Source organism: Pseudophryne corroboree, chromosome 1, assembly GCF_028390025.1.
Source record: "Pseudophryne corroboree isolate aPseCor3 chromosome 1, aPseCor3.hap2, whole genome shotgun sequence".
Classification (NCBI taxonomy): Eukaryota; Metazoa; Chordata; class Amphibia; order Anura; family Myobatrachidae; genus Pseudophryne; species Pseudophryne corroboree.
In genome coordinates this window covers 43,650,889-43,722,977 of record NC_086444.1, presented here as the reverse complement: position 1 = coordinate 43,722,977, position 72,089 = coordinate 43,650,889, and the positions used below count along the sequence as shown (strand labels likewise).

Below are 72,089 nucleotides of genomic sequence, written 5' to 3'. Positions count from 1 at the left end.
GTGTTCATTCCGGGAGTCCTAAACTGGGAAGCAGATTTTCTTAGTCGACACACCATTCATGCAAACGAATGGGCTTTACACCCTGAGGTCTTCCAGACTCTGGTAGACAAGTGGGGGTTACCAGAGATAGATCTCATGGCTTCTCATCAGAACAACAAAGTTCCCGCATACGGGTCAAGGACAAAGGATCCCAAAGTGACCTTTGTGGATTCCCTGTCAGTAAGATGGGACTTTCGTCTGGCCTATGTGTTTCCACCAATTGCCCTGTTGCCCAGGGTGATGCAAAAGGTAAAACAGGAAAAGGGCACAGTGATACTAATAGCTCCAGCTTGGCCCAGAAGACATCAGTACATAGATCTGCAGAGGCTGTCGGTGGATGCTCTGTTCCTACTTTCTCAATGTCCAGATCTACTGTCTCAGGGCCCTTGCTATTAAAGCATTCGGATCAGCTGTCTTTGACGGCATGGCTCGAGACTTCCATCCTGAAAGCAAGAGAATTCTCACAACAGGTTATTCGAACAATGCTTAGAGCAAGGAAACTATCCTCAGCTCGCATTTATTACTGAATATTCAATGGTGTAGTGACTAGAAAATTGACCCTAGGTCTTTCAGAGTTTCCAGACTCCTAGCATTCCTTCAGGCAGGAATGGACAAAGGTCTACGGGTGGCTTCCCTGAGAGTTCGGGTGTTAGCACTGACTATGGTTTCAAAAGAAAATTGCTAACCTGCAGGATGTTTGCACTTTTTTTCCAAGAAATGCTTCACATCCAACCTCCTTGTGTCCCTCCTACAGTTCCTTAGGATCTAAGTTTAGCCCTAAAGGCACTTCAAATTGCCCCTATTTGAACCACTGAAGCAAGTGGATCTTAAATGGTTGACAGCTAAAGTTCTCTTTCTACTGGCTATTGCTTCAGCTAGAAGAGTTTCAGATTTAGGGGCATTGTTATGTCGTCCTCCTTTTCTGATATTTCATCCAGATAGAGCGGTTCTCAGACCCAAATCTGGGTATCTTCCTAAGGTGGTGTCTAATTTCCACCTTAAATGAAGAAATTGTAGTCCCGGCTTTCCAAGGGCTGGACCTTTCTGTGGGAGAGGCATCATTGGACGTAGTCTGTGCTTTAAGGGTCTACGTGGATCGTACCAGTGCCATCAGAAAGACAGACACTCTTCGTTCTCTAGAGATTTCACAAGAGAGGATGGTCTGCTGACAAGCAGACACTGGCGAGGTGTCTTCAGATGACGATTTCAGAAGCATATTCTCAAGCTGTTCTCCCTATTCCAGCTAAGGTCTCTGCTCACTCTACTTGTAAGGTAGGACTATCATGGGCAGCACAACATGGTGCTTCAGCTGAACAGATATGTAAGGCAGCCACATGGTCTTCCATTAACACATTCATTAAATATTATAGAAACAAAGATGTAGGGGGTGGTTCAAACTGGCGCTGTGCAGCTCAGATGTAACAGATTTCGAATTAAATGTCACCACATTTAAATAAACAGACAAAACACAAGAAATTTGAAATACTGTCGTACACCACAAGCGCTAAGGTAAGTAGAATATCACCATAACATCCCTTTTGAGTTGCATGGAAGGTTCTTAGGTCGAAATTGTGTCTCCAGTTCTAATCAATTGTATGTAAGGTCTCCAAACTTAGTTGACATGAAAGACAGGATAACAAAAAACAACCAATGTGTGGTAAATGTTATCAACACTTAAGCAATAGAAAAAGAAATCAGACTCCTCTATAAAACTAAGGTGGATCCAAAGCGTACCCCACTCACACTCTAAAGAGGAGGCATTAATCGCATCACGGTTTCTTTATGTGGTTAACCTTTCAATTTTTTATAACACCCAGTGTGATGAATAGGGAATTCAGCCCAACACCTCAATCGTTTGTTGTGGATTCCCAATGGAGGCAGATGATGCGTACCCCAACACTCACACTCAAACGGTTGATGTAAAACACATAAAGGTATCTTTCTCTCCTAGGGGATAATAGTAGTCTGTAATGGCGTACCACAACTCACAGTTTGGACTGCTGTACACCTCCTATCAAGATATCTTTAGGTCCTGGACAGGGATTTCAGTTTGTGGTTTTAGCTTTGTTCATGGAAACTCCCAATGTGCATCATATGAAAAAAGAAAACAAGCAAACCAATGTGTAGTAGGTTTTGCTAATCTTAAATGCAATGTGTAAATAAATCTCTGAGGCAGATAGGTTGAACGCGTACCCCACTCACATATAAAATGGGGGTTCTAAATATATAGCGGTATCTTTGGGGAGGTTCTATTTGATGGTGCAGTATATACTGGACTCAATAAACCACAGATGTATTTCCACTAGAAGGTAATTGTGTGCGTACCCCAACACTCACACTCGGAGAGCAGATAAAAAGCCCATAAAGGTATCTTTAACTTCTCAAAGTGGGGGTGATCAATCAATATGGCGTACCCCAACTCACAATTCGATGTGCTGTGTATCTCCCATCAAGGTATCTTTAGGTTCCAGATGGGAAATATGGCTTGTAGTTCGGACCATGTAGTTATCCGCAAACCCCAAAATTGAAAAAAATATTGGCACTCACAATGGAGTAAGAAGGAAGGTTTACAAATATTTATTTAACAATACACTTGGGAAAAAATTTTTTTGAGGAAAATGTATGAAAAAGATCATACAGCATTACATGGACCAAACCATAAAAGTGGCAAAGAGAAATGAAATCCTCCTTTTTAAATAAAACCAAAATTAAAAAAAAATAGATAAAATCCAGATGGTATGCTACTCACACTCCTTTTTGTCGACGCGTTTCAGCCCTAAACTGGGCCTTTATCAAGACATGTTGGAGTGTGTTAGTAGCTTGATATTTAAAGGACAAAGCGCCAATAGGAAATGAGCAGGAAGTGACGTCATAATTAAAAATGAGTATCCATTCTCTTTGCCATTTTTGTACAAAGAACATGCTATACGGACATTTAGAATACATCCTATGCTTAGAAGCTAAAACAATCTCGATATTTTAAATGGAGAAAGAGAAAAAACATATTTCTATATTATGCATGGTGACTTCCGGCGGAAGTGACAATTTGTGCCGGGAATTATGGGTCATGTAGTTTTTCTTCCAAACTGCATGGTCATTATTGCCCGGAAGTCACATGGACCGGAAGTGCTCTGTAGTGTTCATGGGAAATGTAGTTCTTTAGGCATGCGGCCGGATCATTACCGGAAGTTGTCATTTTACATCATCACCGCAATGTCTATGGGAAATGAAGTCCCCGTTGTGCTGTTGTTGTAGCGCTTTGACAGACATACAATCTCCTTCCCTTGATATTATTTATCCTGGAATGTCCAATATTTAAAGTCCACAATAAAGATCGTACTTTATCAGATGAAATAAGCTAAAAAAACTGAAAGAACACAAAGTCTTAATCAGAAGCAGTGTGTAAATTACTAACTTTATAAACTGATTTTTTTCTAGACAAAATAACATTTTTTTTTTATAGCAAGTGCATGATTTCTATGAGGAGTACTAAATAAAGTGCAAGGAAACATCAAATAGAAATGGATTAGGGAATCTATTGGGGTTAAAGTGCATAGGGTTACCCTTAAAGTGAAACCAATAATCGGTAAGTGCTTAAATTGATTAGTTTGAAGCCATATAGTTGTAACATAAACGAGGCTTCCAATTCAATATAGCCTGGTGAGAATAAATACTAAAAAAATAGAGTGACCATTTAGAAACAAAATGTGGACAGAAAAAAATAGTAGAGGAGAAAAACTGAACATAGTTCACATAAACCATTTTGTTTCAAAATCATTATTTAAACCTGTGGGGTGTAGCGTGTTATAATTAAAAATCAAGTTCATCTCAGTTTTTGCTAGCAGGGTCGCCGTATTATTGATGCGTTTATTCCCTTTTATGTGCCTCAATCCATAAAACCCAGAGACTTCTGAGATGCGGCAACCATGTTTTAATTTAAAATGTGCTGACAAAGAATGTGTTTCAAGACCTTTTTTAATGTTCCGGACATGCTCTCCCAATCTAGTTTTCAAGGGTCGGGAAGTACGTCCTATATATGTCAAGTTGCATTTACAACTAATAGCATAGACGACATTACTTGTATCACAAGTAATGAAGTCATTTATTTCAACAGTTTTATCATTAATAGATATCTTCTCAATTTTGCTGCAACCTCCGCTTTTAATACTGCGGCAACCCATACAGTTGCCGCACCTAAAGAAACCTTTTGACTTTATCCTTGATATGTTTGATTTAGTGTGTAAGGTACTGGAGACTAATTTAGACCTCAAATTTGGGGCCCTGCGGTAGATGTGTACCGGTCTATCTGGCACCAATGATCCAATAATTGGGTCATTTTTTATGAGGTTCCAATGTTTCCTCATAATCTTTTCGATAGATTTATGTTGTGAGGTGTATTCAGTGACAAAAGCCCATTCATACTTATCTCTTTCTTTTTTCGCATTATTGGTAGTAAGAAGTTCTTGTCGACCTACTGCATTGATGTCGGTCAGAGCTTTATTTATGTTCTCACTTTTATAGCCACATGCCTCAAACTTCTGTGTTAGAGTTGCGGCTTGCTGTTGGAAGAAGACATCGTCACTACAGTTTCTCTTTAATCTTTTAAGTTGGCCCACTGGGATAGAGTTGAGCCAACTTTCATGATGGCAGCTGTTAATAGAAATGTAGGTCCCAGAGTCCGTGGGTTTTGAGAAAGTCTTGGTGTTAATAACACCGTCTTTAATATAGACTGTTATGTCAAGAAAATTGACCGTTTCTTGATCAATTTGAAAAGTTAAGTTTATATTTTTGTTGTTAGAATTCAACATTTGACAAAAAACATTAAGACTATCTATATTGCCACGCCAGACAAAGAAGACATCATCGATATAGCGAACGTAGGACACCAGGTTCGACCCGAGTATATTGGAGGACCAGATGGTTTCGGCCTCCCACAGCCCCAAAAAGAGGTTGGCATAACTCGGGGCGAACCTGGTGCCCATAGCTGTTCCTGTCTTTTGGAGATAAAATTGATCTTTAAAGAGGAAAAAAATTATTCTCCAGGATAAACTGAACTCCCTCTACAATGAATTCTTTAGTGTCATCAGAAAGATCAGATAAATTAAGAAAGTAGTTGACTGCTTCTATACCATATTCGTGTTTTATAATGGTATAGAGTGAGGTAACATCAGCTGTAACTAGGAAGTCTCCTTCCTCCCAGTTAATGGCTGCTAGTGTTGTTAAAAAGTCTTTAGTGTCCTTTAGGTGGGATTTATTGGATAAGACTAACGGTTGAAGAACATAATCTATCACCTGTGATAAATTCGCAGTTAAAGATTCAACTCCCGAAATTATAGGTCTTCCTGGAGGGTCCACAAGACTTTTGTGGACCTTTGGGAGGATGTACAATACAGGGGTGATGGGGTTTTCTACCAAGATAAAACCAACCTCTTTATTACTCAGAGTCCCCTTTTTCTCATATTTTTCGACCATAAGTTTTAGTTTTGCATTAACCTGATCTGTGGGGTTATTCCTTAGTTTTTTGTAGACAGATGGTTCATTGAGTTGTCTATACACTTCATTTTCATATTTCTCAATGTCCATAAGGACAATGCCCCCCCCCCCCCTTATCTGCTGGCTTAATAATGAACGATTCTGCCTTTCTTAGATCCCCCAGTGCTTTCCTTTCTTTTGCTGTTAAGTTGAAGGATTTTTTGGGGTGATCTTCTAGTTTGGCAAAATTGTTCAGGATAAGTTTGGAGAAGGATTCCAGAAATGGTCCTTGAATATGTTTGGGGAAAAAAATAGATTTAGGTTTGTAAGGGGTAAGAGATGGAGGATTGATTTGCTCACTACATAACTCCTGACTAGCAAAGAATTTTTTTACTGTTAATTTTCTGATATATTTTTGGACATCTACATATAAGTCAAACGAATTAATGAAATTGCTGGGGGCATATTTAAGGCCCTTTTCAAGTACCGAGGTTTCACTCACAGAAAGGTTATGGGAACTTAAGGTTATCAGATTCTACAGTCTGTATATTAGACTCTTGAGTACATGTCCCATTAGGGATTGAGTTACCTATACAGTCTTTTTTATTACCTGTTTTTCTTCTTTTTTTATTTTTTCGTTTCCTAGGTCTAGGCTTGCCACCCCTTTTCCCCCTTGGTTGATATTGGGGGGTTATCTGAATTTTGTTCGCTGTGATCTCTCGTCTAAAAAACAAGGAGAATCTTCCAAGTATTCGAGAGGAGAGAAATAATTTGAGTTAGGAGCGCCATCCATATCCCATGAGTATCTGCTAGGTTTTTTTTGGCGAACTGGTGTGTTCGTCCGTATCGGAGTCTGATTATGCTGATTACTCATGTTTCGTGTTCTCATTCTGAATTTAGTGGTTCTGGTATCTTTGGATGGCCTATTTCTCCATTCTGGAGTATAGTCTCTGTAGCGGGTGTCCTCAGTATTCCACTTTCCTTCAGGTCGATGTTTAGACCTATGGTTTGGAATTATTTGTGGTCTATACCGAGATAACCCTTCCTTCCTGTCCCTAAAGTTTTCATTTTTATGAGGGAAACTTTTTTTTGGCATATTATAAGAGACATTCTTTCTATTGTTTCTAAATCTTCCAGGAGATCTTTCTTTAGTGAGTGCTTCACTGTCAGATTCCCCTGAATTGTTCTTATCCAATTTATCTCTATTATACTTTTTTAGTTTCCTTTCCATTAATTGTCTTTGGGTTCTCCTTAATTTACTCTCAATTTCTTTATCCAGAGCCTTATATTCTTCCGAATTACTGTACGGAGAGGCTGAAGACTTAAATATAGCTATATCTTCATCAAGTTTATTTAGCTCTCTTTTTCTCTCTTCTATGATAAGCTTCATTAGTGAAAAAGAGCAGGCATCAATCGTATTTTCCCACTCTTTTTTAAAACCCTCTCTAGCAGTTTCAAAAGTAGAAATTTTCTGTATTTTAAGGCCCTGGGGGATGATTTCATGAGCTAAATATTGTTCTAAAGTCGTCACTTCCCACCATAATTTGCATTCTTTTATGAGGGTAGTTTCTAATTTACTCATTATTCCGTATATGTCATCATCTAAAAGTTCAATTTCTATATTATTATCTCCAAAAGTTTTTTCAAAGAGTGAAAGTCTTTGTTCTCTATAGGAGAACATAGAGACACTATCTATATGGAATAGTTAGTATTGTAGCTGCCTATTTAAACCACTCCCAATGGTGAAGAAAGACAGATATAGAAACAAAGATGTAGGGGGTGGTTCAAACTGGCGCTGTGCAGCTCAGATGTAACAGATTTCGAATTAAATGTCACCACATTTAAATAAACAGACTAAACACAAGAAATTTGAAATACTGTCGTACACCACAAGCGCTAAGGTAAGTAGAATATCACCATAACATCCCTTTTGAGTTGCATGGAAGGTTCTTAGGTCGAAATTGTGTCTCCAGTTCTAATCAATTGTATGTAAGGTCTCCAAACATAGTTGACATGAAAGACAGGATAACAAAAAACAACCAATGTGTGGTAAATGTTATCAACACTTAAGCAATAGAAAAACAAATCAGACTCCTCTATAAAACTAAGGTGGATCCAAAGCGTACCCCACTCACACTCTAAAGAGGAGGCATTAATCGCATCACGGTTTCTTTATGTGGTTAACCTTTCAATTTTTTATAACACCCAGTGTGATGAATAGGGAATTCAGCCCAACACCTCAATCGTTTGTTGTGGATTCCCAATGGAGGCAGATGATGCGTACCCCAACATTCACACTCAAACGGTTGATGTAAAACACATAAAGGTATCTTTCTCTCCTAGGGGATAATAATAGTCTGTAATGGCGTACCACAACTCACAGTTTGGACTGCTGTACACCTCCTATCAAGGTATCTTTAGGTCCTGGACAGGGATTTCAGTTTGTGGTTTTAGCTTTGTTCATGGAAACTCCCAATGTGCATCATATGAAAAAAGAAAACAAGCAAACCAATGTGTAGTAGGTTTTGCTAATCTTAAATGCAATGTGTAAATAAATCTCTGAGGCAGTTAGGTTCAACGCGTACCCCACTCACATATAAAATGGGGGTTCTAAATATATAGCGGTATCTTTGGGGAGGTTCTATTTGATGGTGCACTATATACTGGACTCAATAAACCACAGATGTATTTCCACTAGAAGGTAATTGTGTGCGTACCCCAACACTCACACTCGGAGAGCAGATAAAAAGCCCATAAAGGTATCTTTAACTTCTCAAAGTGGGGGTGATCAATCAATATGGCGTACCCCAACTCACAATTCGATGTGCTGTGTATCTCCCATCAAGGTATCTTTAGGTTCCAGGTGGGAAATATGGCTTGTAGTTCGGACCATGTAGTTATCCGCAAACCCCAAAATTGAAAAAAATAGTGGCACTCACAATGGAGTAAGAAGGAAGGTTTACAAATATTTATTTAACAATACACGGGGGGAAAAAAAATTTTGAGGAAAGTGTATGAAAAAGATCATACAGCATTACATGGACCAAACCATAAAAGTGGCAAAGAGAAATGAAATCCTCCTCTTTAAATAAAACCAAAATTAAAAAAATTGATAAAATCCAGATGGTATGCTACTCACACTCCTTTTTGTCGACGCGTTTCAGCCCTAAGCTGGGCCTTTATCAAGACATGTTGGAGTGTGTTAGTAGCTTGATATTTAAAGGACAAAGCGCCAATAGGAAATGAGCAGGAAGTGACGTCATAATTAAAAATGAGTATCCATTCTCTTTGCTATTTTTGTACAAAGAACATGCTATACGGACATTTAGAATACATCCTATGCTTAGAAGCTAAAACAATCTCGATATTTTAAACTGAGAAAGAGAAAAAACATATTTCTATATTATGCATGGTGACTTCCGGCGGAAGTGACAATTTGTGCCGGGAATTATGGGTCATGTAGTTTTTCTTCCAAACCGCATGGTCATTATTGCCCGGAAGTCACATGGACTGGAAGTGCTCTGTAGTGTTCATGGGAAATGTAGTTCTTTAGGCATGCGGCCGGATCATTACCGGAAGTTGTCATTTTACATAATCGCCGCAATGTCTATGGGAAATGAAGTCCCCGTTGTGCTGTTGTTGTAGCGCTTTGACAGACATACAATCTCCTTCCCTTGATATTATTTATCCTGGAATGTCCGATATTTAAAGTCCACAATAAAGATCGTACTTTGTCAGATGAAATAAGCTAAAAAAACTGAAAGAACACAAAGTCTTAATCAGAAGCAGTGTGTAAATTACTAACTTTATAAATGGATTTTTTTCTAGACAAAATAACATTTTTTTTTATAGCAAGTGCATGATTTCTATGAGGAGTACTAAATAAAGGGCAAGGAAACATCAAATATTAATGGATTAGGGAATCTATTGGGGTTAAAGTGCATAGGGTTACCCTTAAAGTGAAACCAATAATCGGTAAGTGCTTAAATTGATTAGTTTGAAGCCATATAGTTGTAACATAAACGAGGCTTCCAATTCAATATAGCCTGGTGAGAATAAATACTAAAAAAATAGAGTGACCATTTAGAAACAAAATGTGGACAGAAAAAAATAGTAGAGGAGAAAAACTGAACATAGTTCACATAAACCATTTTGTTTCAAAATCATTATTTAAACCTGTGGGGTGTAGCGTGTTATAATTAAAAATCAAGTTCATCTCAGTTTTTGCTAGCAGGGTCGCCGTATTATTGATGCGTTTATTCCCTTTTATGTGCCTCAATCCATAAAACCCAGAGACTTCTGAGATGCGGCGACCATGTTTTAATTTAAAATGTGCTGACAAAGAATGTGTTTCAAGACCTTTTTTAATGTTCCGGACATGCTCTCCCAATCTAGTTTTCAAGGGTCGGGAAGTACGTCCTATATATGTCAAGTTGCATTTACAACTAATAGCATAGACGACATTACTTGTATCACAAGTAATGAAGTCATTTATTTCAACAGTTTTACCATTAATAGATGATAAAAAGACTGTATAGGAAACTCAATCCCTAATGGGACATGTACTCAAGAATCTAATATACAGACTGTAGAATCTGATAACCTCTTAAAAAAGGTTAAAATATTCAATTTAAGTTCCCATAACCTTTCTGTGAGTGGAACCTCGGTACTTGAAAAGGGCCTTAAATATGCCCCCAGCAATTTCATTAATTCGTTTGACTTATATGTAGATGTCCAAAAATATATCAGAAAATTAACAGTAAAAAAATTCTTTGCTAGTCAGGAGTTATGTAGTGAGCAAATCAATCCTCCATCTCTTACCCCTTACAAACCTAAATCTATTTTTTTCCCCAAACATATTCAAGGACCATTTCTGGAATCCTTCTCCAAACTTATCCTGAACGATTTTGCCAAACTAAAAGATCACCCCAAAAAATCCTTCAACTTAACAGCAAAAGAAAGGAAAGCACTGGGGGATCAAAGAAAGGCAGAATCGTTCATTGTTAAGCCAGCAGATAAGGTGTGGGGGGGGGGGGGGCATTGTCCTTATGGACATTGAGAAATATGAAAATGAAGTGTATAGACAACTCAATGATCCATCTGTCTACAAAAAACTAAGGAATAACCCCACAGATCAGGTTAATGCAAAACTAAAACTTATGGTCGAAAAATATGAGAAAAAGGGGACTCTGAGTAATAAAGAGGTTGGTTTTATCTTGGTAGAAAACCCCATCACCCCTGTATTGTACATCCTCCCAAAGGTCCACAAAAGTCTTGTGGACCCTCCAGGAAGACCTATAATTTCGGGAGTTGAATCTTTAACTGCGAATTTATCACAGGTGATAGATTATGTTCTTCAACCGTTAGTCTTATCCAATAAATCCCACCTAAAGGACACTAAAGACTTTTTAACAACACTAGCAGCCATTAACTGGGAGGAAGGAGACTTCCTAGTTACAGCTGATGTTACCTCACTCTATACCATTATAAAACACGAATATGGTATAGAAGCAGTCAACTACTTTCTTAATTTATCTGATCTTTCTGATGACACTAAAGAATTCATTGTAGAGGGAGTTCAGTTTATCCTGGAGAATAATTTTTTCCTCTTTAAAGATCAATTTTATCTCCAAAAGACAGGAACAGCTATGGGCACCAGGTTCGCCCCGAGTTATGCCAACCTCTTTTTGGGGCTGTGGGAGGCCGAAACCATCTGGTCCTCCAATATACTCGGGTTGAACCTGGTGTCCTACGTTCGCTATATCGATGATGTCTTCTTTGTCTGGCGTGGCAATATAGATAGTCTTAATGTTTTTTGTCAAATGTTGAATACTAACAACAAAAATATAAACTTTACTTTTCAAATTGATCAAGAAACGGTCAATTTTCTTGACATAACAGTCTATATTAAAGACGGTGTTATTAACACCAAGACTTTCTCAAAACCCACGGACTCTGGGACCTACATTTCTATTAACAGCTGCCATCATGAAAGTTGGCTCAACTCTATCCCAGTGGGCCAACTTAAAAGATTAAAGAGAAACTGTAGTGACGATGTCATCTTCCAACAGCAAGCTGCAACTCTAACACAGAAGTTTGAGGCATGTGGCTATAAAAGTGAGAACATAAATAAAGCTCTGACCGACATCAATGCAGTAGGTCGACAAGAACTTCTTACTACCAATAATGCGAAAAAAGAAAGAGATAAGTATGAATGGGCTTTTGTCACTGAATACACCTCACAACATAAATCTATCGAAAAGATTATGAGGAAACATTGGAACCTCATAAAAAATGACCCAATTATTGGATCATTGGTGCCAGATAGACCGGTACACATCTACCGCAGGGCCCCAAATTTGAGGTCTAAATTAGTCTCCAGTACCTTACACACTAAATCAAACATATCAAGGATAAAGTCAAAAGGTTTCTTTAGGTGCGGCAACTGTATGGGTTGCCGCAGTATTAAAAGCGGAGGTTGCAGCAAAATTGAGAAGATATCTATTAATGATAAAACTGTTGAAATAAATGACTTCATTACTTGTGATACAAGTAATGTCGTCTATGCTATTAGTTGTAAATGCAACTTGACATATATAGGACGTACTTCCCGACCCTTGAAAACTAGATTGGGAGAGCATGTCCGGAACATTAAAAAAGGTCTTGAAACACATTCTTTGTCAGCACATTTTAAATTAAAACATGGTTGCCGCATCTCAGAAGTCTCTGGGTTTTATGGATTGAGGCACATAAAAGGGAATAAACGCATCAATAATACGGCGACCCTGCTAGCAAAAACTGAGATGAACTTGATTTTTAATTATAACACGCTACACCCCACAGGTTTAAATAATGATTTTGAAACAAAATGGTTTATGTGAACTATGTTCAGTTTTTCTCCTCTACTATTTTTTTCTGTCCACATTTTGTTTCTAAATGGTCACTCTATTTTTTTAGTATTTATTCTCACCAGGCTATATTGAATTGGAAGCCTCGTTTATGTTACAACTATATGGCTTCAAACTAATCAATTTAAGCACTTACCGATTATTGGTTTCACTTTAAGGGTAACCCTATGCACTTTAACCCCAATAGATTCCCTAATCCATTTCTATTTGATGTTTCCTTGCACTTTATTTAGTACTCCTCATAGAAATCATGCACTCGCTATAAAAAAATTTTTTTATTTCGTCTAGAAAAAAATCCATTTATAAAGTTAGTAATTTACACACTGCTTCTGATTAAGACTTTGTGTTCTTTCAGTTTTTTTAGCTTATTTCATCTGACAAAGTACGATCTTTATTGTGGACTTTAAATATCGGACATTCCAGGATAAATAATATCAAGGGAAGGAGATTGTATGTCTGTCAAAGCTCTACAACAACAGCACAACGGGGACTTCATTTCCCATAGACAATGCGGCGATGATGTAAAATTAAAGATGAGCGCCGGAAATTTTTCGGGTTTTGTGTTTTGGTTTAGGGTTCGGTTCCGCGGCCGTGTTTTTGGTTCGACCGCGTTTTGGCAAAACCTCACCGAATTTTTTTTGTCGGATTCGGGTGTGTTTTGGATTCGGGTGTTTTTTTCAAAAAACACTAAAAAACAGCTTAAATCATAGAATTTGGGGGTCATTTTGATCCCAAAGTATTATTAACCTCAAAAACCATAATTTACACTCATTTTCAGTCTATTCTGAATACCTCACAATATTATTTTTAGTCCTAAAATTTGCACCTAGGTCGCTGGATGACTAAGCTAAGCGACCCTAGTGGCCGACACAAACACCGGGCCCATCTAGGAGTGTCACTGCAGTGTCACGCAGGATGGCCCTTCCAAAAAACCCTCCCCAAACAGCACATGACGCAAAGAAAAAAAGAGGCGCAATGAGGTAGCTGTGTGAGTAAGATAAGCGACCCTAGTGGCCGACACAAACACCGGGCCCATCTAGGAGTGTCACTGCAGTGTCACGCAGGATGTCCCTTCCAAAAAACCCTCCCCAAACAGCACATGACGCAAAGAAAAAAAGAGGCGCAATGAGGTAGCTGTGTGAGTAAGATAAGCGACCCTAGTGGCCGACACAAACACCGGGCCCATCTAGGAGTGTCACTGCAGTGTCACGCAGGATGTCCCTTCCAAAAAACCCTCCCCAAACAGCACATGACGCAAAGAAAAAAAGAGGCGCAATGAGGTAGCTGTGTGAGTAAGATAAGCGACCCTAGTGGCCGACACAAACACCGGGCCCATCTAGGAGTGGCACTGCAGTGTCACGCAGGATGTCCCTTCCAAAAAACCCTCCCCAAACAGCACATGACGCAAAGAAAAAAAGAGGCGCAATGAGGTAGCTGTGTGAGTAAGATAAGCGACCCTAGTGGCCGACACAAACACCGGGCCCATCTAGGAGTGGCACTGCAGTGTCACGCAGGATGTCCCTTCCAAAAAACCCTCCCCAAACAGCACATGACGCAAAGAAAAATTAAAGAAAAAAGAGGTGCAAGATGGAATTGTCCTTGGGCCCTCCCACCCACCCTTATGTTGTATAAACAGGACATGCACACTTTAACCAACCCATCATTTCAGTGACAGGGTCTGCCACACGACTGTGACTGAAATGACGGGTTGGTTTGGACCCCCACCAAAAAAGAAGCAATTAATCTCTCCTTGCACAAACTGGCTCTACAGAGGCAAGATGTCCACCTCATCATCATCCTCCGATATATCACCGTGTACATCCCCCTCCTCACAGATTATCAATTCGTCCCCACTGGAATCCACCATCTCAGCTCCCTGTGTACTTTGTGGAGGCAATTGCTGCTGGTCAATGTCTCCACGGAGGAATTGATTATAATTCATTTTAATGAACATCATCTTCTCCACATTTTCTGGATGTAACCTCGTACGCCGATTGCTGACAAGGTGAGCGGCGGCACTAAACACTCTTTCGGAGTACACACTTGTGGGAGGGCAACTTAGGTAGAATAAAGCCAGTTTGTGCAATGGCCTCCAAATTGCCTCTTTTTCCTGCCAGTATAAGTACGGACTGTGTGACGTGCCTACTTGGATGCGGTCACTCATATAATCCTCCACCATTCTTTCAATGTTGAGAGAATCATATGCAGTGACAGTAGACGACATGTCCGTAATCGTTGTCAGGTCCTTCAGTCCGGACCAGATGTCAGCATCAGAAGTCGCTCCAGACTGCCCTGCATCACCGCCAGCGGGTGGGCTCGGAATTCTGAGCCTTTTCCTCGCACCCCCAGTTGCGGGAGAATGTGAAGGAGGAGATGTTGACAGGTCGCGTTCCGCTTGACTTGACAATTTTCTCACCAGCAGGTCTTTCAACCCCAGCAGACTTGTGTCTGCCGGAAAGAGAGATCCAAGGTAGGCTTTAAATCTAGGATCGAGCACGGTGGCCAAAATGTAGTGCTCTGATTTCAACAGATTGACCACCCGTGAATCCTTGTTAAGCGAATTAAGGGCTCCATCCACAAGTCCCACATGCCTAGCGAAATCGCTCCGTGTTAGCTCCTCCTTCAATGTCTCCAGCTTCTTCTGCAAAAGCCTGATGAGGGGAATGACCTGACTCAGGCTGGCAGTGTCTGAACTGACTTCACGTGTGGCAAGTTCAAAGGGCATCAGAACCTTGCACAACGTTGAAATCATTCTCCACTGCGCTTGAGACAGGTGCATTCCACCTCCTATATCGTGCTCAATTGTATAGGCTTGAATGGCCTTTTGCTGCTCCTCCAACCTCTGAAGCATATAGAGGGTTGAATTCCACCTCGTTACCACTTCTTGCTTCAGATGATGGCAGGGCAGGTTCAGTAGTTTTTGGTGGTGCTCCAGTCTTCTGTACGTGGTGCCTGTACGCCGAAAGTGTCCCGCAATTCTTCTGGCCACCGACAGCATCTCTTGCACGCCCCTGTCGTTTTTAAAAAAATTCTGCACCACCAAATTCAAGGTATGTGCAAAACATGGGACGTGCTGGAATTTGCCCATATTTAATGCACACACAATATTGCTGGCGTTGTCCGATGCCACAAATCCACAGGAGAGTCCAATTGGGGTAAGCCATTCCGCGATGATCTTCCTCAGTTGCCGTAAGAGGTTTTCAGCTGTGTGCGTATTCTGGAAAGCGGTGATACAAAGCGTAGCCTGCCTAGGAAAGAGTTGGCGTTTGCGAGATGCTGCTACTGGTGCCGCCGCTGCTGTTCTTGCGGCGGGAGTCCATACATCTACCCAGTGGGCTGTCACAGTCATATAGTCCTGACCCTGCCCTGCTCCACTTGTCCACATGTCCGTGGTTAAGTGGACATTGGGTACAACTGCATTTTTTAGGACACTGGTGAGTCTTTTTCTGACGTCCGTGTACATTCTCGGTATCGCCTGCCTAGAGAAGTGGAACCTAGATGGTATTTGGTAACGGGGGCACACTGCCTCAATAAATTGTCTAGTTCCCTGTGAACTAACGGCGGATACCGGACGCACGTCTAACACCAACATAGTTGTCAAGGCCTCAGTTATCCGCTTTGCAGCAGGATGACTGCTGTGATATTTCATCTTCCTCGCAAAGGACTGTTGGACAGTCAATTGCTTACTGGAAGTAGTACAAGTGGGCTTACGACTTCCCCTCTGGGATGACGATCGACTCCCAGCAGCAACAACAGCAGCGCCAGCAGCAGTAGGCGTTACACGCAAGGATGCATCGGAGGAATCCCAGGCAGGAGAGGACTCGTCAGAATTGCCAGTGACATGGCCTGCAGGACTATTGGCATTCCTGGGGAAGGAGGAAATTGACACTGAGGGAGTTGGTGGTGGGGTGGTTTGCGTGAGCTTGGTTACAAGAGGAAGGGATTTACTGGTCAGTGGACTGCTTCCGCTGTCACCCAAAGTTTTTGAACTTGTCACTGACTTATTATGAATGCGCTGCAGGTGACGTATAAGGGAGGATGTTCCGAGGTGGTTAACGTCCTTACCCCTACTTATTACAGCTTGACAAAGGCAACACACGGCTTGACAAATGTTGTCCGCATTTCTGGTGAAATACTTCCACACCGAAGAGCTGATTTTTTTGGTATTTTCACCAGGCATGTCAACGGCCCTATTCCTCCCACGGACAACAGGTGTCTCCCCGGGTGCCTGACTTAAACAAACCACCTCACCATCAGAATCCTCCTTGTCAATTTCCTCCCCAGCGCCAGCAACACCCATATCCTCCTCATCCTGGTGTACTTCAACACTGACATTTTCAATCTGACTATCAGGAACTGGACTGCGGGTGCTCCTTCCAGCACTTGCAGGGGGCGTGCAAATGGTGGAAGGCGCATGCTCTTCACGTCCAGTGTTGGGAAGGTCAGGCATCGCAACCGACACAATTGGACTCTCCTTGTGGATTTGGGATTTCGAAGAACGCACAGTTCTTTGCGGTGCTTTTGCCAGCTTGAGTCTTTTCAGTTTTCTAGCGAGAGGCTGAGTGCTTCCATCCTCCTGTGAAGCTGAACCACTAGCCATGAACATAGGCCAGGGCCTCAGCCGTTCCTTGCCACTCCGTGTGGTAAATGGCATATTGGCAAGTTTACGCTTCTCCTCCGACAATTTTATTTTAGGTTTTGGAGTCCTTTTTTTACTGATATTTGGTGTTTTGGATTTGACATGCTCTGTACTATGCCATTGGGCATCGGCCTTGGCAGACGACGTTGCTGGCATTTCATCGTCTCGGCCATGACTAGTGGCAGCAGCTTCAGCACGAGGTGGAAGTGGATCTTGATCTTTCCCTAATTTTGGAACCTCAACATTTTTGTTCTCCATATTTTAATAGGCACAACTAAAAGGCACCTCAGGTAAACAATGGAGATGGATGGATACTAGTATACAATTATGGATGGACTGCCGAGTGCCAACACAGAGGTAGCTACAGCCGTGGACTACCGTACTGTGTCTGCTGCTAATATAGACTGGATGATTGATAATGAGATGAAATCAATATATATATGTATGTATATATAATATCACTAGTACTGCAGCCGGACAGGTAGATAATATATTTATTAGGTATTGGTAATGATGACTGATGACGGACCTGCTGGACACTGTCAGCTCAGCAGCACCGCAGACTGCTACAGTAAGCTACTATACTATAGTAGTATGTACAAAGAAGAAAAAAAAAAAAAAAACCACGGGTAGGTGGTATACAATATTATATATATATATATATATGGAAGAAGTGGGAGATAGGGGTACCGGCGACTTGTGTTGTTTAAAAAATGTATATTAAAAAATCCTTAAATTTATCAGCCAAAAAATAAATATATAAAAATATTCAAATTTATTAAGATATAAAACTTAATAGATGAAAGTACAAATTTTCAACAGTTAAAAAAGTATAAAAATATATATGAATAAATATAAATATAAGGTAGGAGATAAGACTTAGCTTAAAAAGTAGGCAGGGGGTCAGTACAGGGAACCCAACGCGTTTCGTCACATATGACTTCTTCAAAGGGTAGCCTTTGAAGAAGGGTAGCCTTTGAAGAAGTCATATGTGACGAAACGCGTTGGGTTCCCTGTACTGACCCCCTGCCTACTTTTTAAGCTAAGTCTTATCTCCTACCTTATATTTATATTTATTCATATATATTTTTATACTTTTTTAATTGTTGAAAATTTGTACTTTCATCTATTAAGTTTTATATCTTAATAAATTTGAATATTTTTATATATTTATTTTTTGGCTGATAAATTTAAGGATTTTTTAATATACATTTTTTAAACAACACAAGTCGCCGGTACCCCTATCTCCCACTTCTTCCACAATTTTTAGCACTGCTTCACCAGCGTTGCATATTTAGGGGGTGGCAGACACCTTTAAAAAAGGTTATGTGTGTTTTCTAAATGATTTTAAAGCTTTTCTCTTTTTAAAAAATATTTTAAAAATATTTTAACGTAGTTTTGGAATCTATCCCACAAGTGGCGCTGTATATATATATTTTTTTCAACATATATATATATATATATACAATTATATATATATTAAACTGGTGGTGATTGATTATTAAACTGGTGGTCAGGTCACGTTGCAACTTGCAACTAGTACTCCGAGTCCTAAGCAGACAATCACAAAAAATATTATTATACTGGTGGTCAGTGTGGTCACAACAATGGCAGTGTGGCACTGACTCTGGCAGCAAAAGTGTGCACTGTACGTTATATGTACTCCTGAGTCCTGCTCTCAGACTCTAACTGCTCCCCACTGTCAGTGTCTCCCCCACAAGTCAGATAATACACTTACAGTCACACTATCTAATCTATAAATATCACTTCAGCAAGTAGTATAGTAGTATACAGTATAGTAGTACTCCTCCTAATAATGCTCCCCAAAATACTGTGTCTCTCTCTTCTCTAAACGGAGAGGACGCCAGCCACGTCCTCTCCCTATGACTCTATAAATATCACTTCAGCAAGTAGTAGAGTAGTATACAGTATAGTAGTACTCCTCCTAATAATGCTCCCCAAAATACTGTGTCTCTCTCTTCTCTAAACGGAGAGGACGCCAGCCACGTCCTCTCCCTATGACTCTATAAATATCACTTCAGCAAGTAGTAGAGTAGTATACAGTATAGTAGTACTCCTCCTAATAATGCTCCCCAAAATACTGTGTCTCTCTCTTCTCTAAACGGAGAGGACGCCAGCCACGTCCTCTCCCTATGACTCTATAAATATCACTTCAGCAAGTAGTAGAGTAGTATACAGTATAGTAGTACTCCTCCTAATAATGCTCCCCAAAATACTGTGTCTCTCTCTTCTCTAAACGGAGAGGACGCCAGCCACGTCCTCTCCCTATGACTCTATAAATATCACTTCAGCAAGTAGTAGAGTAGTATACAGTATAGTAGTACTCCTCCTAATAATGCTCCCCAAAATACTGTGTCTCTCTCTTCTCTAAACGGAGAGGACGCCAGCCTCGTCCTCTCCCTATGACTCTATAAATATCACTTCAGCAAGTAGTAGAGTAGTATACAGTATAGTAGTACTCCTCCTAATAATGCTCCCCAAAATACTGTGTCTGAGTAGTATACAGTATAGTAGTACTCCTCCTAATAATGCTCCCCAAAATACTGTGTCTCTCTCTTCTCTAAACGGAGAGGACGCCAGCCACGTCCTCTCCCTATGACTCTATAAATATCACTTCAGCAAGTAGTATAGTAGTATACAGTATAGTAGTACTCCTCCTAATAATGCTCCCCAAAATAGTATACTGTGTCTCTCTCTTCTCTAAACGGAGAGGACGCCAGCCACGTCCTCTCCCTATGACTCTATAAATATCACTTCAGCAAGTAGTAGAGTAGTATACAGTATAGTAGTACTCCTCCTAATAATGCTCCCCAAAATACTGTGTCTCTCTCTTCTCTAAACGGAGAGGACGCCAGCCACGTCCTCTCCCTATGACTCTCAATGCACGTGTGAAAATGGCGGCGACGCGCGGCTCCTTATATAGAATCCGAGTCTCGCGAGAATCCGACAGCGGGATGATGACGTTCGGGCGTGCTCGGGTTAACCGAGCAAGGCGGGAGGATCCGAGCCTGCTCGGACCCGTGGAAAAAAGCTGAAGTTCGGGCGGGTTCGGATTCAGAGGAACCGAACCCGCTCATCACTATGTAAAATGACAACTTCCGGTAATGATCCGGCCGCATGCCTAAAGAACTACATTTCCCATGAACACTACAGAGCACTTCCGGTCCATGTGACTTCCGGGCAATAATGACCATGCGGTTTGGAAGAAAAACTACATGACCCATAATTCCCGGCACAAATTGTCACTTCCGCCGGAAGTCACCATGCATAATATAGAAATATGTTTTTTCTCTTTCTCCGTTTAAAATATCGAGATTGTTTTAGCTTCTAAGCATAGGATGTATTCTAAATGTCCGTATAGCATGTTCTTTGTACAAAAATGGCAAAGAGAATGGATACTCATTTTTAATTATGACGTCACTTCCTGCTCATTTCCTATTGGCGCTTTGTCCTTTAAATATCAAGCTACTAACACACTCCAACATGTCTTGATAAAGGCCCAGTTTAGGGCTAAAACGCGTCGACAAAAAGGAGTGTGAGTAGCATACCATCTGGATTTTATCTATTTTTTTTAATTTTGGTTTTATTTAAAAAGGAGGATTTCATTTCTCTTTGCCACTTTTATGGTTTGGTCCATGTAATGCTGTATGATCTTTTTCATACACTTTCCTCAAAATCCCCCCCCCCCCCGTGTATTGTTAAATAAATATTTGTAAACCTTCCTTCTTACTCCATTGTGAGTGCCAATATTTTTTTCAATTTTGGGGTTTGCGGATAACTACATGGTCCGAACTACAAGCCATATTTCCCACCTGGAACCTAAAGATACCTTGATGGGAGATACACAGCACATCGAATTGTGAGTTGGGGTACGCCATATTGATTGATCACCCCCACTTTGAGAAGTTAAAGATACCTTTATGGGCTTTTTATCTGCTCCCCGAGTGTGAGTGTTGGGGTACGCACACAATTACCTTCTAGTGGAAATACATCTGTGGTTTATTCAGTCCAGTATATACTGCACCATCAAATAGAACCTCCCCAAAGATACCGCTATATATTTAGAACCCCCATTTTATATGTGAGTGGGGTACGCATTGAACCTATCTGCCTCAGAGATTTATTTACACATTGCATTTAAGATTAGCAAAACCTACTACACATTGGTCTGCTTGTTTTCTTTTTTCATATGATGCACATTGGGAGTTTCCATGAACAAAGCTAAAACCACAAACTGAAATCCCTGTCCAGGACCTAAAGATACCTTGATAGGAGGTGTACAGCAGTCCAAACTGTGAGTTGTGGTACGCCATTACAGACTACTATTATTCCCTAGGAGAGAAAGATACCTTTATGTGTTTTACATCAACCGTTTGAGTGTGAGTGTTGGGGTACGCATCATCTGCCTCCATTGGGAATCCACAACAAACGATTGAGGTGTTGGGCTGAATTCCCTATTCATCACACTGGGTGTTATAAAAAATTGAAAGGTTAACCACTTAAAGAAACCGTGATGCGATTAATGCCTCCTCTTTAGAGTGTGAGTGAGGTACGCTTTGGATCCACCTTAGTTTTATAGAGGAGTCTGATTTCTTTTTCTATTGCTTAAGTGTTGATAACATTTACCACACATTGGTTGTTTTTTGTTATCCTGTCTTTCATGTCAACTATGTTTGGAGACCTTACATACAATTGATTAGAACTGGAGACACAATTTCGACCTAAGAACCTTCCATGCAACTCAAAAGGGATGTTATGGTGATATTCTACTTACCTTAGCGCTTGTGGTGTACGACAGTATTTCAAATTTCTTGTGTTTTGTCATTAAATATTATGCCTTTGCCTCTCAGGATGCTGCATTCTGGCAAAGGATTCCCCTGTCTAATCAGGAGCGTCCCCTCCACTAAAATTTCTTTGGGACATCCCAATGTTTATTCTGTGGACCCTGCAGGAGAAATGCGTAGTTATGGTAGACTTACTGTCGATAACTCTTTCGCCTAAGTCCACAGTATCCCATACGATTTGAGGATCCTTACACCTACTAACCTCTTCCTTCTTGTACAGAAGTGTGTGCATGCGTGTTCTTCTCACCTGATTAGGGCTCTCTATGATGCTCCTGCCTTGAGTTTTGGAAAACAGAATTGCCTCAGCCCGGAGGTGGGTATATAGGGGACTGGCCCGTTACATTCTGGGAAGCCGAACGCTTTTGATCGTTGGTGCCAATCCGCTGACGCTACCTTATATCCCAATGTTATCCTGTGGATCAGGGCTAGTTCTAGACCTTGTGGCACCCATGGCGAAAGTTTCCTGTGGCACCCCGCCAAGTAAAATAGTTGGTGCGCACGTCCCAAAACAGGGGAGTGGCTTCTTCATAGGGAAGGGGCATGCCCACAGTTATCCCCCTGTACTTGTGCCCCCAGTTGATTTGCATCCTGTAGTAGTGCCCCCAGTTGATTTCCCCCCCAGTAGCTGTTCCCCTTGTAGTTGTGCCCCCTGTAGATTTGCCACCAATAGTAGCGCTGCTTTGAAACCCTAAAAAAAAAATAAAAAAATACACCAATATTTACCAGCCTTGCTCCTGCTTTCGGATCGCTGCTGCAATCTCCAAGGACCAGCTCCTCTCTGTGGGAGAGACATCATGACGTCTGCCCACTGCAGCCGGCGGCAGGGGATTAGTTGTGGCTCTTGCCATGGCAGTGGTGGCACTCTTTGGGTTGCAGTGCCCAGGGCAAGAAGCCTGCTTGCCCGTGGCAAGAGCCGCTACTGCTGTGGATTTAGGAGAAAGTTATACAGCAACTATGTATTTTTACACGTAAAAAATAAAATCCCCTATGTACAGGTAATCTGCATAGAACCATTTACAATGCACCTTACAGGTAGATTGTGACCAAGCATGCGATATTAGGTGTGGGAGGCAGGCCAATTTGGTTAACCAGTGACTGATTATTGCACAACACTAGTGAAGCCGTATTTTAGGACAATCTTTTAGTTCAGTTGTGGGGGACTGAATTTTAAAATGCCATGTTTCAAGCCAAGCTAATTATCAGAGACCCAATGAGCCGAGTCCCGAGCTGCTAAAGTCTTACCACCCATAAAGTAGTTTACTACTCATTTATTCTTAGGACCAGATTACTGAAGTCCTAATTGATCTGTTACTTTGCAGTGATGCACGTAGAAATATTTTAGTGGTACAGAATGCCAAAAATGGGCGTGGTCATGTGTTGTGAGGGGGCATGGCAACCTACTGCTAGTGGCTCCATGACACTAGCAGCGTGGCCACACAACAGCCCTCTTTTTGTTTGTGGGGGGTGAAGAATCTGGAGGCAAGGCTACAAATATATAATTCCTCCAGTGTAATAGAAATATTGTAATGCCCCCAATTTAATACATAGTAATGCCTCCATTATAAAACAGAATATTACAGCCAGTCACACTCCCAGTAACCCTGATAAAGTGGGAGGAGCCATCATGCACCATGGTCTTGTTGCTTTGTGGCACATTATAATTGTGGTAATTGCAGAGTGTGTGACAGGTGGTACTGCGTACTCACTGCCAAATTCTTAAGGGTACTCTGTACCTGCATACTTGTACTGCTGCTCTGATAACAGTTACATATTAAGGGAGCAACAATGGATGGAATGTATCAGAACCAGTGGCAAACGCAGGATTTTCATGGGGGTTTTTTCAGAACTGGGTGGAGCCAAGCACGGGGGCAGGGACTGAGGTGACCCAGTACATGCTGGGTCCGTAAAACTAGTGTGTGTAATGTACACATATATACACATATATATATATATATATATATATATATATATGTAGCCCCTATAATAAATGATCATATATGGGGGATAAATATATGTGATGGTATGAACTAATTGTAAAATGTATATAATTGTATATGTATGATATAAATTACACATGGGCGTAAAGTCCAGAACTATAATAGCCCAGGTTTATAGGGATATGGACCATGGGGATCAAAGTGGCATGAGCTGGGCTTGAGACTTTTCTAGAAGTACCTCGTGCAGGGAAGTTAAGTGCCCGCATGCCAGAGATGAACTGGGAGAGCTCGAGGAAGAGACGACAGTTAAACGGACGGGGGAGAGTGCTGGGGACTGAGCGGCAGGAGACGGAGCTGCGTACTGCCGGATGACTGTAAAAAGTGTGACAGACCTGGCTCTGGACGGCGACTCTGGGGGAGAGATATACTGACCAAATTCCCCAGCGGCTCCTGTGAAGTGGATAGCGGGACCGAAGTGTGGATGGCTGTGGCGAGCGGCGACGGGCTCCGACATCAGTAAATCCCTATGGGCGGAGCGGAAGAGGAGTCTCCTGATAGTGACCCCGTGTGGCTGTGGGCGGCGATATCAGTGAGTCCACAGCAGAGCTATCCCTCGCTGGGCGGATCAAGAGGCGGCGCTGCCCCACAAACCAGGCCCCAAATCGGTGAGTGACAGTGGGAGGCGGCCGGGAACGGCGAGTGACAGCGGGAGGCGGGTCTGAAAGCTTCCCTCAGCAGGCTGCACTCCTTATACTAAACCAACCCCAGGGAGGAGATAACGGGCAGGGACAGACCCAAGAGGCTGAACCGGAGTGCCTTGTAAAAGTATATCCTGATCAGCTTCCACAGCAGCATCCCTGTTAAAGATACCACCAATTACATTATACTGATAACTAGGGATGAGCGGGTTCGGTTCCTCTGAATCCGAACCCGCCCGAACTTCAGTTTTTTCTTCACGGGTCCGAGCGACTCGGATCTTCCCGCCTTGCTCGGTTAACCCGAGCGCGCCCGAACGTCATCATCCCGCTGTCGGATTCTCGCGAGGCTCGGATTCTATCGCGAGACTCGGATTCTATATAAGGAGCCGCGCGTCGCCGCCATTTTCACACGTGCATTGAGATTCATAGGGAGAGGACGTGGCTGGCGTCCTCTCCGTTTAGAGAAGAGAGTGAGACAGTAGAGAGAGACACAGTAGTAGTAATTTTGGGGAGCATTATTAGGAGGAGTACTACTATACTACTACTACTTGCTGAAGTGATATAGATTAGATAGTGTGACTGTATTAATTATCTGACTTGTGGGGGAGACACTGACAGTGGGGAGCAGTTAGAGTCTGAGAGCAGGACTCAGGAGTACATATAACGTACAGTGCACACTTTTGCTGCCAGAGTCAGTGCCACACTGCCATTGTTGTGACCACACTGACCACCAGACCAGTATAATATATTTTGTTATTGTCTGCTTAGGAGTACTACTTACAAGTTGCTGATAGTGTGACCAGTGACCTGACCACCAGTTTAATATATATATATAATTGTATATATATATATATATATATATATATATATATATATATATATATATATATATATATATATATAATATTGTATACCACCTACCCGTGGTTTTTTTTTTTCATTCTTCTTTATACATACTACTATAGTAGCTTACTGTTGCAGTCTGCGGTGCTGCTGAGCTGACAGTGTCCAGCAGGTCCGTCATCAGTCATTACATAATAAATATATATACCTGTCCGGCTGCAGTACTAGTGATATTATATATACATATATATTGATTTCATCTCATTATCATCCAGTCTATATTAGCAGCAGACACAGTACGTTAGTCCACGGCTGTAGCTACCTCTGTGTCGGCACTCGGCAGTCCATCCATAATTGTATACCACCTCCCCGTGGTTTTTTTCTTTTCTTTCTTCTTTATACATACTACTATAGTATAGTAGCTTACTGTAGCAGTCTGCGGTGCTGCTGAGCTGACAGTGTCCAGCAGGTCCGTCATCAGTCATTACATAATAAATATACATACCTGTCCGGCTGCAGTACTAGTGATATTATATTGATTTCATCTCATTATCATCCAGTCTATATTAGCAGCAGACACAGTACGTTAGTCCACGGCTGTAGCTACCTCTGTGTCGGCACTCGGCAGTCCATCCATAATTGTATACCACCTCCCCGTGGTTTTTTTTTTTCTTTCTTCTTTGTACATACTACTATAGTATAGTAGCTTACTGTAGCAGTCTGCGGTGCTGCTGAGCTGACAGTGTCCAGCAGGTCCGTCATCAGTCATTACATAATAAATATACATACCTGTCCGGCTGCAGTACTAGTGATATTATATTGATTTCATCTCATTATCATCCAGTCTATATTAGCAGCAGACACAGTACGTTAGTCCACGGCTGTAGCTACCTCTGTGTCGGCACTCGGCAGTCCATCCATAATTGTATACCACCTCCCCGTGGTTTTTTTTTTCTTTCTTCTTTGTACATACTACTATAGTATAGTAGCTTACTGTAGCAGTCTGCGGTGCTGCTGAGCTGACAGTGTCCAGCAGGTCCGTCATCAGTCATTACATAATAAATATACATACCTGTCCGGCTGCAGTACTAGTGATATTATATTGATTTCATCTCATTATCATCCAGTCTATATTAGCAGCAGATACAGTACGTTAGTCCACGGCTGTAGCTACCTCTGTGTCGGCACTCGGCAGTCCATCCATAATTGTATACCACCTCCCCGTGGTTTTTTTTTTTCTTTCTTCTTTGTACATACTACTATAGTATAGTAGCTGTCACAACTGAGGGCCTGAGCTGACGGGAGGCAGCCTCAGTTGTAGGGGCTGAGATGTACCGGAACCTGGGAGGTTGTATCAGACCCCTGGACATGTAAGTAACATGAATAATAACTGCCCGAAGGCGTGACCACGACAACTTGGATAAAAGTCAATGATGTTTATTATGACAACTCCGCAACACAGCAGCAGTAAAAGAAAACGTAAAAGTCAGCAAATAATAAATACAGTTCCTGGGTACTACAGGATGGCAGGAGCCACAGGGCACTGGTAGTGTGAGATAGTTCTTATGATCTTCTAGATGGAAAGTCCTTACCAGGCCCAACTGTAGCAATGGAGATAACCCAGGATTGTGCCAGCTGGTGTTCCAGGAAAAGCTGGGTTGCTGAAGGTAAAACAGCTGCTGTGGATACTGGCTGGAACCAGACTGTTGTTAGCACGGAGTGGATACTGGCTGGAACCAGTTAAATAATAGATGAACTTGGGAGCGATGAAATATGAACTGAAATGTAGAACTTGAGAGCGGAGAAATAATAATACCGGTGGAGAGTGGTAAAGTGTAGAAAGGACACCGGCCCTTTAAGGGAAGCTGTACTCTGCTGGAAGCTGAGCTGGAAGCAGGTAATGTTGTAGCTGGAAACAGATGAATCCACAATGGATTGGAGAGTCAGGCTACACCGCAGGTGGAATGCTGGTGCGGGTCTCTATGGTGGAAGTCTTGAGACAGGAGCTGGAACCTGGAAGACAATCACAGGAGAGAGACAAACAGGAACTAGGTTTGACAACCAAAGCACTGACGCCTTCCTTGCTCAGGCACAGTGTATTTATACCTGCAGCAAGGAAGGGATTGGCTAGGCAATTATGCAGATTAACAATACTGACAACAGATTGGAGGAAATGATCAGCTGACAGAATCCAAGATGGCTGCGCCCATGCAGACACTTGGAGGGAAGTTTGGTTTGTAATCCATGTGGTAATGAAAACAGTAATGGCGGCGCCGGCCACTGGAGACAGGAGACGCCAGGCTGACAAGTGCACATCCAACCACGCGGACACAGCGGAGGCCGCGGCTGACGCCATGCCAGATGTAATAAGGCGTTACTGTGACAGCGTCTCAGAGAGACAGGAGAGGATGCAGGAATGTGAACATTAGGATAACAGATGGGATCCGGTCCTGGAGCGCTGAGCCAGCCTTAGAAGGCATCTGATGGGTAAGAAATGGCGTCCAGATACCCGGATCGTGACAGCACCCCCCCCTTTAGGAGTGGCCCCAGGACACTTCTTTGGCTTTTGAGGAAACTTGGAATGGAATCTCCGGACCAAGGCAGGAGCATGGACATCAGAAGCATTGGTCCATGAACGTTCCTCAGGGCCGTAACCCTTCCAGTCAATAAGATACTGTAGTTGACCGTAACGGTGACGTGAGTCCAGGATCTTGGCCACTTCATACTCAACGCCTCGTTGAGTTTGGACTTTCGGAGTTGGAGGAAGTGAGGAATGAAACCGATTCAAGATCAGCGGTTTCAACAGGGAAACATGGAATGTCCTGGGTATTTTTAAGAAGGGAGGCAACTGGAGTCTGTAAGCAACAGGATTGATGACTTGTTCAATCTTGAAAGGACCGATATAGCGAGGTGCAAACTTCATACTGGGAACTCTTAACCTCAAATTCTTCGTGAATAACCATACCCGATCACCCACCTTGAGAGCAGGAACTGCTCGACGCTTCTTATCCGCAAACTTCTTGTACCTGAACGATGCCTTGAGCAGAGCTGATCGTACGCTCTTCCAGATATTGGCAAACTGATGCAAGGTGATATCCACTGCGGGAACAGAAGTTGCTGGAAGCGGTTGGAACTCAGGGACTTTAGGGTGGAATCCAAAGATGAAGAATGATACTGGTTGTTATGACAGAACTCGGCCCAGGGAAGTAACTGAACCCAGTCATCTTGAGAGGAGGACACATAGATGCGGAGGAAGGCCTCCAAGTCCTGATTCACCCTCTCGGTTTGACCATTGGTCTGAGGATGGTAAGCCGTGGAAAACTTTAGCTTGACTTGGAGGACTTGACATAAACTTCGCCAGAATTTGGCTGTGAATTGAACTCCTCGATCTGAGATAATTTCTTCAGGAAGACCGTGGAGTCGGAAGATCTCTTGTATGAATACTTGAGCCAACTTGGAAGCTGACGGAAGACCGGTGAGAGGAATGAAGTGTGCCATCTTGGTGAACCGGTCAACTACCACCCAGATGGTATTGAACTTGTTGCACATGGGTAAGTCTGTAATGAAATCCATCGACAAGTGGGTCCATGGTCGACGGGGAACGGATAGTGGAACCAGTTGCCCCGCAGGCGACTGGCGGGATACTTTATGTTGGGCACACTTTGGGCAAGATGCAATAAACTCCAAGACGTCTTTTTTCAGAGTTGGCCACCAATAGGACCTAGAGATAAACTCCAGGGTTTTTTGGATACCTGTATGTCCGACAAAACGGGAAGCATGGGCCCAATGCATGAGCTTCTTCCTTAGCATCGGCTACACAAAACTTTTCCCTGATGGGGGCGTAGAGTCCATCCCTACCGTGGAGAATGCCAACGGATTTATAATAGGATGCTTGTCTGAAGACTCTGACTCATTTTCTTGCTCCCATGAGCGGGAAAGGGCATCGGCCTTGCGATTCTGAGAGCCCGGACAGAACTGGAGTTTAAAGTCGAACCTGGAAAAGAAAAGTGCCCATCTGGCCTGACGAGGGTTGAGACATTGTGCGCCCTTCAGGTATAAAAGGTTCTTGTGGTCTGTAAGTATGGTGATTAAATGAGAAGCTCCCTCCAACAGATACCTCCACTCTTCTAGAGCGAGCTTGATGGCTAGCAACTCCTGGTCGCCAATGGCATAGTTGCGCTCAGCTGGGGAGAACTTCCGGGAGAAGAAACTGCAAGGATGTAAATGGCCATCTTTAGCCCTCTGAGATAACACCGCTCCTACTCCAACGGAGGAGGCATCCACCTCTAGGATGAAAGGAGAGTCGATGTCAGGCTGTTTCAGGACAGGCGCAGAGATGAACCTCTGTTTTAAAAGATGAAAAGCTTGCATGGCTTCTTCAGACCACTTGGACGGGTTAGCACCCTTCTTGGTGAAAGCAGTAATAGGCGCCACAATGGTGGAAAAGTCTCGTATAAACTTTCGGTAATAATTGGCGAACCCTAAGAACCTCTGGACCCCTTTGAGGGTTAAGGGTACCGGCCAATTCTGAATTGCTTGTAGTTTCTCAGGATCCATCTCTAGTCCGGAACCGGACACAATGTACCCTAGAAACGGAATGGACTTGACTTCAAAGACGCATTTTTATAATTTGCAATAGAGATGATTGACACGGAGACGGGACAGAACCTCTTTAACCCAAAAACGATGTTCCTCTAAATCGTTGGCAAAAATGAGGATATCATCTAGATAGACCACGACATGACGGTATAGAATGTCTCTGAAGATCTCATTGACAAAATGCAGGAAGACAGCTGGAGCATTGCTCAATCCGAAGGGCATGACGAGGTACTCATAATGTCCGTCACGGGTGTTAAAGGCGGTCTTCCACTCGTCACCCTCACGGATCCGGATGAGATTGTATGCACCTCGCAAGTCCAGCTTTGTAAAGATGGTAGCTCCGCTAACTCTGTCAAAGAGCTCAGTAATCAGGGGTAAAGGATAACGGTTCTTGATGGTAATGTCGTTCAAACCTCTGTAGTCGATGCACGGCCGCAGACCACCATCTTTCTTTTTTACAAAAAAGAAGTCTGCGCCGGCTGGGGAAGAAGAAGGTCGAATGAACCCCTTTGCTAGGTTCTCTTTAATGTATTCCTCCATAGAATGCGTCTCAGGCAGAGACAACGGATAAGTTCGGCCTCGAGGTGGAACCTTCCCTGGAATGAGATCAATCGGGCAGTCCCATTCTCTATGAGGAGGAAGGATATCAGCAGAAGCTTTACTGAACACATCCGTGAAATCTTGATATGGAGGAGGTGGAACATCAGACGACCTGGGGGAGGAAGAACAGACAGGCAATACTTTAAACAAACATGTCTCTGCACAGGAGGAACCCCATGCCAGGATTTGCGTAGTCGTCCAATCAATTGTAGGATTGTGAAGACGGAGTCATGGAAGGCCCAGGACCACAGGATGTGTGGCTCTTGGAATCACTAAAAGTGAAATAAGTTCGGAATGAAGAACTCCCACTCTCAGACGAACTGGTAGAGTCCTTAGAGCAATAACAGTATCAAAAATTTTACTGCCATCCACGGCAGTTAAGGAAAAGGAGGAAGGAAGTCTCTCGGTGGGTAGGGACCACCGTTTAACATAGGCTTCAGTAATAAAGTTCCCAGCTGCTCCAGAATCAAGGAGGGCAATGACGTTCCGATAACGTTGAGCAACTTGAAGCGAGACTGGGAGATTACAATCATGAGGAGATGGAGAGGAGATCATTACCCCTAGCCGGCCCTCTCCTGGGCGAGCTAGGGTTTGGAGTTTTCCCGGACGTTCGGGACAGGCATTGATGGTGTGAGACGGAGCTGCACAGTAAAGACAAAGAGACTCAGAGAGGCGTCTTCGGCGCTCAGCAGGAGTTAAACGGGAACGGCCAATTTGCATGGGCTCATCTTTAGATGGTGACAGTTGACGAGGAGGAGGAGCAGAAGATTTTGGAGCAGATGATCTTCCACGCTCAGTTGCTCTCTCTCTGAAACGTAAATCAACTTTCGTGCAGAGTGAGATTAGCTCATCTAACTTAGAAGGTAAGTCTCTGGTAGCTAACTCATCTTTAATAAGCTCAGATAAGCCATGCCAGAATGCAGCATACAGGGCCTCGTCGTTCCATGCCAGTTCGGATGCCAGGATCTGGAACTGTATCAGATATTGTCCTACAGTACGTGACCCCTGGCGTAAACGGAGAATCTCGGATGAAGCTGAGGTTACCCGGCCTGGCTCGTCGAAGATGCGCCTGAATGTTGACACGAATGCAGTGTAAGAAGATAGCAGGGTGTCGGACCTCTCCCATAACGGTGATGCCCAGTCAAGGGCGGAGCCACTGAGAAGAGAGATAATGTAGGCAATTTTTGTACGGTCACTGGGAAAATTGCCAGGTTGTAGCTCAAACTGAATCTCACACTGGTTGAGAAATCCCCTGCAGAATCTTGGAGATCCGTCAAATTTTGCTGGCGTTGGAAGATGAAGACGTGGAGCAGAAATGGGTAAGGTGGGTGGGGTTATAGCTGGAGTCACTGTGGTTGACGCACCAGATGCGCCTGATCCACGGAGAGTTGTCTGAATCCCATCCAGCCGAGTAGAGAGATCCTGGAGACAGCGGATGATGTGGCCCTGTGCAGCCTCCTGATGTTCTAGTCGGGCTGCCAGTTCTTGCATCGGCCTGGCCGCTTGATCCTGGTCTCCGGCTGGATTCATTAGGTCAGTGCTTACTGTCACAACTGAGGGCCTGAGCTGACGGGAGGCAGCCTCAGTTGTAGGGGCTGAGATGTACCGGAACCTGGGAGGTTGTATCAGACCCCTGGACATGTAAGTAACATGAATAATAACTGCCCGAAGGCGTGACCACGACAACTTGGATAAAAGTCAATGATGTTTATTATGACAACTCCGCAACACAGCAGCAGTAAAAGAAAACGTAAAAGTCAGCAAATAATAAATACAGTTCCTGGGTACTACAGGATGGCAGGAGCCACAGGGCACTGGTAGTGTGAGATAGTTCTTATGATCTTCTAGATGGAAAGTCCTTACCAGGCCCGACTGTAGCAATGGAGATAACCCAGGATTGTGCCAGCTGGTGTTCCAGGAAAAGCTGGGTTGCTGAAGGTAAAACAGCTGCTGTGGATACTGGCTGGAACCAGACTGTTGTTAGCACGGAGTGGATACTGGCTGGAACCAGTTAAATAATAGATGAACTTGGGAGCGATGAAATATGAACTGAAATGTAGAACTTGAGAGCGGAGAAATAATAATACCGGTGGAGAGTGGTAAAGTGTAGAAAGGACACCGGCCCTTTAAGGGAAGCTGTACTCTGCTGGAAGCTGAGCTGGAAGCAGGTAATGTTGTAGCTGGAAACAGATGAATCCACAATGGATTGGAGAGTCAGGCTACACCGCAGGTGGAATGCTGGTGCGGGTCTCTATGGTGGAAGTCTTGAGACAGGAGCTGGAACCTGGAAGACAATCACAGGAGAGAGACAAACAGGAACTAGGTTTGACAACCAAAGCACTGACGCCTTCCTTGCTCAGGCACAGTGTATTTATACCTGCAGCAAGGAAGGGATTGGCTAGGCAATTATGCAGATTAACAATACTGACAACAGATTGGAGGAAATGATCAGCTGACAGAATCCAAGATGGCTGCGCCCATGCAGACACTTGGAGGGAAGTTTGGTTTGTAATCCATGTGGTAATGAAAACAGTAATGGCGGCGCCGGCCACTGGAGACAGGAGACGCCAGGCTGACAAGTGCACATCCAACCACGCGGACACAGCGGAGGCCGCGGCTGACGCCATGCCAGATGTAATAAGGCGTTACTGTGACAGCGTCTCAGAGAGACAGGAGAGGATGCAGGAATGTGAACATTAGGATAACAGATGGGATCCGGTCCTGGAGCGCTGAGCCAGCCTTAGAAGGCATCTGATGGGTAAGAAATGGCGTCCAGATACCCGGATCGTGACAGTAGCTTACTGTAGCAGTCTGCGGTGCTGCTGAGCTGACAGTGTCCAGCAGGTCCGTCATCAGTCATTACATAATAAATATACATACCTGTCCGGCTGCAGTACTAGTGATATTATATTGATTTCATCTCATTATCATCCAGTCTATATTAGCAGCAGACACAGTACGGTAGTCCACGGCTGTAGCTACCTCTGTGTCGGCAGTCACTGGTCCATCCATAAGTATACTAGTATCCATCCATCTCCATTGTTTACCTGAGGTGCCTTTTAGTTGTGCCTATTAAAATATGGAGAACAAAAATGTTGAGGTTCCAAAATTAGGGAAAGATCAAGATCCACTTCCACCTCGTGCTGAAGCTGCTGCCACTAGTCATGGCCGAGACGATGAAATGCCAGCAACGTCGTCTGCCAAGGCCGATGCCCAATGTCATAGTACAGAGCATGTAAAATCCAAAACACCAAATATCAGTAAAAAAAGGACTCCAAAATCTAAAATAAAATCGGAGGAGAAGCGTAAACTTGCCAATATGCCAATTACCACACGGAGTGGCAAGGAACGGCTGAGGCCATGGCCTATGTTCATGGCTAGTGGTTCAGCTTCACATGAGGATGGAAGCACTCAGCCTCTCACTAGAAAACTGAAAAGACTCAAGCTGGCAAAAGCACCGCAAAGAACTGTGCGTTCTTCGAAATCCCAAATCCACAAGGAGAGTCCAATTGTGTCGGTTGCGATGCCTGACCTTCCCAACACTGGACGTGAAGAGCATGCGCCTTCCACCATTTGCACGCCCCCTGCAAGTGCTGGAAGGAGCACCCGCAGTCCAGTTCCTGATAGTCAGATTGAAGATGTCAGTGTTGAAGTACACCAGGATGAGGAGGATATGGGTGTTGCTGGCGCTGGGGAGGAAATTGACAAGGAGGATTCTGATGGTGAGGTGGTTTGTTTAAGTCAGGCACCCGGGGAGACACCTGTTGTCCGTGGGAGGAATAGGGCCGTTGACATGCCTGGTGAAAATACCAAAAAAATCAGCTCTTCGGTGTGGAAGTATTTCACCAGAAATGCGGACAACATTTGTCAAGCCGTGTGTTGCCTTTGTCAAGCTGTAATAAGTAGGGGTAAGGACGTTAACCACCTCGGAACATCCTCCCTTATACGTCACCTGCAGCGCATTCATAATAAGTCAGTGACAAGTTCAAAAACTTTGGGCGACAGCGGAAGCAGTCCACTGACCAGTAAATCCCTTCCTCTTGTAACCAAGCTCACGCAAACCACCCCACCACCAACTCCCTCAGTGTCAATTTCCTCCTTCCCCAGGAATGCCAATAGTCCTGCATGCCATGTCACTGGCAATTCTGACGAGTCCTCTCCTGCCTGGGATTCCTCCGATGCATCCTTGCGTGTAACGCCTACTGCTGCTGGCGCTGCTGTTGTTGCTGCTGGGAGTCGATGGTCATCCCAGAGGGGAAGTCGTAAGCCCACTTTTACTACTTCCACCAAGCAATTGACTGTCCAACAGTCCTTTGCGAGGAAGATGAAATATCACAGCAGTCATCCTGTTGCAAAGCGGATAACTGAGGCCTTGACAACTATGTTGGTGTTAGACGTGCGTCCGGTATCCGCCGTTAGTTCACAGGGAACTAGACAATTTCTTGAGGCAGTGTGCCCCCGTTACCAAATACCATCTAGGTTCCACTTCTCTAGGCAGGCGATACCGAGAATGTACACGGACGTCAGAAAAAGACTCACCAGTGTCCTAAAAAATGCAGTTGTACCCAATGTCCACTTAACCACGGACATGTGGACAAGTGGAGCAGGGCAGGGTCAGGACTATATGACTGTGACAGCCCACTGGGTAGATGTATGGACTCCCGCCGCAAGAACAGCAGCGGCGGCACCAGTAGCAGCATCTCGCAAACGCCAACTCTTTCCTAGGCAGGCTACGCTTTGTATCACCGGTTTCCAGAATACGCACACAGCTGAAAACCTCTTACGGCAACTGAGGAAGATCATCGCGGAATGGCTTACCCCAATTGGACTCTCCTGTGGATTTGTGGCATCGGACAACGCCAGCAATATTGTGTGTGCATTAAATATGGGCAAATTCCAGCACGTCCCATGTTTTGCACATACCTTGAATTTGGTGGTGCAGAATTTTTTAAAAAACGACAGGGGCGTGCAAGAGATGCTGTCGGTGGCCAGAAGAATTGCGGGACACTTTCGGCGTACAGGCACCACGTACAGAAGACTGGAGCACCACCAAAAACGCCTGAACCTGCCCTGCCATCATCTGAAGCAAGAAGTGGTAACGAGGTGGAATTCAACCCTCTATATGCTTCAGAGGTTGGAGGAGCAGCAAAAGGCCATTCAAGCCTATACAATTGAGCACGATATAGGAGGTGGAATGTACCTGTCTCAAGCGCAGTGGAGAATGATTTCAACGTTGTGCAAGGTTCTGCAACCTTTTGAACTTGCCACACGTGAAGTCAGTTCAGACACTGCCAGCCTGAGTCAGGTCATTCCCCTCATCAGGCTTTTGCAGAAGAAGCTAAAAGGGAGCGATTCCGCTAGGCATGTGGGACTTGTGGATGGAGCCCTTAATTCGCTTAACAAGGATTCACGGGTGGTCAAAGACCTGCTGGTGAGAAAATTGTCAAGTCAAGCGGAACGCGACCTGTCAACATCTCCTCCTTCACATTCTCCCGCAACTGGGGGTGCGAGGAAAAGGCTCAGAATTCCGAGCCCACCCGCTGGCGGTGATGCAGGGCAGTCTGGAGCGACTGCTGATGCTGACATCTGGTCCGGACTGAAGGACCTGACAACGATTACGGACATGTCGTCTACTGTCACTGCATATGATTCTCTCACCATTGAAAGAATGGTGGAGGATTATATGAGTGACCGCATCCAAGTAGGCACGTCAGACAGTCCGTACTTATACTGGCAGGAAAAAGAGGCAATTTGGAGGCCCTTGCACAAACTGGCTTTATTCTACCTAAGTTGCCCTCCCACAAGTGTGTACTCTGAAAGAGTGTTTAGTGCCGCCGCTCACCTTGTCAGCAATCTGCGTACGAGGTTACTTCCAGAAAATGTGGAGAAGATGATGTTCATTAAAATGAATTATAATCAATTCCTCCGTGGAGACATTGACCAGCAGCAATTGCCTCCACAAAGTACACAGGGAGCTGAGATGGTGGATTCCAGTGGGGACGAATTGATAATCTGTGAGGAGCGGGATGTACACGGTGATATATCGGAGGATGATGATGAGGTGGACATCTTGCCTCTGTAGAGCCAGTTTGTGCAAGGAGAGATTAATTGCTTCTTTTTCGGTGGGGGTCCAAACCAACCCGTCATTTCAGTCACAGTCGTGTGGCAGACCCTGTCACTGAAATGATGGGTTGGTTAAAGTGTGCATGGCCTGTTTATACAGCATAAGGGTGGGAGGGCCCAAGGACAATTCCATCTTGCACCTCTTTTTTCTTTCATTTTTATTTGCGTCATGTGCTGTTTGGGGAGTGTTTTTTGGAAGGGCCATCCTGCGTGACACTGCAGTGCCACTCCTAGATGGGCCAGGTGTTTGTGTCGGCCACTAGGGTCGCTTAGCTTAGTCATCCAGCGACCTCGGTGCAAATTTTAGGACTAAAAATAATATTGTGAGGTATTCAGAATAGACTGAAAATGAGTGGAAATTATGGTTTTTGAGGTTAATAATACTTTGGGATCAAAATGACCCCCAAATTCTATGATTTAAGCTGTTTTTTAGGGTTTTTTGAAAAAAACACCCGAATCCAAAACACACCCGAATCAGACAAAAAAAAATTCGGTGAGGTTTTGCCAAAACGCGGTCGAACCCAAAACACGGCCGCGGAACCGAACCCAAAACCCGAAAAAAATTTCAAGTGCACATCCCTACTGATAACCCCCGATACAATGGTACATGTATTGAGCTTATGCCCATGAAGTCCAGTGCCAGAATAATTACTCTTAAACATCGCAGACAGGATTATTGACCAGCTATAGGGATGGGACTGGTTATGTGTGCCTAATGGTATGTAACTTGCAGCTTGAATACTACTGCCTACTTCCCTGTATGCTTTCCTCCTATGCATCACACTGCTGTCTACAAAGAATCTACTAACTTTTTCATTGCTAGCTAGACAGATAATTGTATGCACTCCATTTTCCACTATCAGAAGGGTCATAGGAATAGCACAGGATGACTAATTCGACACGTCATTGACCCTGGAAGACATTATTACTCTTCACAAGTTATTAAATGGAGACAAGAAATTGGGATTAAATCCAAGCGCTATTGTTGACAACTCACAGGGGTTAATTTCTGAGATAGAAACTGAGATTCAACCGACTAGAGACATTGTTTCTACATACGCAGGATATTGTACTGCTACGGCCTGGATAGCTTACTAACGCTTAGTGATTAGTAGTTTGGTACCCTATTTACAGTACTACTATGGGATTTTAAAACCACAGTGGTGGCCACCCCGAACTATTGAACTTTAAAGTGATCACTTAAGGTAACTTATTAGGTAAACTGCGCAGAAGGTACAAGGTAAAACCCGGGTACCCAGTCCATCAGACTGGTTATTTTATAGTTTTTTTTGTATTGCATGCATTGACTTTGTGGCATAATATTGAAATAAGGATTGTTTTAGCGGATGTAAAGCCTAATTTGATCCGATCTACATGATGATTAATTAAATGTTGAGAGTGACAATAAAGTTACTTACCTAAGGTCGCTTGTCCGGTGAATTCACGATATCCTGATCCTGGAGAGTCCTGTACAGTGAGGGCAACCTGGAAAACAAGAAAATACTGGATAACGCAGGTGAGGCGATCTCCCTATATTAAATCTATAGCTACGGCAACACACTCAACACCCACTGCCTATATTAGGTAGGGTTCTCTCAAGCAAACCCGGGTGTATCCATATTTGCTTGAGTGGAGGCACGCCAAATTATACATAGCCCTAAATAAAGTGAAGGGGTAGGAGGGCTATATATATATATATATATATATATATATATATATAATATAATATACACATAGCATATTAAACATGCATATATATCCATTTCAAGCTTCTCACACTCACTTACAAAGCCCTCACCCACTCCTCTCCCATCTACATCTCTGACCTTATCTCCCTTTACACTCCCACCCGTCCTCTTCGCTCTGCTAATGCACGCTGATTCTCCTGCCTACTGATTACTTCCTCCCACCTCCAAGATTTTTCACGTGCTGCTCCAATTCTCTGGAATTCCCTACCTCTCCCCCTCAGACTCTCTACAAAACTTCAAACAGGCTCTCAAGACCCACTTCTTCACCAAACCCAGCCAAATCTCATCCTAACCCTCTGTTCTACGCTCTGTGTACCCCATCTGTGTCACCCCTGTCTGTCTACCCCTCCCCTTTTAGGATGTAAGCTCTCACGAGCAGGGCCCTCTTCCCTCATGTGCTTATCCTTTGTCTTACTATAATAATCTTCAACTGCATCAACTCCAGCAGTCTTCTGCCACCTGATACATCAGCAGATGACACTGGAATAAGTAACTATGTTTATTTACCCTGTACTTGTCCTATACTGTCATCAACTGTAAGTTGCTGTTTTCCTGTTTGAAAATTTGTTTATGTACTCTGTAACACACACACACACACGTGTGTGTTTATATGCATGTGTATATATGTATGCACAAATTGCACATGGATATATGTACTATAATTAAAATAAAGTAAACTTTTATGAAGCACTTACAAGTGCCACCAGGAAGAGAGCAGGCTGCAGAGGATGCTAGACAGCCATTAACAATACTCATGCAGCATTAAAAAAAAAAAAAAAAAAAAATAATAATTTTTTTTTTGGTGGAAGGGGGTTTCTGGGTACTCAGAAACCCCCCCCTGGGTGCACCACTGAGAACATTTATCCTTGTGACTAGCATCGGGTTTTTCCCCCCTTTACATCCCATAGAACTGCACAGGAAGTCTGCAATATTTGGTTACTAACACCCCTACCCCCATTCCAAGTGACATAACGTTAAAATTTATAAAGTTATGAACAAAGCTTCATCATGAACAGACCATAACAGCAAAAATATTTAATATACAAAAATGCACAACATAATGGACTGTGTGGTGGCTGAAACAATTAATACAGGTTTACCTAAAAAGCATTTGTGTAAAAATATGAGTGAAAGTACACAGTAAAGCTACATGAAACATTTGTCACTACACATCGGTGATAACCCACTTGGGTGAATTTGGTACAAAGTGACTGTAGACTGAAGTGCGGTCAATCGTCCCTATTAGCAGAGTCTGTCACGTCAGCTTCTTCCTCCCCATGTGGGCAGCCAGCCGGCTGTGGGTAAAAAGGAACAACCAGCCAGTTTAGTGGTGTGTTATTAACCAAGTAAGCCATGACATCATCCATAGAACTCTTCATCTTGGTGAATTGCTCCTTGCTGGTGGCTAAGAGGCCATCAGACATGTCTCTGATGGAGGAGGCAGAACGGAAGTTCTGATAGACCTCTGTAGCCATGACGCTGATGTTCTGAGCCTTGCTCTGGATGTTCTGCGGAAGGCCTTGGACACCGGTCACCAGGGAGAGACAGGTGGTTTGCAGTTGTAGAGTCAGATGCCAGGCTATAGTCAGAGTGCGTGATTCAATTTGCTGAAAAAACAGAAGTTACATGTTAGAGCAGAGGTTCTCAAACTCGGTCCTCGGGGGCACACAGTGCATGTTTTGCAGGTCTCCTCACAGAATCGCAAGTGAAATAATTAGCTCCACCTATGGACCTAATAAAATGTGTAAGTGAGTAATTAATACACCTGTGCACCTGCTGGGATACCTGCAAAACATGCACTGTGTGTGCCCCTGAGGACAGAGTTTGAGAATCTCTGTTAGAGTATCAGAGTAGTATTTCTATGCAGCCAATACTTAGACATCCGGCATGTACACCAGTAGAGGAGCTTACCTCCATGCTCTCAGCCTCCCCACTAGCTTGCTGTCCTGTGCTTTTAGTCCATTCCACCCACGTGTGATACATCCTATCCTGAGCATCATGGATCTTCTGGTTGGCACCATTCATGTTCTTTCTTGCAAATTCAATCTAAAAGATGAGAAGCCTTTAGTCACTTAATTTAGAAAAGGTTTATTCAGAAACTGATTTTGATTATTATATAATGAACATGTCTTTGGCTAAAGTACATAAACACTATCCAATACCATTTCATGGTTTTATTCCTATAGCAATTTTTATGGTATACTGTGCATGAACTTGAAGTTATCAGTGGTCTTGTATCAATATGGGATTCCATAATGAAGATTATTAAATTAGTCACTAATGGATATAGATGAAACAAAAAAAAAAAAAATCAATATCAGATGATTGATATTCTGATCATCAATGCTCATCGGTGAATGCTGTGAAAGGCATCAGTGTTCCTATGACCTGGCAGCTGCTGGGTATTTAAAACTGGGGAAGTGGAAGTGCTGCAGTGTACATTTCTGCAGCAACTGTTCCACCACCAGGTGGCAGTGCTGCCAGCTTCCCGATACAGCAGTGTTTGAGACACAGATGAGAAACCAAGGGTGCAAACCACCACAATTAACGGCTGCTGGAATATAGACTTCCGGCAGCCACTCACTGGGTGTTGGACACATCAGATACAACCATGTCAGGGGTAGCCCAGCCATCACATCTGCTACAACCAGACCATGCAAGTGTTTATGAGCTCCTTTCTTCACCTTAAGCAAGATTCTAGATGTTGCTTCTTAGAAAATAAAAAAAAAAAAAATAGTCCTTTACTGCTACATGTATGGCAACAAAAGATGCTGGACAGGTGGTGGCCATGGTTATAAATCTGCAACTGACCAGATCAACGGTGTTCTGTAGCCGAGCCATGGCCTCCTGGCTCCGGCATTTGACATCCATCACTCGTGTCAGGGCTTGCTGATAAGCACGTTTACGGGCCTTGGTAGAGAGTGACCCCAAGCGAACGTAGTAACTTGGCTTTCCAGCTGCCACTTCAAACCCCTCTGTTTTTGTTGCTTCCTTCACTGAAAAGAAATATATAGAAGCTTGAAATACAATGAAGCCATTTAAATGGATGACTTGGCTTTTCAGCTGGCTTGTCAGTGGCCTAGTAAGAGTTGTGTGGCTATAGTTATACTGTGTGGTCCAGTAGGCCAAGTGTTCGTTCATGAACACAGGTTGAGTATCCCTTATCCAAAACGCTTGGGACCAGAGGTATTTTGGATATCGGATTTTTCCATATTTTGTAATAATTGCATACCATAATGAGATATCATGGCGATGGGACCCAAGTCTAAGCACAGAATACATTTATGTTACATATACACCTTATATACACAGCCTGAAGGTCATTTTAGCCAATATTTTTAATAACTTTGTGCATTAAACAAAGTGTATCTACATTCACACAATTCATTTATGTTTCATATACACCTTATACACACAGCCTGATAGTCATTTAATACAGTATTTTTTATAACTTTGTGTTTTAAACAAAGTTTGAGTACATTGAGCCACAGAAAACAGATTTCACTATATCACTTTCACTCAAAAAAGTCCGTATTTTGGAATATTCCGTATTTCGGAATATTTGGATATGGGATACTCAACCTGTATACTGCTCACATCAGTTCTGGCTTACCCAGCTCCTCGTCTGTGGGTGGCAGGTATTGTTCCAGGAGACTCTCAGATGTAGTCAGTGCAGTGTCCACATGGCTGCTCACCATCTGCGCTACACGGCTCCCCATAACGGTGCTAATGCCCCCATTCACAGCAGCCTTGGTCATCTCTACACCATCCTGCACAGCTCCCTTAGTTCTGCCAACTACTCCCGATATACTCTGTACGACCACATCCTTAGCACCAAGAACTGCCTCAGAGGCAGTGGAGACCACCTAGAGGAGGACACAGGTACTGCAGATACCATTTATACAACACACCTGTGTAACGCATGTTATCCTATGTGTATGATATTCAGTTATAGCTGCTGGGTTGTAAAGTTACCTTGTCAGTAGGCCGATAGAGAATGGGCAGCGTCACCTCAATCTTATCCAATCCTCTACATGCAATGTTGTTAGCCAGGGCAACTAAAGGGTTTATTAAAAAAAATAAAAATAAAGCCACTTATGAAACAATACATTGCACCAAACATGCATCTAAATGGAGTTGGCCATCAATGATATCAAATATAGAGATCCAATGGCTCTCCAACATAAATGGTACAGAGCACCAATGTTATTGCCAGCACATGGAGCCCAATGCCACCCCCTGATTGGCCTGCAGCCCTGCGAGTAATAGATGGGGGTTAATGATCAGTGGGTGAAGCCATCAATTGTTATACAACATTGATGATAACCCCCAATGGTACCGTCGATTGCTAGCCTAGTGATGTGTATCTTAGACCAGGGACAGCCAATATTTAGTCTACTTTCTATGCTAAGGCGATTTAAGATGGGCTTGTTCTTGCATAGTAGGAGACCGTATTTACAACATACAAGACCATAAATCAGCATTTTACTGCTATGCCAACTAAATCCAGTGCTCTCCTCATTGTAAGAGAAAACATACAAGAGGTAATTATCAGCAACTGGATGACAAGCAGAATACTGAGTACAGTACTTAATGTATGTGTATTTTAATTAAGGACATACTAGGCTGTAAAATACTGAAGTCTGTCCCGTGTGCGAGTACAGGGAAGTCAATAATGCATGACAGACTGGATCTAATATTGGTGGGGGGGGGGGGGGGGGGTATTTATCAAGGCTTGGAGACTGATCATGTAAACACCCAAATATCTTTTAACTGCCACTAATCTCTCATCTCTGGAAACTATCTTTGAGGAGGACACTTATCAAAGCTCAGACAGCAGAAAACACCAAAACCTACTCTGAGGCTCCAGTCTCTGCAGGATTGGCCTGGCACTGGTCACAGCCACCGACGTGATGGTCTTCACACTTCTCTCCGCTACATTGCACACAGATTTCAGGTAGGGGTGGTTATCTTTGGTGTGAATATAGGCAGAAGACACCATGTCATACGTTGAGCTCACCAAGGGGAGGTTGATCAACCTGACCACAACGTTCTACAGGAGAAACAGCCAGAGTTAGTCCAACACCGTACAGCTGGGTTCTTCTCCGAGCAGACCAGGAGGCTACACCTGGGGACAGGGCTCAGGGTGCACATTTACTGTTTTCAGTTGTGACCTATAACATTGGCAGTTACCACTCAGTTTGGGTTTGTTTTTAAACACAGTTTGAGATGCAGCAGTTGTGTAGTACACAGGTTACTAGGACCAGTAATATCACGACTACAGGTGGCCCAGTTGATTAATCAGGGACTGCAGCACACATTACACATGCAAGATCTGGCTGCACTGTTAGAGGGGGTTGTAGACCACCACCATTACTTAAAATGAACAGGGGCAAACATACACCATTCTGTGCTTAGGTTAAATACAATGCTCCCAAACTGCAGTCAAAGTATGGTTTAGAAGAGTTTCCCCAAAGTCTGCAATTACAGTCCAGGTTTTAGTATCCATGCTTCACCACAGGTGACTCAATTAGTACCCCTGTCCATTTGATTTAATCTAGGCTCAAGCATAGATATCCTTAAAACCTGGACTGTAATGGTAGCATTTGGGGGTGGGTGGGGGACTGGTTTAGAGGAGCACACTACTAACTGCATAGGGCATGGCACACATCCCCAAATATTAAGTGTAAATAATCCCAATACAGGGCACGTGACCACCTACAGGAATCCCCATTACCATTCTCCAGCCTCACCTATACCATAGTGTCACCATACACTGTACTTACCTGCTGCTCTACTGTCTCTGCCATATTAACAGTCAGCCTCCTAGGAAACATAAGATACACACAAGTAAGAGCACAGAAGGCAGCAGTTATTCAGGAATGGACATCACTGCCTGATGATTACAGACCATCAATGGTTCCCTTGCAACTACTAATATTTCAACTGCAGCATTCCAATGTTTGCAGCCATCAAATGGTAATGATTGGATGGTGTTCCAGTGGTTACCTGTATTCCAATATCCTGAGCTCTGCACAACCTCCTGGCTCCTTCCTGACTGCTGCTCCCTACCTCAGGGCACCCTGGCTTTTATAGGGGCTGCCTCACATGTGACCTGCTCTGTCCCTCCCCTATCTAGGGCTCAGGAGGAGGAGTTACAGGTGTGGGTGCAGATCATTAGTGTCTCCTGTCAGCTCCATAAGTGTCTAACTACATTTCTGTGACATGGGGCAGATGTATTAAGCCTTGGAGAGAGATAAAGTGGAGAGAGATAAATAGGCTTACCATAATGTCCCTTTATATCTAAGCACTCATGGATTACACAGGTTCTCTAGCTGATTGAAACCAGATGAAATGCAGACTTGATGTCAGCCAGCCCAGGGACAGTGTGGTAAACCTAGAGATAAAGGGGCAAATGTATTAATCCTGGAGAAGTGATAAAGCAGTGATACGAGAAAGGTGATAACGCACCAGCCAATCATTACATATTTGAATAATGACAGTTAGGTGCTGATTGGCTGGTGCATTATCACCTTCTACTTATCACTGCTTTATCACTTCTCCAGGCTTAATACATCTGCCCCAAAGTACCAACCAACCAGCTCCTGACTGTTATTTTTCAAAAACAGCCTGTAACATGGCAGTTAGGAGCTGATTGGCTGGTAGTTTATCTCATCTACTTTATCTCTCTCTAGTCTCCAGGCTCTGATACATCTCCCCTTAGGTGTCTAATGGGCCATACACACTGGGTGATAATACTCAAAGATATAAACGATCTCGTTCATTAATGAACGAGATACCGTTCATATCTTTCAGTGTGGAGGCACCAGCGATGAACGATGCGTGGCTCTGCGCTCGTTCATCGCTGGTGCCCCGTCGCTTGTGCATGTAGGCCAATATGGACGATCTCGTCCATATTTGCCTGCACTGCTATGGAGCCAGGTGATGGGGGAGTGAAGAAACTTCACTCCCCCCGTCACTGCCCCCCCCCCCCCGCCGCTGGGTCGCCCGTCGGCCGTATCCGCCGTCGGGCAGCTCGGTGGTGGATCGCGCAATGTGTAGAGCCCATTAGGCTAAGATTATCTGTCTTGGGAATGCAATGCTTACACAAACACCAATCTAAGACAGTGGCAGCTTTTTATTGTCCGTTGTTCAGTCCTGGCTTTCATTACCTAGTGACTTGTCCTCCCCCGATTCATGATCAGTTTCCTCCGAGTTTCCCGATTTGAACTGATTTCCCGTTTCCATCTGAGATGCTGTGTATCTAAAGGACCCAATTGCAGCATAGGCGGCTGTGTGACTGGTGCGTCGGTGTTCACTTGGGCGTCTGTGTTCACTGTAGGTTCACGGAGCGTTAGTGTACACTATTGGCATCTGGATCCACTCAGCATTCACTAACGTATTGATGGATCCTGGAAGCGGGGTTAAGTCTCCCTGTATCCCACTCTCCTGAGCCGGATGATACAGCACTAAGGGGGACATTTACTAAGCAGTGATAAGAGCGGAGAAGTGAGCCAGTGAAGAAGTTGCCCCATCAACCAATCAGCAGCTCTGAGTCTGTATCATTTTATAGTATGCAAATTATAGATGTTACTTCAGTGCTGATTGGTTGCCATGGGCACTTCTCCACTGGCTCACTTCTCTGCTCTTATCACTGCTTAGTAAATGTCCCCCAATGTCTCTACCTACCATCAAGTACGAGTAGTTGGATAAGTGCCTGATGCATATGAGTCTGTAAACTATTGGTGCTGTTTCTTTCGCTGTGCAACTGAATACGTCTGAAGTCATATATAAGGCAATGCAGTAATATGTTTCTACTACATACTTGAAATGTATTTTTAGTTGTTTATGTGCTCATATTGCTTATTTTAATAATGTATAACCTGTGACTGATTGCTAGTGTGATTGCTGACTTTACTATAATTCTGTCAGTTTTCTGTGTATTCCGATCCTCAATGCTGGTGCAAAGCAGGAAGAGATCAGATTGTATGTCACTTTAACAAGTTTTTAAGTGATTTCAATTATAATTTGTGTAGTTAACACTGTACAGGTGTGTGATTTATTTATCATGTCTAGGCAAGGGTGATGAGGATACACTCTCCCCAGCAGCACCAACACTCATTTCATGTTTGTCTTGCAAAGCTGGGTTAACCTCTCAGGATCTGGTTCAAAATGGATTATGTGCAAATTGTTTTAGCTTTCACCAAAGCCTCTTGAATAATCCAAGGCAGGCACAGGTTCAAGTTGATCCCCCATGGGCTTCTTTTGCACAGACATTATCCAGGACTGCTGAGCGGATAATGCCAGCTCCTTTACCAGTGATAGGTTACCCTATTAACCCTTACATGCAACATTCCGCTGGGGTTTATCACATCCAGTCCAGGAATGTGCTGCCTTTCAACAAAAACAGGCTGAAAGGCCTGTGGTAAGTAAATCACACAAACAGGAAACAACATCCTCACAGTCTACACATGTTTCAGATGAGGACTCCTTGGAGGATGAGGATTCCTCGCATTCTGGGTCTGCATACAGAGACAAGGAGGAAGGCCTCAGCTCAGTGGACAGACCTGAGCTAATTAGTACTATGAATGCCATTCTATGCTTAGAGGAGGCAGCAGAGCCTTTGTTAAAATCCAAGACACCTGTGTTTAAACGTCCCAAAACAATCAGGGCTGAATTTCCGGGGGCCGGAACAGCTCACGGAGATTATGCAAGAGGCTTGGGTAACACCCAAGTAAGAATGTTGCCTGCCAATTAATATATTGGAACTTTGGGCTATATATATATGGCACTCTTTCAGGCAAAGACATTCTTCAGGGGAAACCAGTTTAAATTCGCTCAGACAATGCAACGACAGTAGCGTACCTCAATCATCAGGAAGGAACTCGCAGCCAATGAAGGAGGTAAGCAGTTCTAAGTGAGTTCTAAACTTTACACCCCGAGGTCTTCCAGACTCTGGTAGACAAGTGGGGGTTACCAGAGATAGATCTCATGGCTTCTCATCAGAACAACAAAGTTCCCACATAAAGGTCAAGGACAAAGGATCCCAAAGTGACCTTTGTGGATGCCCTGTCAGTAAGATGGGACTTTTGTCTGGCCCATGTGTTTCCACCAATCGCCCTATTGCCCAGGGTGATGCGAAAGGTAAAACAGGGAAAGGACACCGTGATACTAATAGCTCCAGCTTGGCCCAGAAGACATCAGTACACAGATCTGCAGAGGCTGTCGGTGGATGCTCTGTTCCTACTCCCTCAACGTCCAGATCTACTGTCTCAGGGTCCTTGCTATTACAAGCACTCGGATCAGCTGTCTATGATGGCATGGCTCTTGAGACTTCCATCCTGAAACAAAGAGGATTCTCACAACAGGTAGTTCGAACAATGCTTAGAGCAAGGAAACCTTCCTCAGCTCGCATTTATTACCAAATATTCAATGGTGTAGTGACAGGAAATTTGACCCTAGGTCTTCAGAGTTTCCAGAGTCCAAGCATTCCTTCAGGCAGGAATGGACAAAGGTCTACAGGTGGCTTCCTTAAAAGTTCAGGTGTCAGCATTGACTATGGTTTAAAAAAAAAATTGCTAACCTGCAGGACGTTTGCACTTTTTTTCCTAAGAAATGCTTCACATCCAACCTCTTTTTGTTCCTCCTACAGTTCCTTAGGATCTAAGTTTAGCCCTAAAGGCACTTCAAATTGCCCCATTTTGAACCACTGAAGCAAGTGGATCTTAAATGGTTGACAGTGAAAGTTCTATTTCTACTGGCTATTGCTTCAGCTAGAAGACTTTCAGACTTAGGGGCATTGTTATGTCGTCCTCCTTTTCTGATATTTCATCCAGATAGAATGGTTCACAGTCCCAAATCTGGATATCTTCCTAAGGTGGTGTCTAATTTCCACCTTAAACTAAGAAATTGTAGTCCCGGCTTTCCAAGGGCTGGACCTTTCTGCGGGAGAGTCATCATTGGACGTAGTCTGTGCTTTAAGGATCTACGTGGATCGTACCCGTGCCATCAGAAAGATGGTCTGCTGACAAGCTGACACTGGCGAGGTGGCTTCAGATGACGATTTTAGAAGCATATTCTCAAGCTGATCTCCCTATACCAGCTAAGGTCTCTGCTCACTCTACTCATAAGGTAGGCCCGTCATGGGCAGCACAATGTGGTGCTTCAGCTGAACAGATATGTAAGGCAGCCACATGGTCTTCCATTAACACATTCATTAAATATTATGCCTTTGCCTCTCAGGACGCTGCATTCTGTCTAATCAGGATCGTCCCCTCCACTAAAATTGCTTTGGGATATCTCAATATTTATCCTGTGGATAATCTGTGGACCCTGCAGGAGAAATAGTAGCTATGATAGACTTACCGTCGATAACTCTTTCACCTAAGTCCACAGTATCCACAGGGATCCCATACGATTTGAGGATCCTTACACCTACTAACCTCTTCCATCTTGTACAGAAGTGTGTTCTTCTCGCCTGATTAGGGCTCTCTATGACGCTCCTGCCTTAAGTTTTGGAAAACAGAATTTCCTCAGCCTGGAGGCGGGGATATAGGGGACTGGCCCATTACATTCTGGGAGGCCGAACGCTTTCGATCATTGGTGCCAATCCGCTGACACTACCTTATATCCCAATGTTATCCTGTGGATCAGGGCCGGTTCTAGACCTTGTGGCACCCATGGCGAAAGTTTCCTGTGGCACCCCCCAGGTAAAATACAGTTGGTGCGCGCATCCCAAAACAGGGGCGTGGCTTCTTCATAGGGAAGGGGCATACCCAGAGGCAGAACTCTGGGAGGCAACGGAGTCATCTGCCGCCGTGCTCCTGCTCTGAAGGGGGCACCTCTCCTCCCATTCTGTGACACCATTAAATTAAGTTGATAGCTGCTACTCTCTTATCAGTAGCCAATTGCCTCACTGGTCCCTGTACTACCCCTTTTCCACTAGAGTAGCACGGGTCGCAGCCGTGTCGCCTGACACGGCTGCGATCTGTGCTGCAGACAGCGCTCACCAACCCGGCACTTGCTGGGTTGGTAACGCGCTAGTGACGCGGCAGGGGCAGCGCTGGGAGATCACATGATCTCCCAGCGCCGCCCTCCCTATGCACTGTGAATGGGAGCCGTGTCGCCTCGACACGGCTCCCGTTCACACTAGACAGCTAGCCGGGTTGAACACGTGTTCAACCCGGCTAGCTACCAGGGTAGGATTCCCGGATCACTTGATCCGGGAATTTGCCGGGGGACCCGTTTCCACTAGGGAAAAACACGGGTAAATGCGCGCCCCCGCGCATTTACCCGTGTTTTAAGGATCTAGTGGAAAAGGGGTATACCTTACAAGTCACACCCTTTTTATTATACTTTAGATACACATTTTACAAGTGTCATACCCGGGATTAGAAACCATAACCTATTACACTGGAAGCAGACACCTTACTGATGAAGCTGTTTGCTCCTCTATAGGAAATATGAGAATTCTAACTACATGAAGTTACTTCTCTGACAATTACACCATACTTACCGACTTTGTATTTCTCCTCTCCGGGAGAAGCCCGGAGAGGAGACGCTGCAGGTTTCTTCGCGGGGCGGGGCCGGACTGTGACACCACTAAGCCCCGCCCCCGCATCGGGAAATGCCGCGATTCGCGGTTCCGCGAGAAGGGGGCGGGGCTAAAATGACACAATTTGCGTCATTTTAACCCCTTCTCCACCCGACGGACCCGCGAATGCGGGAGGTTATCTCTCCATCCTGCCCGCATCACTAGGGTGCGAGCAGGATGCGGGAGACCTGCCCACTCTTCCGGGGGTGCGGGGGGCTACCCCAAAAAACGGGAGCCTCCCACAGCTTCCGGGAGAGTAGGTAAGTATGAATTACGCGTAACTTCGTATAGTAAGAATTCTCCTGCTTCCTATACAGGAGCAAATAACTCCATCAGTAAAGTGTGTGGGGGGGGGGGGGGGGCACCAATATTTATCTCACCTCTGGCCTACTGGGACGAACTTACGCCACTGGGCATACCCACAGTTATCTCCCTGTACTTGTGCCCCCAGTAGCTGTACCCCCAGTTAATTTCCCCCCCAGTAGCTATTCCTCCTGTAGCAGTGACCCCAGTTGATTTGCATTCTGTAGCAGTGCCCCCAGTTGATTTGCATTCTGTAGCAGTGCCCCCAGTTGATTTGCATTCTGTAGCAGTGCCCCCAGTTAATTTCCCCCCAGTAGTTGTGCCCCTAGTAGATTTGCCCCAATAGTAGTGCCCCCTGTAGATTTGCCCCCAATAGTAGCGCCGCTTTGAAACCCTAAAAAAAAAAAAAAAAAACACAAATACTTACCAGCCTTGCTCCTGCTTCTGGACCGCTGCTGCTGTCGTCTCCGGGTGCCAGCTCCTCTATGTGGGAGTGACATCATGACGTCTCTGCCATAGCAGCGCTGCATTGACACTAGGGGTCAATTTTGACCTCTAGCATCAGTCAGCGACACTGGCAGCAGCGGGCGCACACAGCGCCCACTGCAGCTGGGGGCAGGGGATTAGTAGCGGCTCTTGCCATGGCGGCGGTGGTGCCCTCGGGGTAGCAGTTTTGTTTCAAGCCAAGTTAGTTGTCGGAGACCCAATGAGCCGAGCCCTGAGGAACAGAACAGACATGACAGGTTATGACTCCACTGTACAAGTTATGGAACATAGGTGGTCATTCCGAGTTGATCGCTCGCTAGCAGTTTTTAGCAGCTGTGCAAACCAGTGGCATGCGGTGAGGTCAATGGCTGGTGAGGCACTACAGCCATAATGTCCGCCGGATTCTGCCGATGACCCCTACCGCCGCCGAGCCTATGCCCGCTACTGCCTCTGAGCCGATGCCTGCTGCCACCGCCAATGGCTTACAAACTTGCCCACCATCAACTGACCCAGCCCTCCTCCACTAATTTGCATCTCAATCCGATGCCGCCAATGCCCTCTGCCTGCCTGCTCATCATACTTGTGATATATTGTAAATTTTTATTAAAAAAAAATAAAAATTAGTGTTTGGGACTGGGAAGGGAGTGGGAGGAGGACATAAATGTAATTTTGTTGTCCAGGGCTTCTATTAACTTAATGGAGAAGGGTCTGAATGGGTTAAAAAAAAATTTTTAAAAATGCGTGAGGTCCCCCTTCCTAAGTATAACCAGCCTCGGTCTCCTTGAGCTGGTCCTGGTTGTTTAAATACTGGGAAAAAATTGAACAAGGGTTCCCCGTATTTAGACAACCAGCACCGGGCTCTTAGACCAGTCCTGGTTCCAAAAATACGGGGGACAAAAGATGTAGGGGTCCCCCGTATGTTTAAAACCAGCACCGGGCTCCACTAGCCAGGGACATAATGCCACAGCCGGGGGACACATTTATGTAGGTCCCTGCGGCCGTAGCATTACCCCCCCAACTAGTCACCCCTGGCCGGGGTTCCCTGGAGGAGTGGGGGACCCCTTAAATCAAGGGGTCCCCCCCTCTAAGCACCCAAGGACCAGGGGTAAAGCCCGAGGCTGTCCCCAGCACCCCTGGGCGGTGGGTGCCGGGCTGATAGCCATAAGTGTGTAAAAAAAAAAAGAATATTGTTTTTTTGTTGAACCTCAAGTACCAGCATGCGGGGAAATAATGGGCCCGCTGGTACCTGTAGTTCTACAACAAAAAAAATACCCAAATAAAAACACAACACACACACCGTGAAAGTAAAAATTTATTAAAACACACTTACACATACTTACCTACATCCCACGCCGGTCACATCCACTTGTCCATGTAGAATCCAATAAATGGTTCCTGTAAAAATGAGAGATTACTTACCTACATCCCACGCCGGTCACGTCCACTTGTCCAGTATAATGAGAGGCGGATTGGCCATAGGGTTTACAGGGAAGCTTCCCGGTGGGCCGACGCACCCGTGGGGCCTGTTTTGTTTGAGGACATGTGGTCCTTTTTATAGACATAATGAATAAGATGCAAAATAATTTGCTTATATAAGAAAATTACTTTGCCACTTAGCCTGTGATTGCAGATGATCTATTGTATGCTCTGTCTGCCTGCTTGGCTGACATATAAGATTGAGTAAATAGTGATTGGGATATGGTTGGTGTAATAAGCAAGAAAATATCTTTCTTAAGAATGATGTAGTTTCCTAAATTCTGAAGGTGTATCATATAATGTGCTCATAAAATTTAATTTTATTTTTAACTTCCCCCTTGATGCTGGACATGCCCACTATCTGGAAAGTCTTGGGGGGTGGGTGCTGCTGCCATGGCCCATGGCTAGACCTTACACCTCTGGTGCTGCCCATGTGGGGCCACTAGTATACATTTTTCCAGGGCCGCTTTTTGTTCCCAATCCGACCCTGAGTATAATCCAATAGGCCGGTACCTGTAAAAATGAAAATTATACTTACAAATGAAGTAATCCACAAGAGGAGAGAGAGAGAGAGAGAGAAATAGAGAGAAATGAATGAATATTATGCACTCGCTGACGCGGAAGGACGTTAGCACAGACAGGGGAGAGTGTTGCTGCTGGCTGGGAGGATGGAGCAGGCGCCCCCAATAGTTGTGACCCCTGTAGTTGTGCCCCTTGTAGCTGTGCCCCGAGTAGTTTTTACCCCTGTAGTTGTGCCCCTTGTAGCTGTGCCCCTTGTAGCTGTGCCCCTGTCGCTGTGCCCCCAGTAGCTGTGACCCCTGTAACTGTGCCCCCAGTAGCTGTGCCCCTTGTGGCTGTGCCCCCAGTAGTTGTGACCCCTGTAATTGTGCCCCTTGTAGCTGCGCCCCCAGTCGCTGTGCCCCCTGTAGCTTTGGCCCCAGTAGCTGTGCCCCCAGTAGTTGTGACCCCTGTAATTGTGCCCCCTGTAGCTTTGGCCCCAGTAGCTGTGCCCCCAGTAGTTGTGACCCCTGTAATTGTGCCCCAGTAGTTGTAACCCCTGTAATTGTGCCCAAGTAGCTGTGACCCCTTGTGGCTGTGCCCCCAGTAGTTGTGACCCCTGTAACTGTGCCCCCAGTAGCTGTGACCCCTGTAATTGTGCCCCTTGTAGCTGCGCCCCCAGTCGCTGTGCCCCCTGTAGCTTTGGCCCCAGTAGCTGTGCCCCCAGTAGTTGTGACCCCTGTAACTATGCCCCAGTAGTTGTAACCCCTGTAATTGTGCCCCAGTAGCGTACCCCTTGTGGCTGTGCCCCCAGTAGTTGTGACCCCTGTAACTGTGCCCCAGTAGCTGTGCCCCCAGTAGTTGTGACCCCTGTAATTGTGCCCCTTGTAGCTGCGCCCCCAGTCGCTGTGCCCCCTGTAGCTGTGCCCCTTGTAATTGTGCCCCCAGTTGCTGTGCCCCTTGTAGTGGTGCCCCATTGTGGTGCCCCCAGTTGCTGTGCCCCTTGTAGTGGTGCCCCCACTTGCTGTGCCCCTTGTAGTTGTGCCCCCACTTGCTGTGCCCCTTGTAGTGGTGCCCCCACTTGCTGTGCCCCTTGTAGTGGTGCCCCCACTTGCTGTGCCCCTTGTAGTGGTGCCCCCACTTGCTGTGCCCCTTGTAGTGGTGCCCCAAAGTTGCTGTGCCCCTTGTAGTGGTGCCCCCAACACAAACACATAAAAAAAAAAAATACACACACAATACTTACCGATCCTGCAGCGCTGTCCTCCATCTCCGTCCGCCGGCTCGTACCTGCTGTACTATGGGAGAGACGTCATGACTCATGACGTCTCTCCCTTAGTAGCGCCGCTCAGACACCAGGGGTCAATTATGACCTCTAGTGTCAGTCAGCGGCGCTGGCTGCAGCGGGCGCCCACACAGCCCACGGCGCCTGCTGCAGCCGGGAAGGGGTTTCGCTAGTGATTGGACAGCGGATCCAGCACTGGATCCGCAGGGCCAATCACATCTGGGGCAGTGACAGGGGCGTGCATTCATCGGGGCTGAATGCACACCCCTGTCATTGAGGCACCTGTAGTGGTGCCGCTTCTCCATTCTTTTTCAGTGGGCTTTCACAGCCATTGCTGCACCCCGCCCCCCACTGCCCGGACTTTAATGTTAGCAGCGGGAGGCACCTCTCCGGCTGCCTCCCACCCTAACATGCAGCCACAGTAATAGGGGAAAAATGATTCCAATAATAAAAGAAGATATTTATCACAGACTCTGTGATAAATATCTTCTTTTTATTATTTCAATCATTATGACAGGGGAGTATATTTTTGCTTAGCAGAAGTGCGAACGAAAGGATCGCAGAGCGACGGCAAAGTTTTTTTGTGCAGTTTCAGAGTAGCTCAAAACCTACTCAGCGCTTGCGATCACTTAAGACTGTTCAGTTCCTGTTTTGACGTCACAAACACGCCCTGCATTCGGCCAGCCACACCTGCATTTTTTTCTGGCACGCCTGCGTTTTTCCGCACACTCCCTGAAAATGGTCAGTTGCCACCCAGAAACACCCACTTCATGTCAATCACTCTGCAGCCAGCAGTGCGACTGAAAAGCGTCGCTAGACCCTGCGTGAAACTACATTGTTCATTGTAATAATAAGTCACGCATACGTGCCATTTTTTTGCCTCAACACTGCACAGCAAACTAATGCAGCTAGCGATCAACTCAGAATGACCACCATAAGCAATGTATTAGGGGCTTTAGCCAGAGCCGGCCCTAGCCAATATGATGCCCTAGGCAAGATTTTGGCTGGTGCCCCCTAGCACCACCGCTGGTTCCGCCTCTGACCTTGCACCTCTTTCCCAGCACATCACCCCTCACCCATAACAGTCCTTATTTTGGTGTTTACTTTGTACCCCCTATATTTTAAATAGGAACAGTTCGCACATTTGGTGCACAGCCCAAAAAGGGGTGTGTTTTTTCTGGCAAGGGGCATGGCCACACAATAGTAACCCCAATACAAATTACACCACACAGAACTGCAACTTTATTCACATTTGATCATGCGATAGTGTCCACCACAGTAGTATCACTGTACCTTATAAATGTTACTCCTCACAGTAGAGCCCCTTATTCACAATACATCACACTGAATTGCTCCTTATTCACATTACACCACACCATATTGCTCTTTATTCGCATTAGATGACACAGTAATGCCCTTTCTATACGCAATGCCACATAGTAGAGCACCTTAAACACATAATGCCACACATTAATGCATTTATACACATAATACCACACAGTAATGCCCCTTACACATTAGACACATTATTAATGTCCTTATAAACCTAATGCACCTTACACATTATGACAACCTTTATTAATGCCCTTTTACACATAATTCCCTTACACACATGCCGCACATTATTAATGCCCTTATACACATAATGATGCACAGTGCCCCTTACACATATGTTGCACATTATTAAATAATTTTTACATGACACACATAATGCTGCTTACACATATTTCAAACACTACTGCACAACCAACCCACTCACATGCACACAGCACTCACACTGCCACTAACACTGTGACCTCTGCCTGATTGGATACAGATGTGTCCTCAAATCTTGCCTCAATGCTAACGTGGGCACCTTTTTTTTTAATGAAAATGCATCTTACTTGCATTGCTATGTGGCTAGGATACACAAGCAGCTCCTGCTGATTAAAATGATATGCAGCATGCCTATATACTGTGTGAGACTGTGGCTGTATATGCCTATGGCCAGCTCTGGCTTTAGCCCTGAAGCCCAATTGTGTAATGAGTTTCTGCTTAAGTCTTACCACCCATAAAGTAGTTTACCTCTCATTTATTCTTAGGACCAGATTACTGAAGTCCTAATTGATCAAATACTTTGCTCTGATGCAGTTGTGCAAGTAGAAATATTCTCTTAGTGGTACAGAGTGCCAAAAAATGGATGTGGACATGTCATGAGGGGGTGTGGCCACATGCTGCTAGTGGGAGTGGCTACATGACAGCCCCTTTTTTTGGGGGGGGGGGGGGGGGGGAGGGAGAAATCTGGGGGCAAAGCTACAAATATATAGTAATGCCTCCAGTATAATATATGTAGGGATACCTCCTGTATAATAGCAATATATTGTAATGCCCCCAATTTAACAATATAGTAATACCTCCATTATAATAGGATAATACAGCCACTGTTGCACTCCCAGTAACCCTGACACAGTGTGTGTGTGGGGGGGGGGGGGGGGGGGGGGACCCGTCTGCTTTGTGGCACATTATAATCGTGGTAATGGCAAAGTGTGTGGCAGGTGGTACCGAGTACCTGCTGCCAAATTATTAAGGGTACTCCATACCTGAGCCTACCCGCATACTTCCACTGCTGCCAGTTACATATTAAGGGAGCAACAATGGATGTAATGTATCAGAACATTTATCCTTGTGACTGGCATCAGGCTTTTCCCCTTTACACCCCATATAACTGCACAGGAAGTCTGCAATATTTGTTTACTAACACCCCTACCCCCATTCCAAGTGCCATAACGTTAAAATTTATGAAGTTATGTACAAAGCTTCATCATGAACACAAACCATTACCGCAAAAATATTTAATATACAAAAGTGCACAACATAAGTGACAGTGTGGTGGATGAAACAATTAATACAGGTTTATCTAAAAAGCATTTGTGTAAAAATACGAGTGAAAGTATACAGTAAAGCTACATGAAACATTTGCCACTACACATCGGTGATAGCCCACTTGGGTGAATTTGGTACAAAGTGACTGTAGACTGAAGTGCGATCAATCATCCCTATTAGTAGAATCTGTCACATCAGCTTCTTGCTCCCCATGTGGGTAGCCAGCCATCTGTGGGTAAAAAGGACCAACCAGCCAGTTTAGTGGTGTTATTAACCAAGTAATCCATGACGTCATCCATAGAACTCTTCATCTTGGTGAATTGCTCCTTGCTGGTGGCTAAGAGGCCATCAGACAGGTCTCTGATGGAGGAAGCAGAACGGAAGTTCCGATAGACCTCTGTAGCCATGACACTGATGTTCTGAGCCTTGCTCTGGATGTTCTGCGGAAGGCCTTGGACACCGGTCACCAGGGAGAGACAGGTGGTTTGCAGTTGTAGAGTCAGATGCCGGGCAATAGTCAAAGTGCGTGATTCAATTTGCTGAAAAACCGGAAGTTACAGGTTAGAAATTATACTCTGATGCTCTATGCGTTACTTATTCAGTACTTGGACACCTGGCATGTACACCAGTAGAGGAGCTTACCTCCGTGCTCTCAGCCTCCCCACTAGCTTGCTGTCCTGTGCTTTTAGTCCATTCCACCCACGTGTGGTACATCCTATTCTGAGCATCATGGATCTTCTGGTTGGCACCATTCAGGTTCTTTCTTGCAAATTCAATCTAAAAGATGAGATCCTTTAATCACTTAAACTGGAAAAGGTTTATTCAGAAACTGATTTTTTGATTATATAATGAACGTGTCTTTGCCTAAAGTACATAAACACTACCCAATACCATTTCATGATTTTTTCTTCTATAGCAATTATGGTATACTGTGCATGAATTTGAAGTTATCAGTGGTCTTCTATCAATATAGGATTCCATAATGAAGATTTCATTAAATTAGTCATTAATGGATATACATGAAACGGAAAAACCCCAATATCAGATGATCGATATTCTGATAATCAATGCTCATCTGTGAATGTGTGAATGTGTGAAAGGCAGCAGTGTTCCTATGACCTAGCAGCTGCTGGGTATTTAAAAATGGGGAAGTGGAAGTGCTGCAGTGTACATTTCTGCAGCAGCTGTTCCTCCACCACCAGGTGGCGGTGCTGCCAGCTTCCCGATACAGCAGTGTTTGACACACTGGTGAGAAACCAAGGGTGCAAACCACCACGATTAACTAAAAAAAAAAACAAATGAGAGGATCAAAGGCGATAAATAGAATGAATTTTGATATACATCACATGGTATGATGTCCTTTTGGATATTCACTCTTTCAATTGTCTCATGATAAGCAGATGTCAAACATGAAAAAAAGAGAGATAGTACACATACATGGGTGGTATTGCTTTCAACACTAAATGAACAACCTATGAGTGTCCAGAAAAACGAAGCCTAAAGTGCCGGACCCAACTTGATAGTAGATGAGAATAGTATCTCGCCAATATTTTGTGGACGTACCCAAACTCACATCAAAATATATAAGAACAGGTGTATAAAGGTATCTTTAAGCTGCTATATCCCACGTGATGTAACACAGAAAGAGAGCTATTTCAGAAGACGTACCCCACTCACTTTGGAGGGGGATTAGTTCCACGTATAAAAGGTATCTTTCAAGCCAGGATCAGGAATGACATCAACGATAATTCAAAGGGTTTTTATTAAAAGTTCGTAAAACAGCAATCTGATGTTTTTCTATGTGGTTTCCACTCTCTGGTTTCACCAACGACGTTTCGACCTCCTGGGTCTTTTTCAAGGTAGTCGAAACTCTGTTACATCACGTGGGATAATAGCAGCTTAAAGATACCTTTATACACCTGTTCTTATATATTTTGATGTGAGTTTCGGTACGTCCACAAAATATTGGCAAATTGGTGGCAAGATACTATTCTCATCTACTATCAAGTTGGGTCCGGCACTTTAGGCTTCGTTTTTCTGGACACTCATAGGTTGTTCATTTAGTGTTGAAAGCAATACCACCCATGTATGTGTACTCTCTCTTTTTTTCATGTTTGACATCTGGATATCATGAGACAATTGAAAGAGTGAATATCCAAAAGGACATCATACCATGTGACGTATATCAAAATTCATTCTATTTGTTATCGCCTTTGATCTATCCTCTCATTTGTTTTTTCTTAGAATATTGTTTTTGATCTGTTATTTGGACTGATCTGTTGAGGATCTAGATTGGGCTGACAACTCTTTGCGCCAGGAATTTACACTGCTGTGTTTTTTTATCACCACGATTAACGGCTGCTGGAATATTTCCAGCAGCCACGCACTGGGTGTTGGACGCATCAGATACAACCATGTCAGGGGTAGCCCAGCCGTCACATCTGCTACATCCAGACCATGGAATTGTTTATGAGCTCATTTCTTCACCTTGAGCAAGATTCTAAATGTTGCTTCTTAGAAAGAAATAGTCCTTTACAGCTACAGCAACAAAAGGGATACTGGACAGGTGGTGGCCATGGTTATAAATCTGCAACTGACCAGATCAACGGTGTTCTGTAGCTGAGCCATGGCCTCCTGGCTCCGGCATTTGACATCCATCACTCGTGTCAAGGCTTGCTGATAAGCACGTTTACGGGCCTTGGTAGAGAGTGACCCCAAGCGAACGTAGTAACTTGACTTTCCTGCTGCCACTTCAAACCCCTCTGTTTTTGTAGATTCCTTCGCTGAAAATATATAGAAGCTTGAAATATAACAAATCCATTTAAATGTCCGACTTGGCTTTACAGCTGGCCTGTCAGTGGCCTAGTAAGAGTTGTGTGGCTATAGTTATACTTTGTGTCCCAGTAGTCCAAGTGTTAGTTCATGAATATACTGCTCACATCAGTTCCGGCTTACCCAGCTCCTCGTCTGTGGGTGGCAGGTATTGTTCCAGGAGACTCTCCGATGTCATCAGTGCAGTGTCCACACGGCTGCTCACCATCTGCGCTACACTGCTCCCCATAATGGTGCTAATGCCCCCATTCACAGCAGCCTTGGTCATCTCTACACCATCCTGCACAGCTCCCTTAGTTCTGCCAACTACTCCCGATATACTCTGTACAACCACATCCTTAGCACCAAGAACTGCCTCAGAGGCAGTGGAGACCACCTAGAGGAGGACACAGGTACTGCAGATGACATTTATACAACACGCCTGTGTAATGCATGTTATCCTATGTGTAGGATATTCAGGTATAGCTGCTGGGCTGTAAAGTTACCTTGTCAGTAGGCTGATAGAGAATGGGCAGCTTCACCTCAATCTTATCCAATCCTATACATGCAATGTTGTTAGCCAGGGCAACTAAAGGGTTTGACAAAGAAAAGAAAAAAGCCACTTATGAAACAGTACATAGCACCAAGTATGCATCTAAATTGAGTTGGCCATCAATGACTACAAACAATCGAATATAGAGATCCAATGGCTCTCCAACATAAATGGTACAGAGCCCCAATGTTATTGCAAGCACATGGGGCCTAATGCCACCCCCTGATTGGCCTGCAGCCCTGCGAATAGATGGGGTTAACGATCAGTGGGTGAAGTCATCAATTGTTATTTAACATTGATGCTAACCCACCAATGGTACCATCAATTGCTAGCCTAGTGATGTGTATCTTAGACCAGGGACAGCCAATATTTAGGCTACTTTCTATGCCAAGGTGATTTAAGATGGGCTTGTTTTTTGCATAGTAGGAGACCGAATTTACAACATACAAGACCATAAATCAGCATTTTACTGCTACACCAACTAAATCCAGTGCTAATCCTCATTGTAAGAGAAAACATAAGAGGTAATTATCAGCAACTGGATGACAAGCAGAATACAGAGTACAGTACTTAATGTATGTGTATTTTAATTAAGGACGTACTAGGCTGTCAAATACGGACAAGTCTGTCCACAGTGAGTACAGGGAAGTCAATAATGCATGACAGACTGGATCTAATATTGGGTGGGCGGGGGGTATTTATCAAAGTTTGGAGACTGATAAAGAAACAGCCAGTTAGCCTTTAATTGCCACTAAAGTCTGAACTCTGAGCTTTGATAAGTGTCCTCCTTAAAGATAGTTTCCAGACACAGCAGAAAGTCTCAAAACCTACTCTGAGGCTCCAGTCTCTGCAGGATTGGCCTGGCGCTGGTCACAGCCACCGACGTGATGTTCTCCACACTCCTATCCACTACATTGCACACAGATTTGAGGTAGGGGCGATTATCTTTGGCGTTGATATAGGCAGAAGACACCATGTCATACGTTGAGCTCACCAAGGGGAGGTTGATCAACCTGACCACAACGTTCTACAGGAGAAACAGCCAGAGTTAGTCCAACACCGTACAGCTGGGTTCTTCTCTGAGCAGACCAGGAGGCTACACCTGTGGACAGGGCTCAGGGTGCACATTTACGGTTTACAGTTGTGACCTATAACATTGGCAATTACCACTCAGTTTTGGTTTGTTTTTAAACACAAAAGTGAGTTTTAGATGCAGCAGTTGCATAGTACACAGGTTACTAGGACCAGTAATATCACAACTACAGGTGGCCCAGTTGATCAGTCAGGGACTGCAGCACACATTGCACATGCAAGGTCTGGCTGCACTGTTAAAGGGGGTTGTAGACCACCACCATTACTTAAAATGAACAGGAGCAAACATACACCATTCTGTGCCTAGTCTACATACAATGCTTCCAAACTGCACTCCAAGTTTTAGTATCCATGCTTCACCACAGGTGACTCAATTAGTACCCTAGTCCATTTGATTTAATCATCTAGGTTCAAGCATAGATATTCTTAAAACCTGGACTGTAACAGTAGCATTTGGGAGGGGAGGGGGTGTGACTGGTTTAGAGGCGCACACTACTAACCGCATGAGGCGAACAAGCATATATCCCTGAATATTAAGTGTAAATACTCCCAATACAGGGCATGTGACCACCTACAGTAACCCACATTACCATTCTCCAGCCTCACCTATACCATAGTGTCACCACACACTGTACTTACCTGCTGCTCTACTGTCTCTGCCATATTAACAGTCAGCCACCTAGGAAACATAAGATACACACATGTAAGAGCACAGAAGGCAGCAGTTATTCAGGGATGGACATCACTGCCTGATGGTTACAGACCATCAATGGTTCCCTTACAACTAGGGAGGCCAATCCCGGGATCAGGATCGGCGGGATCCCAGGATTTGGACCCAAAAATGCCGGGATTTGAATCCCAGGATTGGAGCCTCCAATCCCGGGATTAGAGTGCGCATGCACAGTTTTACCGGACAGCGCTGAGCACTATAGCACAGCGCTGCCCAGCTGTCAGCAATGTAGTTACATCAGCTATGAGGACACGCACTGACCGCGCTGGCGGCATTTCAAACGTAGCACTGGCCAATCAGAGCTGGCAGACCGGCAGCCAATCAGGGAAGCGGCAGCAGCCACGGCCCCTGATTGGCTGCCGGACTGCCAGTTCTGACTGGCTGGTGGCCATCGCTACGTTTGAAATGCTGCCAGCGTGGTCAGTGTGTGTGTCCATGGCTGGTGCCCGCGGCCCACCTAAGTAGTGTTTCTTATCGCTACCTACACCCAGTGCCAGATTAAGGTCCTAATGGGCCTGGAGCTGAACTTTCTGAAGGGCCTATTATGTGCCACTGCAGGGGGTGTGGCTACTGATATGGGGACGTGATGACTGCTGTAAAAAAAAAAAAAAAAAATTATATAGTTACTTAATTCTTATGAATAAGAATAAAGGGCGGCACTCCAAATTCTTCAATATAAATTCCTTTAGTGAAACTCCATATTAAATCGTCGTCAACGTTTCAAGGCCCTCTGGCCTTTTCGTCAGGACGTGGTTACAAACGTGTAAAATAGTGCATGTGGGGAGGGCACCACATTTATTTCCACATTGTCCAGAGTGCCAAGCCATTGTTGCAGTATATATATATAATTTTTTATTATGTGTGTATAAGTGAATGTATGCATTTGAAATATAGAAAACTCTCAGCATTTAAATGATCAATTATTTCCAACAGCGCCAACACATGCTCTATACAAGCTTTTATTCCATTAGATGGAGGAGAGGGCACTCACCAAAACCCATAGCAAAAAGTCAGAGTCAGCATTTTGATTCCTCCGAACATTTGGGGCTGCATCAAAGCACAAGTGCAGCAGATCAGGCAGATATTACAGCACTGTCTCACAGGCCTTTCTACTCATACCATCAAAACTAGGGGTTCTCAAACTCGGTCCTCAGGGGCGCACACAGTGCATGTTTTGCAGGTAACCCAGCAAGTGCACAGGTGTATTAATTACTCACAGACACATTTTAAAAGGTCTACAGGTGGAGCTAATTATTTCACTTGTGAGTCTGTGAGGAGACCTGCAAAACATGCACTGTGTGGGGTCCTGAGGACCGAGTTTGAGAACCCCTGATCAAAACCATGTGTAAAAAGGCTCCAAACTACATGTGTTCCAACTTGGAAAACCTGGCCTCCCCTGAAGAGATATCAGTTCCTCTACCAGTGGTTCCCAAAGTTTTTGAAATCAAGGCGTACTATAGCATCAGAATATTTTACCACGGCACCCCTAGGCCAACAGTTTCTCGTTGAGAAATTTAGAAAGAAATATATTAAGTAAATTGTGTTTATATGTCATCCTTAGGTTCAATTATGAGGTGAGAGACAAGATTAACTTCTGTTTCTCCAAATATTTTATGATTGACAGCCACCAGCACTGGTTTTGCTTATAACGTTGACCATAAATAATTTGAATTGGTCCTGGACCACCAATCCAAGGTACCCCTGCAAGAGTCACAAGGAACCCCACGGTGCCACGGCACACAAGGACAGATATACTAAGCAGTGAAAATAGTGGAAAAGTGAGCCACTGGACAAGTTGCCCATGGCAACCAATCAGCATTGATGTAACATTTAGAATTTGCATACTATAAATATATACAGAGCAACTGATTGGTTACCATGGGCAACTTCTCCACTGGCTCACTTCCCCGCTCTTATCACTGCTTAGTACATCTTCCCCATAATTTGAGAACCACTGTCCTATACTGAAGCAACAATATTAACATAAGGTCCAAAAGGTCCAAGCACAACACACCTTAATGCCCATTCCACATTATGCCACACATCATAATGCCTATTACACATTATTCCACACACCGTAACGCTTATTACACGTTATGCCACACATCATAATGCCTATTACACATTATTCCACACACCGTAACGCTTATTACACGCTATGCCACACATCATAATGCCCATTCCACATTAAGCCAAACACCATAACACCTATTAAACATTATGCCACACATCATAATGCCCATTCCACATTATGCCATACATCATAATGCCTATTACACGTTATGCCAGACACTGTAATGCCCATCACACATTATGCCACATAAGTGACATGCGGTGGGGTGAGGCAGGTGAAGCAGAGCCTTTCCTGTCATATTAACATTTGTAGCAGAGTTTTGATTGTATAAAGTATATGAAAAATACAAAGATTATGTTTCAAATATCTTCGTTGCATTATTCTAATAATTTTTATAGCCAAAACTCAGGAGTAAAAAAAGTCTATGGCAGGTGAGGCACTCTGACCTTTTCCGTACTTCTCAGATCAAAACTCACCAGATTTCCAGAAGTTTATACTGCTGCACCTGTGTATAATGCCCAGATGTACCCTATGGCTCATATATTGGAATTAAATCCATTTAGCTCACTGCAAGTCCCTGCGCCACATACAGTTATGCCCCCAACACCATTTTATGCTCCACAGTAAACATTAAGGGACTAATAAAGAAGAAGTGGAGGAATATGCCCTAAGTAGGTACACTGGAAAGTGATGAACATACAAAAAAAATAATAATAATAATAATTTTTATAGTCAGATGTATCTGAAGGTGGGTTTAGCCCCAAAATACTTACCGCAGGCCACTCTGCTGATGCCATTAAAATGAGGCCATTTTCAAGAGACAGGTAGAGGACTGCATGCTCCAGAGGCTGCATTTTCGGGAACCTGGCGAATCCCATGTCAAAGTCAGAAAAATGTCTCAATGCACGTTGCCATATTTGCACCGCACACTGGTCCGCGCTGCGCGTGCGTACGCTCTCCCGTGGAGGCGCATACCCGCAATAGCGTGCACTCGCAGGCGCGGTATGCGTATTTACGGTAGAGTTTATGTAGTCGTAGCGTGCGACTCATTCGTTACAAATGTTCACAATTAATGTAGTTTATAGATCATGGTCCCTTTGATAGATTCTGAAAGTTTGGTTAAAATACAATGTCCCAGAGCTGAGGAATCCCTCTTTATATCGTACGAAGGGTCTAACAGGAATCATACAGCAGTGTTTGGTACCCATCGGAAGAGTATTTAATTAGCAATATTCCGGTGTTGGTTTGGAGCGTATTAATCGCTCGTGCGAATAGTTATGGACATAAGAAGTTTATGTCCATTTCTATTATTTACACATACTCAGGTATGCGGCGGGAAACCCAGTTTCCCACCCACCTGAGCTGTTGGAAATCGTCACAGCCCACCTGTATGAATCACCCTATGACCTTTTGTTATGATACAAGGCCGAATTCCTTCGGCCAATGGACAATGGGATTGTAGGACCAGGAGATTGCATTGTGTGTGGGGCATAAATAGGCAGGCCGACCACATCCAGCTCTCACTCTTCAACGGTTCTCATTGCTGAAAATCGGGTGCTGGATGTCCAGGCGCATGCGATCGTTTCCCCTTGTGCGTAAGTTTCTCTCCGTAATCATTGTCTTTCTGTGAGCCAACTTCTCTCTATCTTTCTCTCTCTCTCTCTCTCTCTCTCCCTCTCTCTCCTCTTTTCTCTTATATCTCCCATAGTATTATAGTATTGTATTGTATTTCATTTAGGTCAGAGTAGTATTGTCTTTTTGTATTTTAGTTCTGTGGTTAGGAAGTCTCTGTTATATTGTAGTGTATCATTTGTACTGTTATCCCCTTTTACAAGTATATTAGATATAATACAGTTAATAGGCTTTGGAACCTAAACCAGTATCTGTGTGTTTTCTATAGCGTTAAGTGTTCACTTGAGCGTCGGTGACGCTCAAGCAGCTTTGTAGTTAGTCAGGTTACACAAGGTTGCACTTACACCCTGTACTCACATTAAGGTATTCAGTGTATTTCATTGGTATAAGGTTTTATCATAAAGGTATAGTGTTGTGAGCGTCTGCATCGCTGGTGACCTCCTCGTGGTCTCGAGCGTAAGCTACGCCATAGCGAATCATTACCCTAGACATAACCAATAACGTGTCCTGTGATCCCTGGGCCGTGAGCGAACGTGACGCTTGAGCGTCTCGCCTACGGCTGAGCGATCGTTACGCAACTAGCGTACCATTACGGTACTTCTTAAGTAAACAGCGTACAGTGTTCTTAGCTTCATAAAGGGTTGTTTATACGACAAAGGAATTTAGCATTGTCAATTGGGGACTCGTCCTATCCTTCTCATATCTGCACTAGGTAGATCAGCAGACATTATCCCCCAGCAAAGGGTGGGAGGTTGTCTCCCAGTGCTGACGGGATAAGCGTCTGCTTCGCTTAGATAAAGAGTGCTGAAGGAATCCGGGAACCGGAAGTAAGAACAAAACGCTTGTGTCTTTTAAAACTGTTTATTTCTCTTCTGTCTTGCGTATACACGCACGCATACATATATCTGCATTTTCTGTTTCATTTTCGTATATCACTATTCCTGTTTGCCAAATTTTATAGTTGATAGAAAGTGCTAAAAAGAGATTTGCTGTTATTTCATAGTAGAGGTGATAGTTAAAGTATAGAACAAACACACGGTTTGTCTGAGATACAAGGCAGTCAGTGTGGATTGCGGTAGATGATCAGGGATCATTTACATTGATAAAAATAGAAATTGTGTTACGGTGGATCTTTATATTGCGTACACGTGTCGCTAACAAAGACTAGCGTACGCAATCCAAAGGCAGACGCACGCAGCGTTCATTACGCAACGTAGCGTCCGGTTACGCCCACGTAGCTCAAGCTGTGATAAAGTGAAGTAACGCAAAGGCAATAATTAACGCACAGCGGTAGATAACGCGACGCGGTAAATAACGCAAATCTATTTTTGGAAAAATCTGAAATTTAGTTTAACAGATCCTGCTCCTAATTGGTAACACTTTTGGCCTAAAGACAATTTCTGCGCAGAAATAGATATAGAAACAAAAGTGTACATGTGTTGAGTGAGTGTGTTTTGTATACAAAAGTTTATATAACTTTAAGGTGGAACCAAAAGGAAAGCCGGGTACTCGTCAAGGGACATACGTGTAAGTGACATATACGGTGGCTAGGGAGGCATCCCTGGTTAAATAATATTTGAGCATTAGAGTATAGCGGACCATAAGGTAACAAGACCAGGAGGTCATAAGGTAACAGACCAGGAGGTCATAAGGTAACAGGTAAAATAGACAAAGAGGTCCGCTATAAAAGTCCAGTGGCACAACGCCTGGGGTGTTGGTGCAGAACCCATATAGGCCATACAAGCTCTTGCTGAAGGAATCGCGGCCGGAAACATCGATTCCATTGATCTTTCAGTACATGACAAGTAGTGCTCGTGTACTGAACGATTGGACCGCACGTAATTGTGTGCAGTAGTTAGTAATCTGACCTAATACCATTAGAGTAAAGTGGTCACAAACGCTATTTGTACATTCTGACGTGATTTGTGTAATTTTTTTATTTTTGGAAGGGAAGTTCGCTGGTCACTCAGGAACTATCCAACAACCGATACTTGCTGGGGAACGCGCCCCAGTAAATAAAGGTTCACAGGGGCCCTAGGTTGGGTACAGCAGCTCTGGTTACAGTGATTGCAGTACTGGCCAACGTGGGCGAGAAGTAAGTGGGGTACTTGATAAACCACCACCGCCGGCCTGCCCAAGGACATCTTGGTTTGTTTGTAAGGGTTCGCTGAAAACCTTGAGATAAAGATCCAAGGAGGAATAAGCAACGCCTGCAGATTATGGGGGCCATTTGTTCAGGTAGGGGGCGATCAACCTCGGTTCGGGTTGATTCAGAGAACCGACCAGTTGGGTCGGCACGATATGTAATGTGTGAAAAATACGGTAGTCACACAGAGGTTTTATGTGATGAATGGGAGAGAATGACTGTACAAGACAGGGACAAATTCCCAAGAATAGGTAGCTTCAGTCCAGAAGTGTTACAAAATTTAAGGAGGAGGATATGTCTCGTAAAATCAACAAAGAGACGAATTCAACATCATGATTGTTTACAGTTATGGCACCAGGAAGGTGAGATACAGAGAGGTTTGGCTCTGGCGGCAGGATCTGGGGCAGTCAGGAAGTTGATTGCCACAGCTCCTCCTCCACCATACATTGCAGGAGAGAAGTTGATTGCGGAGAGAAACGCACTGGGTTGTAAAACACAAACTCTTAGTAACCCTGTAAATGTTAATGACGTTAACCAAATAACTCATGCAAGTATTAACCCGTGCAAGATGTACCCTGTTTTGAACCTTCCTCAGGAGTGTGATCAAGAAGACGATTCAGCAACAATTTCAGCTCTCTCTCTTGCAGCCACCATAGCAGAGACCACAGTAGGCACAGCGACACCCACGAGATTAGTGAAAGCCCCTAGCGGAGGGATAGGTGAGGTCGTGTCAACGGGTAAGTACGGCACCATGCACTACACTGAAACAATTGTACCACAACAAGCAGTAGAATCTACACAGGAAGAGGCTGTTAGAATTGCTCCTGTAAGGGTAATAGCAGTTCCCAATGGAAAAACAGATGTGTCTGGAGCCACTCCCATAAGGAACATTGCCATGTACACTCCATTTTCCCGAATGGAATTAAGAACAATAGTGTCCGAATTTCCTGACCCCAGGAAGGATTTAGTTGCTAGCCAAAAATACATCAGGGATCTAGGTAACACTGTAGAACCCAACAACAAGGATTGGCAGATACTGCTAAGAGCTTGTTTACCTTCCAATGTTGACGCAACTCAATTTTTAGCTGATTGTGCATTGGATAAAGATGTACCGCTTACAGACGTGTACAACAAGGATAATGTAAAAAGGATAAATTTACAGCTAAAAGAGTATTTCCCAGCCGTTGTTAAATGGAATAAAATATTTTCCATTAAGCAAAAGGAGTCCGAAACGGCAATAGAATATTTTCACCGGGCACTATTAGAAATGGCAAAGTACACGGGTATAGAAGACATAAAGACCAACCCAAACCATCGGGAAGTAGCAGTATCTGTACTGATGGATGGTTTAAAGGAAACATTAAAGACTAGGGTTCAGACCACGCAACCATGCTGGCGAGGTCTGTCAGTGTCCGGCTTGAGAGAGGCTGCTATTGATCACGACAGAAACATCACTAGGCACAGAGAGTCGCAAAGTGATAAGTTGATGTCCGTAAGTATACAGGCGCTGACCACAAGGCAGCCTGCGTATGTACCACCGAATCCTGTGGGTAAGGCAAGTGTAATAACATGTTTTTCTTGTAACAGACCGGGACACTATGCACGAGAATGTAGAACAAAGAATGTACAAAGATCTTTTCAACCCCCTAGACAACAACACAACACACGACATTGGGAGCAGGGTCCACAGAGGCGGAGTTTTGAGCCACATACAGGGGAAACAAAAAGATATCCCCCGAACAGAGATTGGCATGCCTCTGGTAGTTCCCAGCTAACTCCCCCACAAGTAGTTGCTGCCAATGGGATTCAGGGAGGTCAGCATACCCAATAGGGGTATGGCCATACCTGTAATCTGCAGCCAGTTAAGTTGATTGCTAGTCTTGGAAGCGAACCAGAAATTGCAATCAATGTAGCTGGTAAAACTTTAAACTTTCTTGTAGACACAGGGGCGGCCAAGTCAGTGATAAATTCGACAGTGGGCATGAGAACCACTGGTAGGACAATTCCAGCCATGGGAGTAACAGGAGTAGTCCAGCACTACCCTGTTAGCAAACCAGCCGAGATTACAATAGGGCCTTTGCATACCAAGCATTCCTTTTTGCTGGCTGCATCTGCACCAGCTAATCTCCTGGGAAGAGACTTACTATGTAAAATGGGTTGCGTCATTTATTGTACTCCTGAAGGTGTATTCTTGGACATTCCTGAGAATCACGCTCAGGAAGTACGAGACATGCTAGACTCCCCATCAAAATTAATGTCACATTCCATTATGACAAATAGGAATCCATCCCAAGTAGAAGAGATGACATCTCAGATACCAGAGTCGCTTTGGACAAAAGATGGACAGGACACTGGATTAATGGCAAACGTAGCTCCAGTAGTTGTGCAAGTAAAAGATGGTAGGATAGCTCCAAAAATCCCACAGTATCCTCTGAAGCCAGAGGTGGAGCTAGGAGTTTTTCCCGTAATAGAGCGCTTGCTACAACAGGGCATTCTAGTAAGAACGTCCAGCACCGCAAATAGTCCCATCTTCCCTGTTAAAAAGAGTGGGGGGAGGGGTTACAGGCTAGTGCAGGATCTAAGGGGGATTAACAAAATAGTTGAGAGTCAGTTCCCCGTAGTGCCTAATCCAGCTGTCATCCTAATGCAAATTCCTCCCACTGCCAAATTTTTCACTGTTATTGACCTCTGCTCCGCTTTCTTTTCGGTACCTCTGCACCCTGACAGCCAATATTTGTTTGCATTCACATACAGAGGAGTCCAATACACGTGGACTCGGTTACCCCAAGGTTTCATAGATAGTCCAAGTATATTTTCTCAGGCTTTGCATGATTGTTTACAGTCTTTCCAACCAGACAGTGGATCAGTATTGATACAGTATGTGGACGATTTATTACTGTGTTCAGATTCACTGGAAGCATCTCTGAAGGATACGAAACAGCTCCTGTTTCATCTTTCAGACACAGGTCACAAGGTTTCCAAAGACAAGTTGCAATTATGCCAAGCTAAGGTAAAATATTTGGGACACTGTCTAACACAAGGACTGAGACACCTGACCGCTGATAGAATCCAAGCCATTAGAGACATGACACTGCCACAAACCCAGCAACAGATCAGGACGTTTTTAGGAATGTGTGGGTATTGCCGTAATTGGATCCCAGGGTTTTCCATATTGGCGCTACCTTTGCAGGAAATGGTCTCTTCAAACAAACCTGATCGGATTTCGCATACAGACGAATCCGAAACAGCATTTGAGAGACTCAAACAGTGTCTAACGCAGGCACCAGCACTAGGTATGCCAGACTATGGGAAACCCTTTGAACTATACGGAACAGAAAGTGCTGGGTGCGCAGCAGGTGTACTAACCCAAAAACACGGTGATGCCAGCAGGCCAATTGCATACTACAGCGCTCAGCTAGACACGGTAGCGCGATCCCTCCCCACATGCTTGCGTAGCGTTGCGGCGATAGCATTGCTAGTGACAAAAAGCGAAGATGTCGTGCTAGGCCACAACCTCACAATCCATACACCGCATGCGGTATCTGCCTTATTGAATTCTGCCCAAACCAGACACGTCTCATCAGCAAGGTTTACAAGATGGGAATTGGCATTAATGGCCCCAGTAAACATCACCATAAGGAGATGCAGTGCATTAAACCCTGCAACATTTCTCCCAGGTGTGCCTGGTCAGACACAAAGGGTGGAAGGTGAGAGTGATGGGGAAGGAGGATTTAATGCAAAGGAAGATACACATGATTGTATGGAATATTTGACCCAAAATTTTACCGCAAGGCCTGACATCAGTGACAATCCACTGGAAGATGCAGAACTCACGTTCTACACGGACGGTAGTTGTCACAGACAGTCAGACTCGGGAGACTTGTGTACTGGATACGCAGTCGTAGATGACCAAGACACCATAGAAGCGGAACCGCTAGGCCCACCTCACTCAGCCCAGGTTGCTGAACTGGTCGCCCTAACCAGAGCATGTGAATTGGCTAAGGGTAAGTCTGCCAATATCTACACCGATTCTAGATACGCGTTCGGGGTAGTACATGATTTCGGAGCGCTATGGCGTCT

General features: G+C 44.3%; 1 protein-coding gene, 1 long non-coding RNA gene and 1 pseudogene across 2 annotated transcripts; 1 reads left to right on the top strand and 2 right to left on the bottom strand.

Annotated features, from left to right (window-relative positions):
- The first annotated feature begins 24,133 nt into the window (after window positions 1–24,133).
- LOC135055162 (uncharacterized) lies at window positions 24,134–43,655 on the top strand. Its single transcript, XR_010243659.1, has 3 exons — window positions 24,134–24,525; window positions 38,147–38,239; window positions 43,283–43,655. It is a non-coding gene; the product is annotated as an uncharacterized LOC135055162 (long non-coding RNA).
- On the bottom strand, window positions 39,492–44,583 carry LOC135055081 (perilipin-2-like). The gene is made up of 8 exons (XM_063958726.1): window positions 44,481–44,583; window positions 44,258–44,297; window positions 43,329–43,524; window positions 42,447–42,529; window positions 42,085–42,337; window positions 41,283–41,467; window positions 40,383–40,517; window positions 39,492–40,078 (listed from the first exon to the last, which is right to left on the bottom strand). Exons 2-8 carry the CDS (start codon window positions 44,279–44,281, stop codon window positions 39,701–39,703), a joined length of 1,254 nt encoding a protein of 417 aa, XP_063814796.1. The 5' UTR covers window positions 44,282–44,297; window positions 44,481–44,583; the 3' UTR covers window positions 39,492–39,700.
- Window positions 44,584–56,925: 12,342 nt separating this feature from the next.
- Window positions 56,926–72,089, bottom strand: part of LOC135055113 (perilipin-2-like) — a 28,311-nt pseudogene continuing 13,147 nt past the window's right edge.

Coding starts and splice junctions, on each gene's coding strand:
- LOC135055081 (XM_063958726.1), bottom strand. CDS start 44,281: ATGGCAGAGACAGTAGAGCAGCAG. Junction 42,338..42,446: donor TCTATCGGCCTACTGACAAG/GTAACTTTACAA, acceptor GTCCTCCTCTAG/GTGGTCTCCACTGCCTCTGA. Junction 40,079..40,382: donor GGGAGGCTGAGAGCATGGAG/GTAAGCTCCTCT, acceptor CTGTTTTTTCAG/CAAATTGAATCACGCACTCT.